This window comes from Hakea prostrata, chromosome 5, assembly GCF_041222555.1.
Source record: "Hakea prostrata isolate BN-2017 chromosome 5, UWA_Hpros_2, whole genome shotgun sequence".
Taxonomy (NCBI): domain Eukaryota; kingdom Viridiplantae; phylum Streptophyta; class Magnoliopsida; order Proteales; family Proteaceae; genus Hakea; species Hakea prostrata.
The window spans coordinates 6631490-6692437 of NC_142604.1; the positions used below are offsets into that span (position 1 = coordinate 6631490).

Sequence of the window (60948 nt, forward strand, 5' to 3'; positions counted from 1 at the left end):
TTTTTGAAGAAAATATAAAATAATTAAAAAGGTCACAAAAAAGGAATAAGTAATAAAAATACTAATATATTGTAGGACAAAAGCATCATTCCTGGTGGCACTTAGTTTTGTATAGTATATCTTTTGGGGGCATATTTTTTATAGTAGATATGACATCAGAGTCAATCAATGGAGGGGCCTAAACCCCTTGGAATGGTAGGATAGATCTCATCCATTTCAATTAACAAACGGTTAAATAATTGAATGGTCATGATGGAAAGGTGGATTTGTTGTCTGGTCCCACTTATTTCTGATATGGAATATAATTTTTCAAAAACCAGTCCAAAAGATTATACTCGAGTTGGTCAGAACTGTACCTGCAACCATCTCCATGGATTGAACTGTTGTGGCTGCTCATAGACCGATGGATCTAGATGAACAGCATCAAACACTGGAAGAACTTTCCACCCTCTTGGAATGTCAAACCCTGTTATAAGAAATGAAAAGCACTGGAAATTTTATTCAAAGTGGAATAGATACCAAAAGGTAATTCAAGTTACTGGTTAAATATTTGAACTTCTTTATGCCATACCCTTGTATCTAACGTCTTTAAGAGCTTTCCTGTGAACGAATCTCACCACGTTTCCTAGTCGAAGTGTTTCACTAATAACCTGTTTTTGAAATGCAAAAGTGAGACCTGTCAAGTCTCAATCAAGTAAGAAAGAGAAAGAGAGCATCAGCGGTTGATGGTCTTACACATTGTGTGAATTCCATTCGTCTGTAATCGTCCCAATTCAATCCAAATTCTCCAGCTTGTTGCTTAGCTCTACTGATTTTACTATGTTCTTCCTGAAAAGTACTAGTGAAAATTAGCCAAAGAGAGAGAGACATTATGATAAGGAAACGGATGGTGTGATTTCATCCCATACCCTTAACTGTTCAACTGCTCTGGGGCAATCTTGTAAGAAATAGATGGCCAAAGCAATGGCAACCGACGAAGTTTCATGACCAGCAAAAAGCAAGCTTAGTATGAGATCAAGAATTTGCTCCGTGGAAAGGTTCGAATTCTTCAGAACCCAACCAAGTAGATCATCTTCCACACTCTCAGAGTCAGCACCATTCATCTGTCGGATCCTCTCCTCCATTTTACGCTCTATAACTCTGAGAATGGTTGTTCTCGACTAATTTTCACCGAGAAAGAAGGGAAAAGTCAGTTACTATAAATTTAGGATCATAAAACCAATGAAATTTAACATGTGAAATAATTACTATAAATACCTGTAAGGCTTTCCTATAAGCAGTTCCAGGAAAATTCAAGGGGGCAGAGACAACCCCTTTCATGAACGTAATATACTCTTGTTTCAGCAGCTCTGTTTCAGGCTTTCCTGGGTCCATGCTCATGATGTGTTTCGCCATTAAATTGAAAGTAAACTGCAAATTAACAATTTCCCTCGCAATTAAACTTGTAATACTTTTAAATTTTTTACTGAATGTGAATTAGAATAGAACCTGCCTTTTTTGCTTCATCCTGAGCCGAGAAAGGTGAATTCTCCTTCCATGATCGTAGAACCAGCAACGTATGCCTCTCCACTTCAGGTAATAGACGAGTTCGAAGCCTTGGATTGCTCATGAAATTGAGAGAAATCATTCTCATATCTCTATGCATGTCTCCCACCAAAACCAACATCGACCATTTTCCAAGTATTCCACCGATACTTCTTGGATAACTGCATTCGAAAAGCTTTCCCTCATTCTGTAATATGTAACGATTAAGCCCTGCATCTACCGATATAATCGTCCGCTCACCAAACAGATGCGATTTGTATATCTTTCCGAACCTGCAACTCTCGCACCAGCAATGTTAAATCAGTTACGATGTCCTACCGTAAAACCGTGAAACTTACTTTGAAGACTTCGATCAACGTACGATCAGTATCAAACTAAAGACTGAGAGCTAATGGAAATATTTCTCGATCTGAACCTCTTAAACAATGTTATTTAGACAGCTTTTAATCAACTAATTACGACGTGAACGATTTAAAACTTTTAGATCTTAGATCTGATTGAAAATCGTAGAAACCTGTTCTACAGTGAAATTACCGCCAGAATGTTGGACGCTCTTCCTCGTCGGCGATTTCCGATTAGCATTCCGGCGGAATCTTCACTGGCTAAAATGGAGAAAAGCCGGAACTCTACTTGCATTTAAAATAGAAACAGAGAAAAAGAATCACCTTGAAATGTGCTGCTCCATGAATTCACCAATAGAAGTTGCAGAGTGAGGTTTCAAGTAACCGATCGTTTCGCCAATAAAAGGCCAACCGGTGTTTCCTGGTGGAAGATTAAGTGTTCTTCTCTTGCTTTTGACGAGATTCCATGCGATAATAATAAGAGCAAGAGCTAGAATTGCTGTTGGAAGCAAGAGAACTAGCTCTGTTTCAGACATGGAAAACGATGAAACAGCACAAACTAATTTGTTTGAAGGAATGTCAGATCTCTTGCTTTTGGAAAGGAGTTTTCGATTTTTAAGTTCTTGAAGGCGTCACTTGAGAGTGTGTGGAGACAGGTGGTCGTGAAGAACCAAGACGTTCTGCAAGATATTATAGTGAGAGCTCACTTCCCTTTAAAGCTTCTTTGCCTTCTCTATTTCTCTTTTGGGTATTTAGGATTTTACGTAAATAACCCCCCTTGTGGACTGTGTTTTAGACCTATTGTCGTCATTACACGAGTTTATATTGCGCTTTTGGTCTTTAGAGATACAACTAATGACACTAAACATAATTACGTTGGGACCACTCGGTACTGGCTTTAATGCTAGCTATGCTATGCGCCTGTGTATCAGGATCGACGGATCGAGATACGTAGACAGGGTTTGTGGTCTTGCATCATGGATCCTACGGCTAGCATTGTTTTTAAGAAATGTAGCACGTGCCGTGATCGTGAGAGCTACAGTTTTTTTTTTTTTTTGTGGATAAGAAAAAGATCTTTATTTATTCAAATGAAAAAACCTCGGAGAATTTTACAGAGCAGGATTCAAGATAAGAAGGGGGGATGTTGATACACAAACTAATCTTGGAATAATGTTGTGGATTTGGTGAGCCCATTCACGGCAAAGTTCGCATCTTAGGGCACATGAGAGAAGGTGCATTTAGTGAGGACTTCAGCTAACTTAAAAATATCATTGATTAAGTAGGAGATTTTCTAGCTACATCAGAAAGCTAGATTGAGAATAGAGAGCACTAGTGCTTGGTTGTTACTCTCCATATGGACATGGAAGAGCTGAGAAGCAAGTGCAAGAGAGATGCCCCTGAATGGCTTGTCCTTCTGAAATGAGAGGATCTTGACATTCCGTTCATTGTCCAAAAGCAAAGACCACTTGATGGTTATGGTCTCATACTAACCCTCCAATCCCTAATCTATGTGAACCAAAGAAAGAGGATCCATCCACATTGAGTTTGATCTGTCCTGGCATTGGGGGTTCTCATCGTATGAGCATTGGTGGTTCTCTGAATGGTTTTTGAGAGGAGGGACGGGAGAATTCAATGATAGCTTGTTGGAGTCGCTATAGGGCGTCCTGTGGCCGACGTAATTGAGGCGAGTAAGTGACAAGATTATAGTAGCCCAAGAGAATCCAAAGTGCTATGAGGATAAAATCATCCTTATCACGCCTAATAGGTTGTGTGGGGGATGATAGGGTAGCCTGGGAGACAAGGGCATGAGGTTGAAGACTGAAAGGTTGAGATGGGTTCCCCGAATACTGGTGAGAGCTACAGTTGATTATTAGGAAAGTTCACGTGAATGTTTGAAAAAGGAGAAAATTTGAGGGAGATCCGAAATGAATAGTAAAAAGCACAAACACTTCAAAAACCTGACAGAAACATCTCTCTTAAATTTGCACACTAATGGGCGTTTGGGTTTTGGGGGCCGGGGGGTTCCGCCCGGTGGGGGGGGGGGGGCCCCCCCCCCCCCCCCCCCCCCACCCCCACCCCACCCCCCCCCCCCCCCCCCCCCCCCCCCCTTTAATGTTTTAGTAAATTATGTTAAAGGTTCAATAATCTCATAATTCTTAAATTGCCCTTAATGTCTTGGTGCAACAAAGTCTCTAACATACATTAGCAGATCATGTTACGTGCATTTACTTATTACAGAGATGGTGTGATTTGATTTTTTTAATAATTTACCGCTTTGAGTTTTACGAGAAAGACATATGATTCAGGATGGAAAGAAAAAAATTATTAAAATAAACTGGAAACCCCACATCCACTCCCATGTATTGGTTTGTATATATAGGATCAGGGTTTTAGGAGGTAAGTCCTAATTCAACATTGGGGGTGGGGGTGGGGGAGGGAGGGGCAGGTGGACAATGATCTTTCTACCCATTATCTTTAGCATGACCCCCAAACTGGGGGAGCTCGCCCTTGCATAGGATCAACAATATCGTATTGTTTCATTTCAAAAACCATGCGGTGCCATAAAAGGATCCATATCCAATAAGCCCATACCTTAACACCATTAATGAAAAGAAAGTTGCGTCCTCACGAATTCTAGACCATTACATTGGAACTCCATCGATTGATCCTATCTAAAATCAATTGGGGTTCATGTCTCTAAGAATCTATCACATTGGCTGCATAAGATGGATCAGGTGATTTGTGAAGATAATAAATATTATTTTAAATTTCAAGAAGTTGGCTCAATTGACAAAAACATAAAATTGTGGTTTTGGAAGGTTGATGACAACAAGGGGTCTCAATCTAATTCAAATCAGATACATTTGACCAAACATTAACCTTCAAACCGTCCCCTTGTACCCACTAGACCGACCCGTGTTGGTTCAAATATATGAACCCAAAACCCTAATTCTGTTGAATCCAAAATCCTTCCCTATGCAAAAATCATGAGTGTAATAATCCAATTTCTTGTAATCGAAGATAAGAGCTGCAAAAATTTATCGAAAAGCTACGAGAGAAAGAGAAAACCTAAAAAAGGATTGTTGGACCAAAAGAATCTAGAAACAGATAATGTACCGGTACCTTCAATGTACCGCGACCTTTCCCCCAACAAGGTCAGCCTTTGCCTGGTAAGATTCTTTATCAGCGTGGACCCAACAAAGCTAAATTGGTCGGCCACACGAACTGCACGCACGTGTGCCACATTACATATGCATGAAATGCACTACACGGGGGTCATTCTTGTAATTTACTATTTCAGAACTCTGTTCACCTGTTGGGGCCGTTCAGGTTATCCAGACGATTCTATGCCACCTGGCTATATCTTATTGGCTTCTCGACTACGTCTTGATCCTGATCCATACACACTGTTCTGGTGAGACTGAGACGCAGGCAGGCGCAGATGCAGACAACCATTTGATTGGTTATTCGGTGGGACCCAGATAGAGATAACTTTATAGCTAATACCACCCGTGCGGGCTGTGGGGGGTGAAGCTTTTTGATGGTTGGGGATATCTTCTGTGTCGTACCAATCATTGTGTTGCCACATACGTCTCTTCTCACGACTACAGTGACCTGCACCATATTACCATCAAGACTGGGTCATATGGGGAATCAAAAAGCAAACCCACACCCCCGGCGTACATTAGCATAGGGGGTCGTTGTCAGTTGTTCATTAGAGTTATCCTTCCTTGTGTTGTTTTGGCTCAACTTCAGTGATGCGTATTAAATGCATAACACTGTACAACAACAGTCGAAATCGATCGAGATTTTGATCTCGAATGTCTGTTTCACTTTCAATCACATGTGAGACGAACGATTTAGATTTCGATCTTGACCATTGGCAGCAAATGTTGTATATTTAATGTTGTCATTCATTGTCTTGTTTCGGCTCAACTTCATTACTGCGGATTTAATGCGCGGTACTGTACAACAATGGTCGAGATCGACCGAGATTTCGATCTTGACTGTCTGTCTCGCTTTCAACCACCTATGAGACGGATGGTCGAGATTTCAATCTCAACCGTTGGTAGCATGTACTGCCCATTAATGTGCATCATTCAAGTCTCAACTACTCTTGATTTTGGTATGTGTGTGTGATTCAACATGAATTCAGGAGTTAAGGTCCGGTTCAACTTCAGTCTTGCGTATGGTTACGATCGAACCGAGTGATCGATTTCAAAATCTCAACCACTCATTTTACAAATTTTTTTTATTACAAGTAGTGATGGTTGAAGAAAAAAAAAAGTGTGGTCGAGATTTCTTTCCATCTTCACCACCCACAATACACAACACTGAAGCTCTATCCGTCAAGGTCAAGGGTGAGACTCACAGTAGTACCTTCTAGCCCTCCTTATATTTGTGGTCGGTAAGTATTCCGGGAGCACAAACGTCAGGGTTGCTAATCTGAACCCTTTTGCTAGCCTCCACGTTCAGATACTATAGTGGTAATTATGATGAAGCTCAGCTTCCATGGTGGTTAAGAAGAAGAAGCCAATAATGTAGTGATTGCTTGATTATCAAATTCCCAAAAGGTAATTTTGATTTGGACTCACTGAGGTTTGGTCTATGTTATTTTTAGTTCAAAAAAACTAAGACTTTGCATTTGCCTTCCCTGTACAATGGAAAAAGTCAATTTAAGGACAAATTATCAATTCTATGACCAATTTGTCCTTATTATTATTATTTTTATATACACACCTCGACTGCCATGAAACTCGTGACTCCCATCTTAGTTAAAAAAGTACAAAAAAGTCATAAAATTCAAATAAATTTCAAAATATGATAAAAAAAAAACCCTTATATGTTAAAATGACTCAAATATCTCTTAGCTTAAACCCTATTTACAAAGTAGAATCTTAGCTGAGATGGATGAAGAGATTTCCCCTTCACCTATCTTCTTCATCTCCCATTTGCTCAACTCAACCAATGAGCAAACACCCATCTCCACTTAAAATTAATCTTTACAAATAGGGTTTAAGCTAAGGAGTAATTGAGTTATTTTAACATATAAGGATATTTTGATCATATTTTTAAATTTATTTGAATTCTAATTCTTAAATTGACTTTTTCTATAGCACAGGGGAAACACATGCAATGTCTCAGAATTTTTGGACTAAAAATGACATAAACAAACCTCGGGGGTCCAGATGAAAATTACCCACTCCAAAATGACTCCTCTTGAAGTTCAAGTCTTTTCTGGACTTGAATGACTTAACTAATGGCAAGTGCCCTCAACAGACAACAGTTAAACTCCTGAAAGGCTGCTCCTTGCCCAAAGCAGAAGAGAAAGTTGCCATGAGAATCGCAGCTTCTACTCCCAAATCCTTGCACTTCTATTATATGAGCCCAATTCAACACCCATAAACTGGATTTCATTAAACATGTAACAAAATTGAATATACCCCCCTTCAATGACCTCGATTGTCTCCTTTTTTAGGCACTTATGATTGATACTAAGAAACTACATATTCTCATGCAAGAACAGATGAGTAACAATAATGAATTACCTCAACCATTTGATCAGAAAGAGAAAGTCTCCTAACATTAACGTAGGGGAAGGAAACAATTTCTACTGCGTATAGCTCTTGGTAGCAACTCTCTATGTGTGTCTCTCCTTCAACAAGTGAAATGTAAGAGACAAACCTTTAACGCGACAAACCTTTAACGAGTTTCTTCCTTTAAGTCATAGTAAAGGGTTCAAAAATTGAATTAAAAGTTAAGAAGAGATCGCACCATATAAGTTTTCTACCAACCAGAGAGAGGAAACAGGACAAAAAGTCAAATTTGGCACTAACTAGGCCCTCCTAGCCAAAGTGTCTGCGAGAACATTAGACGCTCAAACTCATAAACATCAAAATGACATGCAAGGGCCCTCCTAGCCAAGATTTCTGCTAAAACATTAGACATTCTAGAGATAAAAACAAACCCACAAATTTTTGGAATACAGAACGTGACACTAATATAAAAAATGTTCCCTTCTTATCACGGTACATAACCTTCTTATCACGGCACATAACTTCTCATTAGTAATTTGAATGACAATGTCATTTTACATGTTCTCCCATCAATACTCTTATTTGAAATTTGATTATGGAATATGTAATCTTGGTTAAACATTATGATAAAGAAAATATAAACTTGACCGGAGCAGAATTACGTAGCAACACATTCTACTCGGCTTTCTTCTAAAGCTAAATACGATAGAAATACTGGATTTAGATGATCTGCATCTCAAAAAAGTAAGATTACAAATTAATGAACTCTTAATTTTATTATTATTATTTATATTGGTTTTTGGTAGAGAGTATATTAAAGTTAATAAAGCTCATTTAAGGAAAGATAGATTTTGAATAAGCAACTTGTTATAAGAAATTAATATGACACGAGGACCTTTAAAGCGGATTCATTTCCTTTGATTTTAATTTATTCCTTTTTGGGTAAAAAAGTTGGTCTAATCCTTAGAAAATTTTATTATAGTACACCCTATAGGATATGATATAATCTGCGTAGATCCATACGCTTTTAATTTTCTGGTTTGGGACAAGGGGTGACATCGTGCTTTTAATTTTCTTACATTCCCTTTGTGGTGTAGTACGTACGCCTATGTAAGGGATGATGTCATTCAAAAGTACAAGAGAGAACATGAAATAATGAGTCCAGAGCTGCGACCCTGTCGGGGAGCACAAACGGCTTTTCCACCCCAAAATACAGGGGGCCAAGGGGTGGGTGATGGGAGTTTTTATTTTTTAAAATATTTTTCCGCTGTGGGGCCCACCAATTTTGTGGTGGTAAGAGTGCTCCCCGACGGGGGTGATGATCCGAATTCTGAAATAATGGGGTTGTGCTTAGGGCTGCCAAAGTGCGGGAATGAAATCTCGATCATTCGTATAAGAACTCTTTGGTCTTACTGGTTTTACATAAGAGACTACCATCATTGTTTCAGAAACACATTACTTATGGTAAATAGTTATAACCAAGAGTACAAGTTTGTCTTAATGGCCCTGAATTACCTTGAGCCCGTATAAGGTCTCGACTTAAGATTTTGACCATAAATTAGAGCTAGAATACCATAACTCTTAGTCATGATGGAGCTTTTTGGCTTTACTTGGTCCAACCAACCTTGATTAATCAAAGATACAGTATGTGTTACTGAAATATCATTTTTATTCATGTAAAATTTTTCTACACTAGTTCAAAATTTAGGGTTAGGTTAAGTTAGGCGGAATGAGGATTTCAAAATCCTGAACCAAGAACCACATTGGAGCCCTGGATAGAATGGCATTTGATTATGATGAGTTGATATCCAGTGCAATCAAACTGTCTAGTTTTTCTACTCTCAATCATGCATTAATGCTATCTAACTCTATCACCATATGGCTCAGGTAACCCTTCCTAAAGCTATAAGTATCTAGGTCTTCACCATGAGAAGGTAATATTCACGAGTTCATCTCTCTCTGGCATCACGGATTACATTGGACTTCTTTTTCCTTGAACTTTGCTTCTTGCTGACTTGCTTGTTAGAGGCGTTACTCGGCCAACACAATCGAGCACGTTCTTGCAGGTACATTTGTCGGATGATTGAACAAGATTTTAGAGATCTTTCGCTGCTAAATATTTAAGAGAGGTATACCTTAGTTGAGAAATGAACTTCTTCTACCCTCAAAGGTAAGGCATCCATTTCTATCAAAAAGATGACTTTCAAACAAAACAGGTTAGGCCAGAATTCAATGTAAAACATTTCAGTGATCGTTATTACTCACAGGAAAAGCTCCAACGTAGGAAAAGCTCCAACGTGGGAGTAACTGAACCATGGATGTTGCACTCCATTGCAACATATTATAATGTCTCTTTAGAGTCTCTGGCTACTTATAATAATGCTCAGTCAAAGCACACAAGAATCCAGAAAAATACTTGTTGAGCACTTGAGCGTGGAAGATTTAGATCTACGACCATCGCCATGCAACTGGATCGAGGTCAAGATTGGCTGCGTCGATAGATCATGATCATGATGATATCGAGAAGCTTCCAAGAAAAAGAAGGTGAGTGTCGGCTCAAATTTGAAGATGGATCCCTTTCAGCCGAGCACTATCTTCCAATATATGGCCCTAAAATGAAAGCACAGTACGAAAAGAAAATGAAGGTTTGGTTCTCTTCTTCTGCCCTTACCCTAATGAAAAGGATCTTCTGTGAGACAGAAGGTGATAGTGTTTTGTTTCTGTGCTTGGCCTTGTCAATTATGACCAGGTGACACTCACCTTTCATTTGAATGGAGGACTTCAAAGGCTGCAATGCCTCAGAGATTTCACGGATTATCAATAATATGATTGATGACAATTCCTGTCTAAGTCACAAGTGTCTATCGAAAATCATTTGGTTTAGTCCTTTTCTCAAACATATTGTGTGCATTTCACAGCTTCGGCTGTTCTGTAGTTTTCCTGGGTTTGGCCTTAAATCGTTTTCATCATTTAGTTTTGGATTCAACTGTTCATATAAAGACTAATCTGAAGACTCCCATGGAAAATGGGTGGCATCGGTAAAGACCATGAAGATAGAGACTGGAAACGAGGACTCTACATGATTGGACCTCATCGATTCCGTGAAGAATGGAAGAGCAGATAAATGATTAGAACAGATACTCTCATTTTAATCCTTTTCTTAGAGAAGAAAATATTAATCCTCTTCATTGTGGAACCCCATGTGTGCCACATAGGGTTATTAGAAGCCCACGTAGCCTTATACAAGTTTACCAATGCCTAACTTGGGTGAAATATGACCCATCAAGCAAATCATTTGAATGATGTGCATTAAAACTTACTGTTGCCAACAGTCGAGATCAAAATTTTGACCGTTAGCAACACAGCATTGCGCATTTAATGTGCAGCACGGAAGTTGAACCACCGCCAACAAGGGCAGGGGATGACAGTACTCTTAACCATTTTTACCATGTATTTAGGAGAGAGCCAACATTCAACATTTGGGGGATACTATAAAAAATTTCACCCAAAAAGCAGGGGGGATGAGGCCATGCCCTTTGGTCTACTGAGGGAGCTCTGCCCATGATAGCTAAGAGGTAGGTCTCCCTCCTAAATGTACAATGAAAGTTTGTGGGGATAGCGCAATCATCTACCATTATGGGTTGGACTCTGCTTTTACACCAGGCTCCAAATCTTCTATCTTGACCCATAGAGGATTGTGCTCCTCTCAACCCCTCAACCCCATGTTTAGGAGGGATGACCACTTCAATCCGCCTATGACGACTTTATTAGCGTTCAGAGGTGAGCCTCCCTCGAAAGCATGTGGTGAAGTGTAAGAGAAGCACAATCTTCTATTCATTGAGATAAAGAATCCCAACTCGTGAATGGTCCCAACAGTTATCTTAAGAGCTAGTAATCAATGGTTACAACTTATTAAATTGTTAATTAGCTAGGTCCAAACTGTTATGATTAAGGTATCAGATTGATGCATAGGTGGTGGGAAATGCAAGATTTTGTAGGATGAAGGGTAGCATATCAGGTTGTATGGCCCAAAATCAACATTGAGCCTAACAACTAAAGCTCCCACATGATGGCACGGCTTAAAAGGTAGGTACAAAATTAGATTAACTTAATTTATTCTATACTTAGTGAGAGAATATTGATTAATCGAAATCTCTGAATGGTGGGGTAGATTATGCATTAGGTCAAAGAGCTTACAAAGATCTAAACCAAAGGTGAGATGATTGACTTTAAATAGAATTTGGGGGGTAAGATGCATTGGCAAGTTGATGGAACATTATATTTATAGGGAAAGTCTTTTTGGGATGGAAAGTTTGTACATGGTATCAAAGTAGGTATTTTTTTTTATATCCACTTGTTGCAACATAATTGCCATACATGTGTGGGAGTGTAAATTCACTTAGGTTATCAATCACTCTATTTTGCCCTATAAACCTAATTAGGTGATTCGTAAAGTTTCAATTCTCGGAGACTAGTTTTTGTGTAAAACTGTTTTTATATGAATTTGTGTTAGGAGATCATTCTCAATTGGGAAATGAGTGTTTGACAAACTTGTTCTAGAAATATTTCACTATTAGACCCCACGGGGCTGGTAGCCCACGTACATGAAGAGAAGAAGTTGGGGGGGGGGGGGGGGGGGTTCCTGTCTGTTGGTTAAAGAAGGCCACAAGTGGAAGCAACTGATGCTTTGGTCATTTAGGCAACTAGCACCTTGATGCCAATCTGTGCTTATTGTCATGTTGGTAATATGAAAAATCTTGTTGTTGAGCAAGAGTATAGGAGAGGAAAACAAGGTAGAAGTGTGGGTAGTCTCGAGAGACCTTCACCGTTGAAACCACTTTATAAGTTTTGTTCCCGCGAAAAAACATGCTTACATGTACAAAACCCATTCTTTAGACCAATTTTCTCATTGATTTATTCTTAAAAAACAACCGAACAAACAAGTTAACAAACACATATCACGCACCCTCTTATTTTCCCAAACAAGAACACCAGAATTGTTCTCTAAGAATCCTCTAAAGTCTTCAATACGTTTACATGGATTCACATTCTCTACAATTCTCACCCCTTGCAATATCTCGTTATTCCTATTTAAGATTGTGACACGTGACAATTAATTATCCAAGAGTCAACATTAGAACACAATTAGGAACTAAATCTAATAAATCCCTAAAATTAAGCTCCAAGAAAAGAGAAGAGACAAAACTGGAAGAAGTTTTAGGGATTTAATTATATTCAATTCTTAGTTGGATTTTAACTGTGACAATTGGATAATTAACTACCACGTGTCACAATCCTAAATAAGATACAAAAAATTGTAACGGGTGAGAATTGTAAAGAATGTAAACCCTATTTATATTGTTTTCTTTCTTCTTTGTTAACATTTTGTGTTAAAAAAAATGTTGATGCATTTTTTCTTAGCCCATTATGGAGTCCATCTCAGTTAGCCAGATGGGTATCATTGTATTACATGTCCCCACCTCTCATTGGAAATGGTAGGACCCATGTCTTACTAAGGGGTTCAAATCCACAACGCACTGTACCCATGAGGGAAAAATGCAACCAAGCCTGGGCTCTGAAATTGCTGGACCAAACTGAACCTGGGCCCACAGAAACAGACCAAGCCCAGTGAATTGCATTCTGACTTTGAGCTCATCTTGTAACTCAGCCCATATGGAATTCTTCATTTTCTCTATCTACATTCCAAAACACTAGAAAGAAAGGGAAATGGAAAACAATTCCAAAATAACAAAGAAAGAAAAATGGAAAACAATTGTTCTTGCAGGTTCATCTTTACCCTGATCAAACTCATTGACAACCTTAGTTTGAAGCGGTGGTATAATGGTTTTGTGTGGGTTGGGTTGAACATGGGTCCCTAAGTCTGTGGTTTCTTGAATTCTAAATACACAAGCATGCACTTTAAGTTAGGACTTCTCTTTAGGCTACAACGGGACGACCACAAAACCGCCATGTATACTCCCCCCCCCCCCCCCCCCCCCCCCCCCCCCCCCCCCCCCCCCCCCCCCCCCCCCCCCCCCCCCCCCCCCCCCCCCCCCCCTCTCTCTCTCTCTCTCTCTCTCTCTCTCTCTCTCTCTCTCTCTGTTCTTGATTGCATGAAAGGGTGAGTTTTAGCAGTTGCCAACTTCACACCGTGAGAAGATTTAGGGATGTACCTCAAATTTCTTTGGAGAATCCAAAAATAAAGAACATGCATTGGGTGTCACAAGAAAGGCTATTTCTCCAAGGGTTTGTGGTGGTTTGAGATTCGGAGATTCAAAGAGGGGGAAAAATATTTACCATAAAAAATTACATGGAGATTATGGACAGATTTAGATAGCATTCCCTGTCATTTTCTGAAGAGATAATTGTCAACAAATCACCCAAATTGACGTTTAGTTTCAGCCACCCACAGAAAAACAAGGTTACATGAATGGCCAATAATAAAATTTTAGACTCCTTTTTTGTATTTTTAGTTAATATGAAGATCCAAAGCCATTTGAAGGAGGGATTCTTGGTAAATGACTATAATAAGATTCATCAAGAATATCTCAGATGTGGCTTGTTAAGTTTTTGATTCAGTCAGGCATAATACAAGATTGGAATCCAACTTTTCAGGTAGTTTTTGTTGGAAACTCCTAATTTTCATTTCATGCAATTTTTAGCTAGAGAACAACAGAAAATGTGAACTTTTTTTGTATATAAATAACCAACCCCATCTTCAATTCCCTCCATCTTCTGCTCAAGAAACATCTGAGGCACAAGAAAATGGGTTTGTGCAAGACTCAAATCAAGTTTCTCCCACTCTTGTGCCTCGCTTTGGTCTCTCATTCCCTTGCACAGAGCGACCCACAAGACTACATTAACGCCCACAACAAAGTAAGAGCAGAGGTGGGGGTTGGTCCTATGACATGGAACAAGACGGTAGAAGCCTATGCTTACAACTATGCAAAGAAGATGGCTAGAGATTGCAATCTTGTGCATTCAATGGGACCCTACGGAGAGAACTTAGCCATCGGTGGGGCCGGCACGGACGCCATCAATATGTGGGTCTCGGAGAAGCCATCATATGACCCTGATTCCAAAAAATGCAAAACTGACGAGTATGGGTGCCTTAACCACTACACCCAGGTGGTTTGGCGTAAGTCTGTTCGTCTTGGTTGTGCAAGAGTGAGGTGTGAGAACAAAGCTGATGAGATGTACTTTGTCATCTGCAGCTATGATCCTGTAGGCAACTATATAGGCGAGCGTCCTTACTAGCTCGAATCTCCCAATAATTTTTTAATTATGAAGATCTAAAATAAGATGTCTAATTGGTACCAAAAGCAGAGAAATCCAAGAAATTTGGTTTCGTTTTGCAAGTGCCGACTCCAATGTAAAGGGTTTGCTTACATGGAAATTAAACATTTGATGGACAAATCTTTGGTAACAAGAACTTGAAATCCAAAAAAGTTAGGTAATCGATTGAAATTACCTGGATCGTTCGTCTAATCAGTTCTAAGATTTTCCTTCTATTTTTCATTTAATTTGCTGATTAATTGCAACTCTTATAAACTGTTACTTCTTAGAGTCTGAGGTACGGTCACAAATTTACGAAAATTTACCGATGAAGGTATTCCACAATATAAGGCAGAGCCTCGTCCTTGTTCCCAAGGAGAATCAAACTCTAGCCTCTTACTAAGAGGTGGTGGTTCTTCATGACTATCGATGGATTACTCGGTCAATAATGATTGGCATGGTTTAGTAAAGAGGTCATGACTCCTAACAATGCTCACCCCTGAAGAGAAAGTTAACCCATTCTCGGAGGGGGAAAAAAAGGGATAAGAAAAGAAAATTATTTAATTTTTTTAATTTTTACAACCCTTTAAATTGGCACAAAACTCCCCATTATGCCATATATTAGGTTTGAGTCTCCTCGGTCAAAGGCCGTTCAAAGTCTTTAGGAGTATGCAAATTAAATTTAGAATAGGATAAAATTATGGTTATGTGGTAAAATGACTCAAATAGCCCCTATACCCAATCATTAATGAATCATACAGGTGGGTAAACGGAACATCTTCTTTCTTCACCTTGTCGTAAATTCCCCCACCTCCCAACTCTCTCTTTGAAAAGTAAAGATATCTCATCGTTGGATATGTTAGTATAATTCGTTAGTGAATATCTTTAAATCTTTGTTATCATTTTCAAAATCTAAGAAGTATTATTCGCATTATTTGAATCTACGTAAATGCCCATATGAAAAACGGGGGAAAAGAAGAAAAAAATTGAAGTGTGAGGGAAAGGTTCTAAGAGCTGGTGGACTGTAATAGTAAACGTGGTCTTCTAACATTGTGTAATGGTCCCATACCACCAACCATTCTAATGAAGATGTTATCCTAGACTTGTATTTCAGCACGTTGGTCAAAGCCATAGCCTCGCAAACCCCTTTTTATCACAACATTTTAATGTCGCATGCATAAATTTGAAGGTTCTGAGCTTCTCACGGGTCACGGGTGGGAAATGAAAGCCAGGTTTAATGGCGTTACTTGGGGAAATGAAAATTTAAAATTTGTTGAAGCATTTTTTTTCTTCTTTGAATAGAAGTATAGCTGTAGTTGCTTTGTTTAAATTTCAATCACTAGTGGACAAGATTACCTGAATGGAAAACAATAATGATTTGGATTTTTTTTTTCTATGTTTTGTTTCTAATAATTGATATGAAGATCGAAAGCCACTTGAAGGAGAGATTTTTGACAAATGACCATCTTGACACTAGTCAAAAAATATTTTAGATGTGGTTTTAAAACCCTCTCCAGCTGTTGATTCAGTTACTAAAACCAGTTCTTGTTGATAACGCCTAGACTTCACATCCTGGCAAGTTTTGGCTGGACAACAACGAAAAACCTGAAGCTTTTTTATGTATATATACACAATCCCAACTTCAATTCCACCCATTTTCTGTTCATGAAAAACCTGAGAAACAAAGAAATGAGTTTATGCAAGTTTCAAATCAAATTTCTCTCCCTGTTATGCCTTGCGCTCTGGTCTCTCGTTCCCTTGCACAGAGCAACCCACAGGACTAAATTGATGCCCACATCAAAGCAAGAGCAGAGCTGGGAGTTGGCCCGTGAAATAAGACAACAAGGTAGCACATTGTGCTCACAAATATGCTAGCAGAGGATTGGAGATTGCAATCTTGTGCATTCAGAGGGACCATACGGAGAGAACTTGGCCATTGGTGGTGCTGTCACAGATGCTATCAACATGTGGGCGTCAGAGAAGCCATGCTATAACCATACTTCCAACTCCTGTATAGGGGTTGAGAATGATTGCCTTCACCGCACCCAGGTGATTTGGCATAACTCAGTTCGACTTGGTTGTGCAAGGTTGAAGTGTCAAAATAAGAAAGATGAGGAGTACTATGTCATCTGCAGCTGTGATCCTCCAGGAAACATTTAAGGGCAAGGGTCCCTACTAGCAGATCTAATAAGCAGAGTCTAGTTGGCACCAACAAGAACTAAGTAGTTTTACTTTCGATGACATGATTCCCTTAGTTGGGAATGATTTTATGAATCTATATGGCTGTTTGTTACTTCTTCAGTTCCATAAGCACTCCTGTGTTAAGGATGTTTATTTCATGGAATCCTGCCTGCTAGCTAAATTCAAGAATTTTAATTTTTGTTCGGATAATTTTTGTGTGATTGATGATGATATAAGACGAATGCATTTGGTACACTATGGAACTGTTGGGGATGGATGCACAACTGCAAAACAACATCGTATTTGACTTTGGTTAAATTCTTTTCTTTCTTCCATTGTTTTGGAGACATACGATGTGAGTTGTTGTGTGCTGGACTGGGTGTACTGGCGTTGCGGGTTGTGAGGGAAACTTCCATGTGATTGTGTCTTTTGACAACGGCCGTGGTGTTACTTTGTTTGGGGTTTTCACGTGAATTCTTGTGTTTCGTTATTATTCATCCTTGTGTGAGTGCATTAGTCACCAACAAGAACTAGTCTAGGTCCTTTTTCCCGACAGATAAAGGTCTGTGTTCCTCACTTCTCCATCACACATTAAGAGCGAGCCCACTTCTAGGTTTTCTTATTAGAATTTACAGGTTAATCGCTACCTTGATCCAAACACATTCACAACCTCAGTTTGAAGTGGCGGGATGGTGGGTTTGTGTGGGCTAGATAGAATATGGGTTGAGCTACAAAAGGTTTGATAGAAAAAAAATGGAGTATCTAGACATTAAACAAAATACATAGAAAATTGTATTGTATTTTTTGTGTTAGAACTAAACTTCAGATGAAATCTAATAAGGATTGAGGTAGCTTTGTACCTAAAATTCCAAGTTTTAACTTATAAAGATATCAAGTTCCAACAAATTTTAATTGGATAAATGCATGGTTATCTCTCTCTTAGGGTAGTTACACACTCTAAATTGGATAATGGTAGTTACCCTTATTTTTTATCTAGCAAAAGTGACAAAAATATTCTTTGCCACTAACTTTATTCTTCAGTGGTTTATCTTTTAGGGTGAAATCGAAGTGCAAGTCTAGAAACACAAACAATTATCACATTCAGGCTAGGAGGTCACTAAGTTTGTGGTTTCTTGAATTCCAAATATACAAGCATACATTTTAAGTTAGGATCGAAGGCTTTCATACCGTGGGTATAAATTCTCCACATTGGAGACCGAACCATGTAATACTTCTCGTTATCTTTCTCGCTCTCTTTGTTCTTGACTGCATGAGAGGTTGAGTTTTAATAGTTGCCCACTTCACACGGTGAGAAGATTTAGGGATGTACCTCAAATTTCTCTGGAGAATCCAAAAATAAAGAACATGCATTGGGTTGGGTGTCGCAAGAAAGGCTATGTCTCCAAGGGTTTGTGGTGGTTTGAGATTCCGAGATTCAAAGAGGGAGAAAAATGTTTACTACAAAAAATTGCACGGAAATTATGGACAGATTCGGATAGCTTTCGCTGTCATTTTTTGACGAGGTAATCATCAACAAATCACCCAAATTGACGTTTAGTTTCAGCCACAGAAAAACAAGGTTACATGAATGGCCAATAATAATATTTTAGATCCTTTTTTGTATTTTTAGTTAATATGAAGATCGAAAGCCATTTGTAGGAGAGATTTTTGGTAAATGACTATAATAAGATTCGTCAAGAATATCTCGAGATGTGGCTTGTAAAGTTGTTGATTCAATCAGGCAGAATACAAGATTGGAATCCGACTTTTCAGGTAAGTTTTTGTTGGAAACTCCTAATTTTCATTTCATGCAATTTTTAGCTAGAGAACAACATAAAATGTGAACTTTTTTTGTATATAAATAACCAACCCCATCTTCAATTCCCTCCATCTTCTGCTCAAGAAACATCTGAGGCACAAGAAGATGGGTTTGTGCAAGACTCAAATCAAGTTTCTCCCACTCTTGTGCCTCGCTTTGGTCTCTCATTCCCTTGCACAGAGCGACCCACAAGACTACATTAACGCCCACAACAAAGTAAGAGCAGAGGTGGGGGTTGGTCCTATGACATGGAACAAGACGGTAGAAGCCTATGCTTACAACTATGCAAAGAAGATGGCTAGAGATTGCAATCTTGTGCATTCAATGGGACCCTACGGAGAGAACTTAGCCATCGGTGGCGCCGGCACGGACGCCATCAATATGTGGGTCTCGGAGAAGCCATCATATGACCCTGATTCCAAAAAATGCAAAACTGACGAGTATGGGTGCCTTAACCACTACACCCAGGTGGTTTGGCGTAAGTCTGTTCGTCTTGGTTGTGCAAGAGTGAGGTGTGAGAACAAAGCTGATGAGATGTACTTTGTCATCTGCAGCTATGATCCTGTAGGCAACTATATAGGCGAACGTCCTTACTAGCTTGAATCTCCCATTAATTTTCTAGTTATGTAGATCTAATATAAGTTGTCTAGTCGGTACCAAAAGCAAAGAAATCCAAGTAATTTGGTTTCATTTTGCAAGTGCCGACTCCAATGTAAAGGGTTTGCTTACATGGAAATTAAACATTCGAAGGACGAATCTTTGGTAACAAGAACTTGAAATCCAAAAAAGGTTAGGTAATCGATTGAAATTACATGGATCGTTCGTCTAATCAATTCTAAGATTTTCCTTCTATTTTTCATTTAATTTGCTGATTAATTGCTACCCTTGTAAAATGTTACTTCTTAGAGTCTAAGGTGCAGTCAAAATTTTAAGAAATTTACCGATGAAGGTATTCCACAATATAAGGCTTGGTCCGAAGGAGAATCAAACTCTGACCTCTTAGAGGTGGTGGTTCTTCACTACTATCGAGGGGGTGCTCAGTCAATAATGATTAGCACATCTTAGTAAAGAGGTAATGACTCTCCTAACAATCCTCAGCCCCGAAGATAAAGTTATCCATTCTTAGGGGGAAAAAAAGAAGGGCTTAGAAAAGGATATATATATATATATATATAACCCTTTAAATTGGCACAAAACTCCCCCATTATGCCATATATTAGGTTTGAGTCTCCTTGGTCAAAGGTCATTCAAAGTCTTTAGCAGTATTCAAATTAAATTTAGAATATGATAAAATTATGCTTATGTGGTGAAATGACTCAGTAGTCCCTCTACACTATTATTATTGAATCATACAGGTGGGTAAACGGAACATCTTCTTTCTTTACCTTGCCATAAATTCCCCACCTCCCAACTCTCTCTCTTTGAAAAGTAAAGACAACTCATCATTGGATATGTTAGTATAATCCAGTAGTGAATATCTTTAAATCATCAATATCATTTTCAAAATCTCAGAACTATTATTCGCATAATTTGAAACTACCTAAATACCCTTATGAAAAACAGGGGAATAGAGAAAAATTGAAGTGTGAGGGAAAGGTTCTAAGAGCTAGTGGATTGTAAGTGTAAACGTGGTCTTCTAACATTGTGTAATGGTCCTGTTCCACCAACCATTCTCATGAAGATGTTATCATAGACTTGTATTTCAGTATGTTGGCCGAAGCCACGGCCTTGCAAACCCCTTTTTGTCACAACATTTTCATATCATACATAAATTTGAAGCATATGTTTGATAAGAGGGGTAATAGGGTTAATAGATCGGCAACATTGTGAAGGGCTTGGAGAGCTGGAGAGCATTTAATGTTGATAGATCCTACTGGCCGAGAAGGGATAGGAGTTCGGTTGCGTTTGATTGTTAGCTGAAAGAGGAAGGGGCGGGTGGCTAGTCCAGATCGAATCCGGATCCTCACCCCATGGGGGCGCACTCTATGCTCCCCGATGGCTTGACCACCATAAATACAGGGGGACCCAGGGGTTGGGTGATGGGATTTTATTATTATTATTATTATTTTTTTACCTGTGGGTCCCACAAGATTTGTGGTGGTAAAGCCGTCGGAGAGCACAGAGGGCTCTCCTGACAGGGTGATGATCCAAATTCAAGGGGGACCCAGTGGCTCTGGGTGATGGGATTTTTGTGGAGTATTCCAGTATTTTCTAATCCCATGGGTCCCAGGGGATTTGTGGTCCGGATCCTCACCCCGTCGGGAGCAGCAGAGAGTGCTCCCCGACGGGTGATGATCCGGACTCAAGTGGGGCCCACGGATGAAATTTTAAATTTTTTTTTTTGTTTTTTCCAAAAGTGTTATTCACCATGGGCCCCACTGTTTTGTGTGGCCGAGGGAGCTGATCCGGACTGGATCTAGCACACCAGAATTTTGTCCTCCCCTTTCTTCCCTACCTTCTCCGGCGCTAGGGTTGCTGCTATTCTGCCTTCTCTGAATCTTGTCCGCTACAACACCCAATGGTGGGAATATCACGTCTTCACTTCCTACCAACATATATGAAGCCTCCTCTACCAGTCTTAGATATGGCTACACCCCAGATTAAAGATTGATACACAACATGGGTTGCATATCACACTCCATATCATGACAATCACCATGATTTTTCATATGCATTCCCTGAGCTTCAAATAAACCATTGCATCTCCTCATATAGTCATATCATGCTCCAAGCTTGCACAGAAAGAACAAAAATTGGTAACCTCTCATATTGCACTTTGATAATAATTTGGGTTCCATCCCTTCTGTGTATAATGATCTCATGTTTAAGTGGAACACGAATGTCTAGTGTTACCCTGCATTTGAGAAAAGCCTTCTTTGCTGTTCCTACATCTCCTCCTATCAACATAGATTTAATCAGAGTTCCCACACTAGTAGCCAGTTGCAAACCAAATTTCACCTTGAGAAGTTTCTTTGGAATGTTATGAAACTGAACCCACATTCCGGTGGAGGTTTTGGAGTTGGCCTTTGCTGGCTTTTAGATGATTCTCCAGTCCACTGTGTTGACTCTAATTCTCAACTAGAAATCATTCTAAGGCCTTGCCCTTAGAGCTAGCTAGTTTGCAGATGGCATTAGAATAAGGTTTCAATTATATCACTTTAGAGTTGGATAATAGGGAGGTGGTAAAATGTGTTACAGATGATAATTCTTCAGCCAGTCTTGGATATAGTGATGGAGACATTAGAAGTCTAATGCAATCACCCATAGCATGTAAGGTGAGTGTTTTTGTTTAGGCCTGGCAATGTTGTGGCGAATGCCTTAGCCCAAAGGGCTTTGTCCATTGAAAAAAAAAGGGTAGTGGTCAAATGTGATCGATGATAATCTCCTTGGCTCAAGAACTTGGATATAGTGATTGGTGCATTAGAGGTCTTCCTTTGAATGCAAGTCATCCCACTAGCATGTAAGGTTTGAAGTTTTTTGTTTAGGCATTGCAATGTTGTGGCGACACGATGCCTTAGCCCAACAGGGCTTTGTCACAATGAAGTTGAGGATATAGGCAACTTGATCATGTACATATACATGGCTCGGGATACTTATATATGTGTGTGTGCTTTGAGTGTATGTCCTTTGCAATGGAAGTTATATTCCTATTTCTGCATTTTAACTATATTTGTGTCGACGATCTATCGCCAAGTTTCGAGTACATGGGGCTATATTACCCCCTACCTATACATTGTTAGTGTCGAACAAATAAGTTTGATACAAATATCGCCGATATGTTGCAATGTTACTTCTCTTTCCTATTTCTTGCATTTAGGGCATTTTTGTCAAATTAATAGCATTAGTTTAGATACATGTTTTAGGTTATCACTAACCTTATTACATGTGTTTGTGTAGCCTCAAGATATGCTATACATACAAAATTCAGACTAAGGGTCGATTTTTCTATTGACACTTCCCTCCAAAATTTTCTGTAGTGGAGGGCATGTGTCAATTAATAGCATTAGTTTAAATAATGTTTTAGGTTAAAATGTTACTATTATCTAATGTGTTTATTAGCCTCAAGTTATACTATACAACAAAATTCAGACTAAGGGTCGATTTTCATTGACACTCCCTCCAAATGTCGCCGTGTTGATGGTGTTGCCGACTAAACGACACATAGCAATTTTTTGAACCTTGGCTACAAGCCTACAACCACCCCCTCCCAAAAAAAAAAAAAGAAAAAAAAAGAAAAGAAAAGTAACGAGATTTTCAGCGTGCAGCGGCTGGAAGAAGAAATTTTCTGTAGTGGAGGGACTGATCAGAAAATTTTCCAAAGTTAAAGGGAGTTTTCGTAAATTTATTTTTCTAAGGTTTAAAAAAAGCCTATGATTGTTGAAGACAGAATGTACCTCATAGACACACACGTGTCATTTCGGATAGCCAGACTGTCATCCTCCACCGTCGAAAAAGAAAAAAATAAAAATAAAACAAAATATCGTGCTTTAGAAAATAGATAGATTTTCACAGCGACCCTTTCGCCTTTCGGCGTGCCAACCACAAAGAATTTTTTTTTTCCTTCCTTGAAAGGGAAGAAGTGAAGAACATATGTCAGGAGATTCTAGACTGAGCGTATAATAGAAGAAGCAAAAAAAATATCATCTCTGTATCTTCTGATCGTAAAGGATTGAATTATTGGATCCGTCATTGTAGATGGAGGAGAAGCTAATTCAGAGACTGGAATCGGCGGTTGCTCGCCTGGAATCGCTTTCTACTGGATTTCGTCAAGCGAGTTCGTCTGATGTTGCCGCTGATGCTCCAGTCGACCCGGCAATTATCGCTTACGACGATATGACGGCTCAGTACCTCTCTAAGGTTTCTGCTGCTGCGGAGAAGATTGGCGGAGAAGTTCTTGATGTGACCAAGGTTCTTGAAGAGGCATTTTCTGTTCAGAAGGAGCTTCTCATCAATGTCAAGCAAACTCAGGTTAGTTTGCTTTTGATTTCGTCTCTCAATTAGAATTAGGCTTGTTCCGGTGGTGACTTACAGATCTAATTACCCTCTTTAATTTTGTTTGGAAAGTAGCGACATTTTTTATATTTAGTTGCTCTTTGTTTTTACTACTGTTCAGACCATTGGAATAAGATGTTTTGGTCTAACGAATTGCAAGAGCTTAATCTGTACAAATCGATTTCGGTTTTGAACTTCATTTTGCCTGAAAATGGATTAGTTGGTTCTGGCATTGGGCCTTCATTTTCTTTGTGAGCAGCTGAACTCCGTTCGGTTGATTTTTGGTGTTGTATCTTCAGTTTCGCTATCATATATGCTGCCTTGTGACCCCGAATTTATTGGGGGCAATGACCTCATTGCAAATTTCAAGCGAATAAAGCTAATGTAATCTGTTGGTTGAAGATTCTAAATTTCCATTTTTTTTTTTCGTTTGATCTTGTCATGGTTCAGTGTTCTTTCTAAAAAAAAAAGAGGAAGATTTTGGATTTCTGGTTTTCTTATTTTGTGGATAATAGGGTAACCCATTGCCCTAGGCATACGAGAGACAAAATTAGCATGGATTTCAAAAATTGCAGTTACTTCACCACTTGTTCTGGGAAATCATCTGTCAGTGCTCGATTTATGTATCTTTGCTGCATTTCAAATTTTACATATTAATGATCGTGTCTTCTCTACTCTTCTCTGCTGATGATTGCAACCTATTGTTGATCGAATGAGGTCTCTGCATTTCAAATTTCCTACATGAAGAGGCTATGTAAACATTTCAGTGAAAAGGTGCAGCTATGAGAGAGTCCAAGAGCCTGCCGTTTAAGATATAATGGCTTAGGTTATAACCTTCTCCAACCCACCCCTTTCCGGGATGCTGTCACCCTAGTACTAGCACTATGTTATTATGTTCTTTTTCTTTCTTTTTTTGTGTTTTTTTTTGGCGGGGATCGTGCAGAGGAGACATCTACCCTATGATTTTTGGATAAAGAATAAAAAACATGGTTATCAAATTTTTACATGGTTGTTTAACAGGTAAGCAGCTTCACGTAGTCTGGTTCAACCAACTGAATGATACTTAACAGAGCTTTGACCCAGTAATATGGAGTTGACTAATTGATGCACTATACTTTGGTCAGTTTACAGAAAGCTGCTAGTCACTGTGTATGTATATGACGTATGGCTGATAATTGTGATGGAAAACCCTAGCTAAAAGGAACCTTTTACAATAGCTCACAGTAAATAGTACCAGAAATTTCACAAACAAAGAAAAAGTTCCGTGCATGGTTTTCACATGACTTGCATATTATAGAAAATAATAAATGTTACAGTGTGTTTTTTTCTTTGGGTTATTGTTATTGTTATTTCTCTAGGTTCTAATTTGATTCCATTTTACATTTCCAGAAGCCCGACATTGCAGGTCTTGCAGAATTTCTCAAGCCCGTTGAATGAAGTAATAACTAAAGCAAGTACAATGACTGAGGGGAGGCGATCTGATTTTTTCAATCACTTAAAGACTGTTGCGGACAGCCTGACAGCTTTAGCTTGGATTGCCTACACAGGCAAAGATTGTGGTGAGAAAGTGTTAGATTATTTTTCCGCTATGAAATTATAGAATTTCAGTTCACAATTGGTTTTTTTAATCGTTTGGTTTGAAGGTATGAGCCTTCCTATTGCACATGTGGAGGAAAGCTGGCAAATGGCTGAATTCTATAACAACAAGGTATGATAAGCATTTCAACTATTGATAACAGAATGATTACCCCCATATAAAATGAAATTTTCCACCTGCAAGGAAAAATGAGTGGAAAATAACAATTGCTGTGTGGTTTGAATAATGAGATTAAGAACCAAATGCACTTATCATGCTATGGTTTCTCCTGTTTAATTTATGCTTATGCTTATCCTTTTAGTTTGTTTCGCTGACTTCCTAACTTTTGCAATTTGTACTTGATAATCCTTAATATAGATTTTCAAGTACTTGATCATTAGATCTTATCATTCCATCTTAATTTCCACCTACATTCAGCATCAATGAACAGAAGTATATTTATACTTTTTAATTTGGTATCTACTTACCATTAACATTCTACGTCAGGTTCTTGTTGGATACAAAACAAAAGACCCTACTCACGTAGAGTGGGCGAAGGCTCTGAAGGAGGTATATCTACCTGGTTTGAGGGATTATGTGAAGAGTTTCTACCCTTTGGGTCCAGTATGGAGTTCTACTGGGAACAAGTCCCCTTCTGCTCCTGTTTTAGCAAAAGCTTCACCAAATGCCCCTGCCCCTCCACCTCCTCCACCAGGTTCTCTTTTTAGTTCTGAATCTTCTAATGCATCATCATCACGTCCAAAGGAAGGGATGTCTGCTGTATTTCAAGAAATCAGCTCAGGGAAATCTGTGACATCAGGTAGGCCATTAAAAGAATTAAAGAAAATTCATTATCTTTTATATATATATATGGTCAGCAGACTGATTTTATCCTTGCTTCGTAGGTTTGAGAAAGGTAACAGATGATATGAAGACAAAGAACCGTGCAGATAGAACTGGTATTATTAGTGGCGGTGATAAAGGAGCTCGCACTGCGTCCCCTTCCTTCTCTAAAACAGGACCCCCAAAATTGGAGCTACAAATGGGTCGCAAGTATGTTTTTGTTGTTTCATGTAATTTAATACTTTGCACCATTTTTGGCAGGATTCCTGTGTACAACATTTCAACCTTAAATGAGATCTTGATATTTGTCTACCACAAGTATTTTTATCCATGGCTGTATCATTTGGCAGATGGGTGGTTGAAAATCAAATTGGAAGGAAGAACCTGATAATTGATGATTGTGATGCAAAACAGTCTGTGTATGTTTTTGGATGCAAAGATTCTGTTTTGCAGATCCAAGGTAATTTTTTATTTGGCATACAAGTAAGGAATATTATTTGCAGCTCTTGACACAAAACTTATTGCCATTTGTATAACATGCAGGAAAAGTGAACAATATAACTGTTGACAAATGCACCAAGACAGGAATTGTGTTCAAGGTCAGTCTGTAAGCGTGTAACAGATACAGCTACTGTCTTATTTGTGTTGCATTTTTTTCATAGTAGTTATTGCAGGGGAGATATACTTATTCTCATAGAATTAATCATTTATAAACAGGATGTCGTAGCTGCTTTTGAGGTTGTAAATTGCAATGGCGTTGAGGTCCAATGTCAGGTAGTCTTTCCTTTTATTACTTTTTGTCCTCAGTCCTATGTGACATATGGAATGGATATATTCTTGATAGCAAATTATTTCAAGTGGCTTGACTGCCCTGCATCCAATAAGAAAATATATAAATCAGACATCTAGAGTTTGCTTGATATGCTCGGAAATGTTTAGTAGGTTCTGAAGTTCTTTCTTGTTATTGTCTGCTTCCTCCCTCTTTTCCTCTCCAGGGCTCAGCGCCATCAATTTCTGTGGATAACACAACAGGCTGTCAATTATATCTTAGCAAAGATTCTTTGAAGGCCTCTATAACAACAGCCAAGTCGAGTGAAATCAATGTATTAGTGCCTGGTGCAGGTTCTAATGATGATTGGGTATGCACGATATTTTCTTTCAGACTTAATGCTGTTCTGTTGGTTATTAGTTGGTCTTTGTGTACGTTCATACATGATACATGAGAGCATTCTTCTTAAAAGTAACGATGGGAGGAAAAGTGTGAGAACAAGGTTTTAACACTTGAACAGAGTGCCCCTAGAACCAAAAGAAGCTTTCTACATGTAAATGCAGGCCAAATCATGCTTTGTTTCAGAGTCCTTATATTCCTATCTTTCATTTTGCATTATATGATTACATGAGGATCATAAACAGCAAAATGTGATGTTATGAACATATTGCAATTGTCTGTCAAGGTTATCCAGTCCTTCTTTGGCCAACTCTCCATACAAGACCATCTGCTGCAAATCTCATTAATTTGCTAACGCCCAATGCCACAACCCTCACAGTGATCAACTTCCCCTCTGAGCTGAAATTTTCATAGAAAGCTCTCTCTCTGAAGTCTGAACACCCTCCAGCCATAAACTTGGCCCTATTGTGGTGAGTCATACCAACTACCATCAGCCATTCTTTTCTATTGATTAGTACATTCGCTTCCAAAGTACCATTTTGTGTCAGGAAGTTGGGGAATCAAACCTCACTTCTCATTCAATGAAAGCATCAAGTGCTTCTTATGGCATGCACTTCGCTTTTTCAAGAAATGATTCGTAAATAATTTTCCTTCCTGGTCCTTGTTAGACAGTGCTTGACAAAGGAGATTCAAATTTCTGAAGCTCTCATTTTTCACCTCAAAAATTTGGAAAAAAAAAGAAAAAAAAAGAGAAAGAAAGAAAGAAAGAAAGAAAGAAAGAAAGAAAGAAAGAAGAAGAAGAACATGCTTTGTTTCTACTTGCTTTATGTCTTCTATTTTATTTACGCACTCTTCATGAAGACATATTCAAGCTTTTCTGACTCTTCTTTTAATTGAGGGTGGGATAGGTGTATTTGCATTACTTCCATTTAGGATTGGAGTGTCTTTCTCCTGATTCAACATACCATCAACTTCGCATGTTTAGCTAAGTGCCTGGTCCATCATCTGATTGGACTGTCCTTTTTCTGTCTTTTAGGTTTTATTTTTCCTTCATAGGATATTTTGGCATCATTTATCCTTTTGTCTGGTTTGCGGTCTCTAACTAATGCCACCTCCACCTCCAATTTATTGTTCTCCTGCTTATGACATTGTTTAAGATCAACAAAAGTGTATGGTTTTCACCCATCAACCAGGCAAGCTTCTTTCTTTTTCATGGGCTGTGAATCTTAGGCTAGAGCTTGGTGTTTGCCCATGCCCATGATGTGTTTGTTGCTGAACTAATGCTCAACTTGCCAAAGGTTTCCTTTAATTAGCTCTAGTTGGGACATGGCTGCTGGGATTCATCAGCTTATGCTTTGTGAACGTGGCCCTCAAACTCAGCATATCATCTGGTACTGATGATACCTGAGTCCCAACACATTTTTCATATGATTGAGTGAGCCCAATTTAGCTTAGCTTTGGCATAGGTACATTTGTCATACTATTGTGTTTCTGCTGAAAGTAATAACCCTAAAACAGTCAACAGGGACTCAGCTTTGTTATCTATGTGACTGTGCAATTTGTTGCAGGTTGAGCATGCATTGCCGCAGCAGTATTCTCATGAGTTTAATGACGGTCAGTTTATTACCACTCCAGTTTCTCACTCTGGTGGGTAATTTACGAGCATTACTCGTTTCCTGCCTTTGCTTTCAGTATTTTGTTTGCGTGAAAGATAGTAAGTGGCTTTCAGGGCTTTCAAGGCTTTCTGGTCAAGTTCTGTTATTCATTTGAGTTCGGTAATTGTGTGTGTTTTGTATCTGTAATCTGTTGGTTAACGATAATTCTTTTGACGTACTGTTGTAACAATTATTATTTGTATCCCTAATGTCCTAGCAGTGTTTTCAGTTTTGTTCGTGTTTTATTATCTAATGGATTTCTTCCTTTTCAGTTTTGTGAGTCTTGGTGCAAATCTAAGTGTTTCAGTTTTGTGTGTCTTGGTGCCACAGTAAGGTTGTTCCTTTGTGACAAGTAGTCACAAAATTCAAGTGTGGAAAAAGTATTCAATTTCTCTTTATTTTTGTATTGTTATTATTTTCTTTTGTATGAGTATGTGGGAAAGAAAAATGGAGGAATCTGACGGGATTCAGCACCAACCAGGGCAAGGAAATTTGGCAGGGCGATTGACCGTATGGGCCATTGCTAAAGAAGCTTTAGTCGATGCCTGTCTTCTCTTTTTACAGAACTCAAGAAACACAGCCGAAAGCAACCTTTCCAGAGACTCCATGCCAGCTTAACCTGATGCTCTTGGGCCCTTCGGAAAAAGGTCCGTTTGGGTAGGGCATGGTAGGGTATCTTGAATCATTATAGATCTTGTTTTAAATTCAAAAGAGTTAGAAAAAGAAACTGTTGACTCAGAAACCCGTTGACATCTAAATACTTGTGAACTAGCCGTTTGGATCTAAGAACTCTTCTTAGAGAGGTTCTTTCAATGAGTGTTCATTATTTCTGCAAGGCAAGGATAATCTTGTTTACAGAGAAATAGTAGTAACCCATTATTCCTGAACGAACATTTTCTGGTCTGAAAGGAGAGATCCCAATCTGTCTTCCATCGTTTATTTTGATGAATGAAGATAACCCACACCCTTACTATGCCCAGTGATGATGGAAGGCTAGAGAGGCTTCACACTGCTGTAATTTTTAGTTACAGTGAGTTAGGTGATTTCGATTTCAGAAGACATTAGTTTGTAATTTGTATCAGCTTCTATTCAATTGGTATCTTGATGATTTTACTAAAATTTTGAATCAGAATATGAGTCACTTTCGTGAATACTTTGAAATAAATTTTGGATATTGAAACAAGTGGGAATTGGGATCATTTATCATATAGAATAACCTATATATCCACTAACTGGCAAACGATGATGATTAGAAACATGAAAAATCTAACATAGTTAGTGGCTTAAAAATCTAACATAGTGGCAAATGATGATGATTAGAAAATTGAAAAATCTAACATAGTGTGTATGACAGAGAAAGATAAGTGATTTACTCAAGCTTAGAAAAATCGCTTTGTGTCGCCAACGATATGTCGAGTGACATTTTAGAGGGGTGTCGATAAAAAATCAACCCCTAGTTTTGAGGGGTATTTGGGGTTATTTTAGCCTATTAGTTTGCCTAACCAAGGTGTGAGGTCATTTTCGAAGGCAAAGAACTACAAGTATGTGACAAATCTGTCATTCCATATATGAGGTTTTGTGTAATCTAACTTGAGGCCAATAAACACACTGGGAGCGTTATTTTGAAATAAAACATCACATAAACTAATGTTTTTAATAGACACATGCCCGGATGTATGAGAGTGAAACTAGAAGTCTGGAAAATCCACAAATTTGTATGAAATTTCGATCGATTGACATAAAAATGTAATAGTCAGCGATAACAAAGCAAAATGTACTCGTAAACATAAAAAATCAGAGCAAAATAAGATTAAAATGCAAGAAACAAGAGAGATAAGCAACATTGGCAACATATCGGCAACTTCTTGTTGACCTCTTGTAGGAGGGGAGTGTCATGTCGTCCTACTCCAACATGGCGATATATGACCGACCCTTCGAACCATGGATTTACTCTTCTAATTGGATGATAAATATAAAGTAATGCACATGTAATTTATGGAAGATTGACATATTGCACAATGTCTCAAAGTGGGATGAACATTAATTAACATCAACATTATAAAACTTGGGAAAAGAATAAAATATAAAAATTATTTAATCATGACAATGTCTCAATAAAAATGAATAGTCTCACAACAACAAAAAAGAGGAAAAGAAAAAGAAAAACACTCTTTCATTTTACAGTGAAAAATGCTGGTTCAAATATAATATAAAACTTAAACCCAGCTTTAGGATAAGAATCCATTCTTGGAAAGGCTGGCTCAAGAGTTGTGAATACAATCTTTCCTGAAAGTGTTTTCTTGCACACGAAGTATACCCACCTTGCTTAAAGTTCTCTCTCCAAGCATATATAGTCGCTGCATGGAGAAGCCAACACCTGCACTATGATCTTTCTTTTCCTTTTCCTGAACTTTTTGGTTCAAGGAACAAGAGTGGAAAAGAGTATTCTTTCTTAGCATAGAAGAAAAATAAGTACAAAAGACATTAAGTAAGATCAAAAGTGTTCTGCTAATGGATGGACTTGGGTTTGGATTTTTCAGGGCGGAAAGCACCCACTGTAGTTCCGGTTCAGGTTTGGTTTGGTTTGGCTTGGGTAAAGACTTAGCTCAACAAAACTAACTTTTTTTAGATCAAATTATAACAGGTTGGGTTTTTTTATGGTTCACTTCATTTGGTTCTTGCCGAAAAGTTACTAACAGGTTGGATCGGACTAGCTCGAAACCGATAGGTTTTCTAATCCCCAACCACACACGGTCTAATTAGCATTGTACTGGTCCGGTTCGAGTTTTAATGGCCCAATTCGGTTCGGTTCGTATTTAGCGATGGGCTCGTAAGTACCACGTGACTGCTAGCGTTTTCTTTCAGAAATTTCTATAAATGCAATGGCGTCACGTTGTATCCAAAAACACGACCGTTAGCTTTTTAAAAGTCGAATGCTTCGCGGAAATTTTAAAAACAGTAACGAACAAGTGTAGACTGTACAAGACCGTATCTCTCCGACAAGATATTCTTCACTCTCATTTTACAATGATACCCTTGCTCTTCATTTCCTAAACGTCTTTATCTTCTTCGCTCTCTCGGCTGTCTTTGCAACTTCTTCGAATTCTGAAACCGAGCTGCAACAGAGCAAGCTTTTCACCCATGGCGATGCTTCGTTTGATCTCAACCCTCTTCTCCTTCGCCACCCTTTTGCAGCTTCTTCACTTCGCAAGTAAGTTCGTAGTCTAGTTGTATATACTGTACAGGTCACTACAAGTTCGGAGCTTACCTTCTTGTTTCACTCTTCCTGTTCACTCCTTTCTGAACTAATTTCTGAGACAAACTGAACCTGAGTTTAGATAGGTCGATGATTTCTCTTCCAAATTCGGAGTTTTCTGTTAGGATCGTCTTTGCTTTGCTCAGTTATGGGATTTTGCTTTGTTTGCGAACTCACTTCTGTGGAGTTCTTAGTTTATAAGAGAACCCTAGAGAGTAGTTTAAGAATACCGAACTCGAGAAGTTATTTGACTCCTGTTTGTACTGACTTGCAATTTTTGCAGACTCGGAATCATTTATTGGAGTAAACTATGGCCAAGTCGCTGACAACCTGCCACCGCCGTCGGAGACGGCGAAGCTGCTCCAGTCCACCTCGATTGGGAAGGTCAGAATGTATGGTGCTGATCCGGCGATCATAAAAGCCTTAGCAAACACCGGCATCGGCATCATGATCGGAACCTCGAACGGCGACATCTCATCCTTAGCCTCTGATCCTAACGCGGCGCAGCAGTGGATTAGCTCCAATGTCCTGCCTTTCTATCCTGCTAGCAACATCATCACGATCACCGTCGGTAACGAGGTAATCACTTCCAACGACGGAAACCTCATGTCGCAGCTTCTACCGGCGACGCAGAATCTCCAAAATGCTCTCAACTCTGCATCTCTGGGCGGGAAGATCAAAGTCTCCACTGTACATTCGATGGCCGTTCTCAGGCAATCTGAACCACCTTCTAGTGGAATATTCCATCCTCAATATATCCCCACCATGAAAGGTCTACTGGGATTTCTCAATTCCACAGGCTCTCCTTTCGCCATTAATCCCTACCCTTTCTTTGCGTATCAGAGCGACCCCAGACCTGAAACTCTGGCCTTTTGTCTGTTCCAGCCCAACTCAGGACGATTCGACTCACATACCAACATTAATTATATGAACATGTTTGATGCCCAGGTAAGAAGGTTACCATCGTTATCATACTTGTTCCATACATGTCACTTATTCAGTATTAACAATCTAAATGCTTTGTAGCTTGATGCTGTTCGATCTGCTTTGGACAACCTTGGCTTCAAGGGGGTAGAGATTGTGGTGGCTGAGACAGGGTGGCCATACAAAGGGGGCAGCGATGAAGTAGGTCCAAGCGTGGAGAACGCCAAGGCTTATAATGGAAATCTGATTGCTCACCTTCGATCAATGGTTGGGACTCCGTTGATGCCAAAGAAGTCAGTTGATACCTATATTTTTGCTCTGTATGACGAGGACTTGAAGCCTGGAGCAGGTTCAGAGCGGTATTTCGGGCTTTTCAAGCCTGATATGACCATGAGTTATGATATCGGTCTCTCCAAGAGTAGTCAGGTGAGAATCTTCCCATGAAACCCTCAATCAAACAAAGAGATTAACTATGTTATCTTCTGTCATTTATTCTTGATTCTCATGGAGTCATGGGGTTGGGGAATTACTAAACAGTTGACAGGATGGTGTTAGACATTAAGTTTTCTGGCTCGCATGTAAACGGAAGTTTCCATATAGTAGATATATTTCAATATCCCCTCTTCATATTAAGCTGAAACTCTAGCTGAGTTTGCTACCAATCGACTTTGAAAACCCAATGGAAAAACTGATAAGAATGTCCAGCCAAATCAAAAGAGGAATATGTAAATGCTTGGGAGAGTTATGATTGAAATTGATTCTGAAATTCTGCACATGATATGAACCATACATTTCCGATGTACCCAGTGATTGGATTTGGTGGGTAATGGAGAGCTAGGTTTGCACAGTCAGAAGTTTCTTCACTATGCTGTGTAGCTCAGAAACTTTTTGACAGTGAGAACCCAACCTATTAGTTTTTTGGCCAAGTGATTCAGATTAACCATAGAAGTTTACTTATATGATGGTCATAAAAGTTTTATTCCACTTTCATTCGATGTTTGAGAATGTCTCATGACGATCTATTGTTAATACTCAGTTTTTATGTAGAGTAGACGTTTTAGTTTCTGGGATATAACAGAGTACTTGTGCAGTAATTAGGTATTAGTCATAAGTGATTGGTCATACACCAGCAAAACCAAGTTAGTTCTACGAGGGCTTATTGGACTTCAGGCAAATATATTATTCTTATACTTGTCAAATGTTGTCTATCATCTCTTCCTGTTATTTGTGGTAGCAGAGTTATTCAAACACACAGTATATAATTTGTGGACCATCTTTGCCATCTTCCTATCTAGTCTATATATGTTTCAGTAGACTAATAATCACTTGTGTTGCCCAAAGCTAAAGTTTTCACGTCTTGCAACCAATTGATACTCAAAGTATAGGAATCTTTAGAAAAGGATCTGCTTGTAATTTGACCACAGTGATCTGACTCTCAACTGATCTGAATAAGTGAGCTAGAGGACTTAACGAATATGACATATATCCTAGAGGGAGAATCCCATCTCCCTGCACAATTTTTTTATGATGCCTTTAATAGCCTAAGATGATTCATTTGGTTACTCAATTCTTCTGGACAGCGTAACTAAAACTATCCCATCTAGAGTGCTACTTATTTGATCACATCAGAAAATAACAAGACTCAGATGGTTCAAAGAATGTGACAGATTCAGGAGGAGCAGAAATCAAAATCTTTTTGCTTCTTTACCTCTGTTATTATGGGTTGGATTACTATAATTTATTTGCATTTCCAATGGTTTCTTCATAGTTTCTTGGATGATGTAGATTTTTATCATATATCCCTTCTTGGATGGGTAGTAATTTTTCTTTGTTTTATGGTTTGTAGAAGACTCCAGCAACACCCACAACTCCTGCTACTCCAGTAACTCCAACAACCCCAGCAACTCCAGCACCCAAATCAAAGTCAACAGGGTGGTGCATGCCCAAGCCTGGTGTTTCTGATGCTCAGTTGCAGGCTGATCTTGATTATGCTTGCAGTCAGGGAATTGATTGTAGTCAAATCCAACCAGGTGGTACCTGTTATGAACCAAACACTGTGGCCTCACATGCAGCTTATGCCATGAATCTCCTTTACCAAAAATCCGGCCGGAATACCTGGGACTGTGATTTTTCACATACTGCAACACTTACGTCTAACAATCCTAGTAAGTAAATTCAAGTACTTATTGAGATCAAGCAATTGGTATTTGTTTGAATGGATCTTGATATTGATTCTAATTGCACATTAGAAATCCATAACTTGTCAGCTGGATGGCAACATGTTAGATACCCAAATCTATAATCTTCCTAATGCTCATTTCTGTTCCCTGGAGCATTGAAAAAAGGAGTTCTTTTGAAGTTGGTTGAATCATCGGTTCCTCTTGTTCTACTTTGCAGTGGCTGTTTGGAACTAACAGTCTATGCAATTCCAGTGCCAATATAGACTATTGGAACTAGCCAGCCTATTCAATGCTGTTGCCCATCTCCTGGATGGGAGTGTTGACACACAGTTAACCCTTCCACCTAAGCAGTCTGTTATTCCCTCTCCTCAGAACTTTTCCAACCTATAGTTAAACCATGACGATTTTAAATATTTTGATATTCAATTTAAACATTACCAAAAAGGAGAGAAGGCCTTTGTTTTTCACCGTATCTTGCTGAGCTTTTAAGCCTAATATTCAAGGAGCCGAGGGCTAGAATGTAGCATATATTGCTGAAGTGTGAAACTTCCACCTGGGCTTAAGTAACTTCTGAGAGTGAAACCTGAGGCAATCAAAAGGTGTCAATTACCAATACGGATGTCACTAGACAGTCCTTGTATTTATTTTGAAGATTTTTTCCCTTGTTCTTCTGCTGTGATGATTGCATCTAAGGACTATCATGTCAAAATGACAGTCCTTATATTTATTAATCTATATATTTATTCCCTTGTTCTCAGGTTATAACAGTTGCATCTACCCTGGTGGAAGTCCTTGAAAAGCAGAGGTGATTTCATCTGTTCTTAAGAGGACAAAGATTAGTAGGTGTTTGAAGTATTTTTAGTGGTTTAAGTATCCTCTTTTGTGCCCCTCAAAAAGATAAATCAATCCTCTCTCTCTCTCTCTCTCTCTCTCTCTCTCCCCCCCCCCCTTCTGTGAGAATGGCTAGCTCGAAAATTGGGCTGGTGTGTTTGGTGCTAGTGAGGGTTTCTTGTTGTAAATGCACTGTGTGACTTATAGTTATATATCTATGTGTAAGTAAAGAGAGTTCAGTTGTCTTGTTGTTCTCATTTTTAAGAAGAGCGTTTCTCTGTGGAATTTGATGACATTATTCAAGAAATCAATCGTTACAAAGTGAAGAATTGAAAGCATTTTACATTTACTGTAACTTTAGGGGCAGGTCTTGGCTCGATGATTGGTGAATCACAATTGTAACCTAAAATCAAGGCATTGAAATAGTTTTTCAGCAAAAATTGTTAGAATAAATTACTTAACAAGATTATTTTCTTGGGTTTCTGCAGATTTTTGCTTCTGCAGAAACCTTCTGCGCTGAATTCATCCTTCTTTGTCATTTTACAAGCCTTAACAGTGGATGCGGTATACATGAGGCAGGAGGATTAGCTGTTTATTTGATTTAGAGAAAATAATGGTCCAAAATGATAGAAAGTTATCTATTTCCTCTGCATGATCTCGACCGTGCGCTGCACAATGCTGCACTGAAGCACGGCCCTAAATTTCCACCATTCCTTGTGTTTTTTTGGTTACAGGTAGGTATAGTTGAAAAAGTTATTAAAAACAAATTGAAAAAAAAACTTATCGGGTGGTCAAAATTTCACCATTGACCATTCATTCCATTTGGACCATACACAATTTAATGTTGCGCATTAATTGCATAACACTGAAGCTCCATCCCTATCTGTGACAATTTTGATCTCATCATAAGATGTGTGGGGCCCACATGAGACCCACTGGATCTTTTCTTTAGGTTATGTTTAGGTTATTTTTTTTTTTTTTTTTTTTTTTTGGTAAGAGTTTAGGTTATTCTTTTAAGGCATAAATATGGTTGAATGGCTGTGAAAATAAATCCTACCATTAAATGTATTTAGTTAAATCTGAACCCTTTATGATGGACAATTCAGATTTAATCCCACCAAATTTAATGGTAGAATTTCTAGAACCGTTCAGCCAAGCAATTTACACGCCACCCCTTCTCCTATTTTTAATTAACATTTGTTGGTGGATGTTACCACTATTATGTGATTAAAAACCGGAATACGGCGAGTCACTCACAATCCCGAGTCAACACGGCGATCCCGACGTGGGTTGATGGCGGCAAAAGGAACGATTGATTTTCAGTTACACGTCCGGGTGTACCTCGCAATTATACTATTAATCAGTAACAAGAGCACCAAGAGAGAGAGAGTGAAACGTTCACAATCCAAGCTGGAAACTCGAAACAGTGAAAGAAACAATGGCGACGAGAGAGAGGGAGAGAGATCGAGAGCATTTGCTTCCCGTAGTAGCAGTCATCTCAGGAAATGGTGGTGGCTCTGAACCTACGTCGGGCGAGACTTCTCCTTCCGTTCTTTTATCCAATCAAACCGGAAGAGAGGTCTGAAATCCTTGATTTCCTTCGCTCAATGTGATACATTTTCTAGGGATGTCTCGTTAGCTTTACTTTCTATTGATTGTTACAGCCATCGATCTTCTAAATTTGTTTGTTAATCCCCTGTTTCTTTCTCCTTCGTCCACAGTCTTTTTGATTCCTATGTTATTTAGCTGCAAAATTCTAGTGGAAACGATTCTTTGGAGATCTAAATGACTGGATTGAAGAGCTGTTAATTATTGATTTGGTATCTTTATTTGCTTGTTTAGGCATTTCACAAAATTATTCGTAGCTGGGCTTCAAAAAAGTTCATGACTGGATGGTAAGTTCTTGTTCTTTAACCCTTCTCTTTTATTTATTTATTTAATGGCTTGAAGGGGTTATCTTGAGAATCTTGAGAATATGGTGAGATCTTCCCTTATGAACCACGTCTTCAGGTTGAAAGCGTCTTGTGGAACTCCTCTTATGACCGAAGTATGAAATTTCGTCGTCCACCAAGACTTGGCGAAATTTGCCAAAATTTGGAATGTTTCAGTGGAATTTTGGCCCCCAGTTTTGGGTGTGGGGTCATTTTGGGCTGATTTTTGGTGTCTTGCCTAATTTGAGGCCAATAAACACATTGAGAGTGTTATTTTTTGTGTGTAAAACCTAGCATAAAGTGGTGTATGTCCGGGTGTATGCGGGCGAAACTAGAAGTCTGGAACATGAATTTTAACCAATGTAAATATAAAGATTATGCATGACAACACTAAGATTTTTCATTAAAACGCAACAGCACATGCAACAAGTAGAATTTAATATACAGGTATATAAGTTGGATCCATTCCCTAAGTCATGTAGGAGTACTCTAAATACTACACAAAATTTATCCATATAGTCCGTCATTGGCATAACTAGTTATGTTGGTCCTAATGGATATCCAAAGACAAAGTCACAAATGATGCACCTGATCTATCTCCATACTCATGCAGACATGCTACTACAATCAGTAAATGAACCACCATATCTATATTCATAGCCATAAGCCCTATATGATACAACCCCTTGGAATTATCAAAATTTCACTAGAATTTTTGAAAACACCAAAATTTCACCTAGTTTCAGCGATATTTCACCGATATTTCCTATCATGCTTACTTACCACTATACTATATTTGTGTGTAGATTACGCGTCTATAGATGAGTGGCTTTGGTTATAACATTCAGATTACAATTATGACAGCAAGCATGAAGCATCTGGTCTTTGCATATGGGTAATCAATTTATGAGAACTTTACCAAAGTCTTGCTGGTTAAAATTGATTTCGAAACCCCAATTCAGCCTTGTCTGACGTATGGTTTTTTGAGAGCAACTGGAAAGGAAAATCAGAAGGGTAGGGCTTTTGGATTAGGGATAAATGAGGCTTCTGTACCTAAACTTAACTATTCAGAATTCCTAACGTGACATGTTCATATAGACTCCTCTGCACCTTATATAGGCTTTCATGGTTTGAAGAAAGCTAAATTATTTTGAGAATTTACCAGAAGATATGAAAAAAGGTTCAGATCCCAAAGAAATAACTTTTGTTGCTTTGGAAACTGTAATTTGAATACCTGTAGACATTGTTGTGGTGTCAAACTACGAGATCTCTATCAGGTTGCAATTATGTAAAACCATTCACTGTGAATTCTTCTAGGATTTTTTTCATGATCTCCATGCCCACACCATTCATTGGTCTTTGTTAATGACAATGCTGTTCTTCTAGGCAGTATAGCCCTCGCATGAATGGAAGGGGGGGGGGATGTTATGTGGTGATAGGAGAAGAGAAGAATGCTATAAAAAGGCCAATCAACTCTCTTCTGGACTCCTGAGTTTTTGAAATGCTTACTTGGCCTAAATAACAATGTCAGTCCTGAAACACTGAAACATATACAGTCTGTTATACTATAACAATTTAAATAGAAGCAACTTAAATGGCTTAAGTTGCCAGCCCCAGCAGTTTCTCAATGATAAATAGTGGTCTACTTAAGTCTGATTTGATTTCTATTTGCTTAAGGTCATTTGCAGGAGCTCATAACTGTTTAACACCAACTCTGATCCAATTAAAAGAGAAACATTTAGATACTGAAAACCCATCTCTTAACCCGCCTCCCCATTTAAACTAGTGCCGGTTGCTCTGTAGTGAAGTACGCACCACATAGCATATTATGATGCTTCTGAATTGCAAATAACTGCTTCTACGTCATTGTTAGGTAATGATGCAGTACAACCAGAAGTTACTGTTCATGCTCCAGAAACATGAACAGTTATCTAGGAGAAAGATGATTCTTTATCTTTGCTGGGCCCCGACTCCAGCTTGCAAGGAGATAAGTTCAAACCCGAGTCTAGCTTGCAAGGAGATTGAATAGGAACTATTTTTGTGGGAGTTTTAAAGATATCTAAGGATTTTGTTATTTATTTATTGGGCTAATTTTGTAACCAGATTTTTAATTCAGTTAGGATATTTGGGATCAGTTTTCAATTCCGAAGAGTCCTCCTAGTTGGATTAGTTTCTTTTTTACTTTAGACTACCAAGAGTCCTACTATAGTTGTTTTCATATCGGAGTTTCTCTTTTATTATTGAAAGACTTGTAATCAGCTTATTGGGCATGGAATAAGAAAAAAAATTACTCGAAGCTTTAGCTCAGCACACCCCCCTCTCTCCCCCTCTCTCTCTCTCTCTCTCCTCTTCTTCTTTTTTGTTTTTTTCCCCTCTTCCCCTTCTTCAAGTCTGTTTCTTTTCAAGTTTTCCCTTCTTCCCCCCATATCTTCTTTACCTTCTTTCTTCTCTATTCTGTCCCCCATTAGGTAACCAACTAAAGTTTGAGTTGCATTCTCTCTTATAAGGATTTTTTGACCAGCAAAGTTTCTAGGTACTTTTTTATGAACGCCAAGTGCTTATGTAACTATCTAGTGATTTTTACCCCCCACACTACTTTTGACTCATGTATCAAACATAACCTGTTATGGCATATTTACTCAAATAAGAAATTTAAACATCTTTGTTGATAACTCACCATTGCTTGCAGTGTCATACTTCTTCCTTTAGCCATCACATTCTATGTCACTTGGTGGTTCATTCACTTTGTAGATGGATTCTTCTCCCCAATCTACCATCATCTGGGTATCAATACATTTGGTATGTGTATTCTATCTGCCTATCTATGTAAAATTTTCCAATACAAGGTTGTGACTTATGTTAATGATGCCTCAGCAACCCAGCATTATATAATTTGTTTTGCATTTTTCTTTTCAGTCATAATGGGAATTTGATTGGAATGGTTAAAAAAGGCCATACTCATTGCACAAGGGTTTCCACAGTTGATTGGAATGATTATAATTTACAGATATTTTCATTATTCATAAGGAACACGTAATCGGTCTCATTTTGGAGCTTCATCATGGTTTAGAAGAACCATTATGGCTCCAATAGCTTGCAAGGGAGGGAAGGGAATCAAACCATACCAAAGGGGTGGGTTGTGTAGTCATTACCTCAATGATGGTGTGACCCATAAATTGATCCCTTTTTTAATGCATTCACCAAGTTATGTTGTTAGTTTGCCCATCAAATTCCATTTGAAAAGTATAATAAAGTTTATATTTATGAAAAATATTAGCAAATATGCTGAGAGTTTTAGGCTGGTGATACAATAACCAATTACAAAACTTTATTTTCTTTAAAGAAAAGAAGGTTTCACTTCTTTTTTCCTGCAAGCTGCAGCAAAACGGAGATCCTAAATGATAAGAAGTGGGGTAGAGGAAAAACATATATGAATATAGCAAGTGGTTGGTTGGATTGACTATCAAACTGTTGACTTTTGGTCTGCATATAGGGCATAGATCATTCCAGCTTGATGTAGAGCAGCATAGGCATGGTCTTTACCATATGATATAATCATATTAACTCACTCTCCACAAGGTTGTTTCAGTTAACTAAAGAAGATTGTATTGGTATAATCTGCACACCCAGAAAGGTGGACCTTTTGGGTATGTATTTACATTGATCCATTTACAGGTCTTGGATTCATCACCTCGATCACTTTCATCTTCTTAGTTGGTGTGTTCATGTCTTCTTGGGTGGGAACTTCTGTTCTTGGTTTGGGTGAATGGTTCATTAAGAAAATGCCACTTGTAAGTTACATCTATGCTGCATCAAAGCAAATAAGTGCAGCAGTATCACCAGGTGAATACCTCCTACCGTCTCCATAATCTGATCTTGTAACTGTATAGACTGGAACATTATATAGCACTTCTGCAGATCAGAACTCTCATGCCTTCAAGGAAGTGGCTCTCATAAGACATCCACGTGTTGGGGAATATGCATTTGCCTTCACCACCTCAACAGTGATCCTCCAGACAATTGATGGTGAAGAGGAGCTCTGCTGTGTTTTTGTACCCTCAAACCACCTATATCTTGGAGATGTTTTTCTCATCAGCTCAAAGGATATTCTGAGGACAAATTTATCTGTACGAGAAGGGATTGGTGAGAATCTCATCCAGTCTATGACAATGGCTCTTATCAAACTTTTGGATCCTGGTATTAGTTTGTTTATTTGCTTTTCTTGTTCTTTTCTTTTTCATATGATGCAGAAATTGTAATTTCTGGTGGAGTATCAGTACCTCAAATAATAACTACAGTTGATGCAAAAGCCATCCGATCGGCAAGAGCTCTCAGGAGTCCTAGGAGTGCTGTATTCAAAGTTGCACCAGTCTAATGGGAATCTGCAAATAGTGAGCCTTCATTTGACTTCATCCTCTAGAAGAGACATGGTATGTTGGTCACTGGTGACATTTGATAAAGTCCTGGACCTATGAATCTGAATATTAACAGTTCTAGATGACCATACAGTTTTGAATGATTAACCTGCCAGAAGGAACTGGAACACAAGGCCATGGATACTTGGATCAGAATTCATTGGAGTATCTTGGCAGTTTGCATTGCCCAAAAGATTCAAATTCCCAGGATTATAATCTTTGCCCTCTCTCTCTCTCCAGGACAACCTAGGCATTATGTGACTGGAATATACATCCATTTAATTCTATCATCTTGTGCTGTAACTTACTAATTGGTAGCTAGGTTGAGTGAAAAGCAAATTAACTGACAATCATTATATATGGTTGAATACATTTCTATCTTTCTTTCTTTCATGAAGTTTGCAATTTTTATATTCTAATTGTTCTTTACCTCTTCTCTTCTCCAGATTATGTTCTCCAAATCCTCGTCTACCTAGAGATTTCATTCATAGAGTCAACTGATGCAAAATCTGGTTTCTCTTTTTCCTGGATAATGGTTCCTGAAGCTTCCGATCTTAAAGTATGTTTTTTTTTTTTTTTTTTTTGGTCTTTGGCTTTTCGTAACATTTTGAAGATTTAAAAAATGTATAGATTTCAAATCTATGGAGTCATGGTTCATAAAATTAACTGTTTGGTTATCCTGAATCTTTGCAATGAAATTTATAGATTCATCCTTAAAAAACATTTATGAAAGTTTAAATGTTTAACACTTTTATAGTAGATATGAAGTCTCTACAGATTCACGTTTTTAGTGTAAAAAGGTGAATATCTGGATTTATGAAATTTAGAGATTCACACAACCAAATGGTTATAAATCTCCCATTTGTGAATCCATATATTTGAAATCTATTGATTCATGTAACCAAACAGGCCCTTAGCAAACAACAGACGCTCTCCTTGTAAATTACTGAAAGGATTGGAATGTTTAACAAGAATTAGGAAACCACTAAAAACCACTGAATTAGATATGAAACGTAGATAGTGAGAATGCCAATTCTGTCGAGTCACATGAGAAAAGGGCAAATTACGAACAGACCCTGTGTTTTCAGTCAATTTACTTCAATTATTTTTGAACAAAATTAATAACAAATGCTCTTTGCTGTTAGAATAAAAGTTAAAAATGGACAGCTCTGACAAAGTATTTGTATTTTTTCAAAAATAATAGATGCAATTGATTGAAAACACGAAGGTTCTATAAATAATATACCCATGAAAAAATAAAGCAATAGGTAACAATGCGTATGCAAAAACCCTTTCTTTCCAAGTTAATTTGTTTTTCACGCATTACAAGATTTGGCTCGATAATGTTATTTTAAGAATTGCTTGGGTGTTGCCCATTAAAGGCACAGTACTACGCAATGTACGGTTGAGATCGAAAAAAGGGTCAAAATTTCTCTTTTTGATCCCGACCGTTTGTTTGATAAAAGCTATTTTCTACACTTTGCAAAACTAGATTGAAGTCTGTACTCTTTTTGATTTTGACCCTACAGCAAGACCCTGTTATTTTTCATTTCACCAACTCTATAAGTCACGTCTTATTTTTTTAATTTTTTTCGTAGAGTAAGTCCTCTCTTAGCATTTCTCTTGTGCCATGCGAATGTACAACCTAGTAAGACATGATATATTGATACATCAATCTCCTAACATAAATCTTCCCAAAAAAGAAAACAACCTCACAAAATTTAAGTGAATAGAATAACTCGTCTAACGAAATTGTATTCAGAAAAGTAGAAAACTAAAGAAACTACCTTCTCTCAAAAAGGATCTGTTGGGAGCTTTAAACATCATTAAGGTTAACTGCCAATTACAATACTAGGCAATGGGCTGATGATATTTCAGAAAGCTATTTTACCTCAATTTGGTTTTATAACCTCTTCAAACATCTAAAATAAAAGTGCAAAAAGTTCTCATCTGTAATTCAATCTTCCAAATAATTTACATAACCTGTAAAAAATTATACATGGATTAAGTCTCCTGCTCAAAACATAATCACTCTAGAACCTAGAGGGTAAACCAAAATTGCACCTGCAAATTCCCAATTCCTTTGTATCCTTGATATGTCCGACCAAAAGAAAACTAAAGCAAAACGATATCAAACAACCCATGACAGATGCCCAACCCAACCCCTCAAAAAAAAAAAAAAAGGGAACCCAGGACATAAATACGATGTCAGCTGTTAAGTTCAGACAGCATGCCTCCACTTTTAGTTGGAATTACGACTTCCCAACCAGGACCTCTAAGAGGAATAGCATCAATTGGTATTCTGCCATCACTAGCTGGGTCAGGGATCAGATCACTACGGTCTAAAACTTTGTGAAGCTCTTCATCACTGATATCTGTCTGAATCAGCTTGTCTTCAGCATCTTCATCATCTCGAAGGAGAGCCAGCAAACTCTCTTCCTGAAACAAAATTTGGATAAACAGAATTCTGAATATATAGAGATAACGTTCTGTAGTCTGAAAAACACAGTAGCAAACTATTCCAATTTCCAGATTCTATCACACAATAAAAAAACAGATGCACGGGAACAAAAAAAAAAAAAAAAAACGCAACACCCCCCAAACAACCTCGCCACAACAAAAAATATTAACAAAGAATAAGCCCATAAATGTGATTTGGCACTGGTTATATTTAGATTAGACTATTGATTGGTCCGCTGATTCACTTATCTTCAAGTATTCAAAGGCAGCACCAGGTGCATTGGTGATAGGCTAATAGCTGCAAAGTAAGATACTTGATGTTCAACATGTTCAACCTTTTAGCGGTGCCTAGGAATTATAGTGGATTTGGATTGTCTAGACAATGGCCAACTTATTGGTATTCAACGCCCTAGGCCTTTTTTAAGCATGATACCAGGATATTAATCCGATATAAATAGCAAGGAAATTAAACTCCAAGACAATATAAGTTAACCCAACCCAAGAACCAAAACTAAACTTTCCAACAGTAAATGAAAATTTTAAGACGATGCTGGAACCAAACGAACCACAGGCAAACCATTTGGCGACCGCGCCAGCCGGGAAACCGTCTTTGTTGGAAGGGCTTTGAAACCCACCATGAGGCCTGTTAGAGAGCAAAATAGTACAAGAAATAACCCATCAAGAATTAGCGCCTAAAAGAGATTGTGATGCCTGCATCTTTTCATATTACTATTTAAACACTGTGTTGGATTGTTTCTCTACTCAAGATTTTTAGAGGACCATGGTGGTTGGACCATGTGTCAGGATGGATTTTTTTATGATTTAACAAAATGGTTCAAGTGTAATTAAATGATAATTTAAAATTGGACTCCAATCAATATTTTGGTCAATATCCAACATTGATTGTAGGCCCCACATAGATGGAATTAAGTTGAACTGAAAACAAAGAATGATCGAGCACAATTTTCTAAACCCAAAGGGTCCACGCAAGAATTCAATGGAACCATACACTAGTTCGGCCATGAGTCAACTGATATATATTATATGTATATTAAATATGTAAATTATATGTTATAAGAAGCAATTTTAGAATTAATTTATTATTAACAAGAGACGAGTAGATTGTAATTAAGTGTTAAGCTTGTGGTGGAAAAAGGTGAGACACCTCACCTCCCCCCACCCCCATCTCATCCCCATGCCCCACGTAGAGGGCAAGGTGTGAGATGTAGAGTTGGGTAGTGATTTATGATAAGGTTGCAACATGATATAATATATATTAATATTAAAAGTCTAAAATGGTAATCATTGCATACAATATTATATTCGTGAGAATTCACTAAGCCAGCACTTGAGCTGCGACTATAAATAAAAGTAAGGGGGGGGAGAGAGAGAGGGGTTTGCAAGAAATTTCATTCGTGGAGAGGAGAGAGAAAGAAGAGAAAGAAAGAGGAAGGTATTGCGTGTGAATTCAGGTATGGCCTTAAGCCCCCCTTCTCCTTGCCTAATTTAACTCTTAACCAATAGGATTGCAAGAATGCGCTGGTAAATTAATCGTGCTCATGTAGAATTATGTATATTAAAATAGAGAAGGGAAAAAAGTACGTTTCTTTATAAGGTTCATCATGAAAAGAGCACTAAAATTATGATTAAAGATAACTTGAGCGAGTTAAGACTCATGGTAATAATATGTAGAGAAGACCCCAGCCGGATTCATATCTAAAACCCTAACAATGAGAAGTGTAGGTAGTGAGTGTACGATGCAACTGAGTTGATCCTACACACCGAAATCCTACACTCATGGGACCCTTGACTGGATATCCACCCTAAGGTCAATCCAAGGTAATCCTCGATATAAAACTAGACTAAAAGGGCTTAATAGCCTAATTAGACATTGGCCAGACTCAAAAATTGGGGAGAATTAGAATGAGTGAAGGATGAGCTTGAGTGTGGGATTCTATATGAATATACAACCTACACTGACATTATTACACTCAATGATACCAACGTTTTTCTGACTTGATTAACCTACTGGATGTGAATTGAAAGGAAGCTTAGTCTTAGTGAGGCCATAGAACCAAAAGCCCCAAAATTTGGATTGAAAATAGGGCGAAATACGACTGGTAAATGAGTGTAGGACACGAGTGTAGTGTCCAAACCAGTATGTTGACGCTCACTCTTGTCAAATGAAGCACTAAGACTCTATTGGACAATGAAAATTCATATACAAAAGAGCGATTAAACTTGATTAATGAGGTTTTGAAGCCGTATTCTAAGATCTATAAGGAAAAGAGTGTATGACAAAAGAGTGTAGGAAGGACCCTAAATGTAGGATCATCATAAATATAAGACTACATTCACATTATTCACTTATCGGTTTAGTGGAAGACCGAATCTAAACCAATGATAGCAATCTATGAGGTGTACATGGTCTTGTGCTATTAAGACTAAAGCCACTTTTGTGGTAAGACTGAAGCCACTTCAGTGGTATAAATTGATGTACATCCTCTATGATTTGCTTAGGCTTATGACTAAAATTGAAAAAAGAAAAGAAATTGAAAAGATTAGAAAATAATTATTTTCTATAATACGTGTTTTCAATAAGATTAAATAATCTATTTTAATGAAGATGTGCATGTTGCGTATGACTATAACATGGGTGTGTTATAATATTCACTAGGCACATGTAGCTCATTCTCTCTTACCATGTACAAATAAACACACAAGACAAGGGTAAGGACATACCTGTCCAAGAACATGATTGAAAGCCCGAGTGCCTTCTGGTTTCAATAGTTCAGCTTATCTTAGTTCAATAGTTATTTTTGTATCCTTGAAGTGTGTATAAGATGGCAAAGACATTCAGTTCAGACGATACTATATTTTGAAAATTGCAAGTTTTGTGTAATAATATTTATAGATAAGTTGCCATCAGATAATTAGAGTTTGTACTTGCCCTCTCTTTTTATATAGACATTTCTGTGTTACATCGTGATATTTATCTCTGTTGTTTTTGAGGAAAGGATAAGGAAAATAACTGTTATATCTCCCAATAAGGTTTAGGTGTGATAAGCCCCACTTGGCCTAAGCAAATGGGGGTATGACAGATAATTTGCCTATGGAGTCCCCATTGGATTAGGATTTGTTCCCAAATCCAAATCCTAATCTATGTTTGTTTTCCTCTTTCTACTTTATTTTTACTAGTAATATTGCTTATAAATATAGGGTTTGTAGGCTAGAGACTTCACAATTCAACAATGAAGCTCTCGGACTCAATCATGGCTCTGCTTTTCTTCTCTCGTCTATGCATTAGAATTCACAAGGCTCATTATCTGAAAAATCTAGTTCTAGGGCACGGGGTTGGAGAGCAAGGTAGATTGGGTTTGTGAGCAGAGGTGGGGGTAGATGTGGGGAAAGGGGATGGTCTCGTGAGACCTTCCCCATCTGGACCATTTTATCAAGTTTTTGTTCCCCTAACAATACATGTCTTACATGTTTTGCAAAAGCTGTTCAGACCACATTTCTCATTAGTTTGTTCTTTAAGAACAAATGAATGAACCATTTTAACAAGCACCTTTTACCAATTCTTCTGTTCTCTAGAAACAAAAGAATGACAGAACTGTTCTCTAAGAAGATTTATCAAACAAATCCCGAGTTTCACTTGGATTGGATTCATATTAGGAAGGGGTAGCTTGCATGAATTGGATGTAGTTCATAGTTGTTGCTACTTAACCCCAAGGAAGATCTCTTCAAATTGCATTTAGAGACAAACCTCCAATTATTTACACTAGAGCCCCTAATATCACAATTTCATTCTGTTGTTTGTTCATTTAACAACTCAGCATCAACCCATTCGTTCAATATAGATCAAATCACTTGACTGTACAAACCTTCCATGGAAGAAGACCATGGCACTTCAAATGACTTTCTCATAGTTTATATCAAAAGAACCAATAAATCAGCTCATAGAAGACTTCTTATATTACTTTTCCTAATTTTGAGTTAACGACTTTATCCCTGTTGCTCTGAATTTACACATTATGTTTCTTAACTGCCTAAGAGTCCATGCCTTTGCATCATAGCTGATCATATGGCTGTCCCAAGATTTTCCTTCAAGTCTTAAAACAAGCTCTAAATCACAATAACACTCTGGACCCAACTTTCTACTGCATTCAACATAGCTGATCATATATGGCTGTCCTATCTTATTTATGCTTAAAGCTTAATACCCAAATTAACGACTTTGTGGAACCTCTCTCAACTTGCAATATCTTGACAAAATCCCAGGTTGTATTAGCTAGTTGATGTACCCAAAGATTATCGTTACTCAACAACAGGGCTTTGTAACCCTGGCTCTGTGTCAACTAGTTAATGTATTACCTTCCTTATCTTCACCTGGTAGGCTGGTAGCTCAAGATATACAAGTATGGAGCACACATGTCAGTGAATAAAGGAAAATACCAAAGTTGGCAACAGGCAACGAGTTCTATAAATTAGAAACAAAAACCACCCTATAGTCAGTTAGTGCCTTGTATTCTAGCTCATCAGCTTTTAATTTCTTAGTTTGTTAATGAGATGTGAAGGGGTTCACACGAAATGTTGAATATCAGATGAAACATGATTTGACAAATGATTAGCCATCTAAATCCAGAATATGAAACAAGCAAGCAAAGTGTCAAATGCTAAAGATATTGACACAGAAGAGCTAAAACAATAGTAAAATAGATTTGCTTGAGATACGGTTGAGCATGGAATACTAAAGCTTTTCCCATTCAACTATAAGAGCAGAGAAGAGCCACCGCTATTCAAAAAGAAATCAGTTTAGGAAAAATTAAAAGACAAGATTTGACAGCCATAAGTAAGATTTTTGAGACCATTATGGGCTAACAGAAAACCACATTCACCTACTCAATCCTCATTCACCCCAAAAACCAAGAATAAAATGGTAGTGAAATCTCAACAGAATATACAGACCTCAAGGACTTCTGAAGTGTTTGTTTTGGTTCTTTCTTGCTGGAATTGACCTTTTCCAATCACAACATGCTCAAGCTTCAGCTTACCAAAAGCTCTCCTTAATATGCGACCCTGAAATCAAGGATAAGTCCTCAATGGCCTTCTCACAGTCCCTAAAGTAACAGACATCAAATCCAAAAAGAACATGGCAACTCATGACACACCTCTACCGACTGGGCTGTTGCAAGCCGATAAACATGGACAGGTTTGGTCTGCCCAATCCTGTGGCATCTATCCATTGCCTGCAAATCCATCTGAGGGTTCTGGTGCAAATTCAATATAAAATGTCAGTCTAACTTGTCCAGACGTGTGATGCTTGAAAATAAGAAGCCTAGAAACGGATATTACCCAATCACTGTCATAAAGTATGCAGGTATCAGCTGCAGTTAGATTAATACCCAGACCACCAGCTCTCGTACTGAGGAGAAATATTCTGACATCGCTGTTTACATCATTGAACTCCTGAATCTGATTACAGACATAAAAAATCAAAAAATTACAGCTGAATCATTTCTTTTTCAACAAAAGATCAATCAGAATTTCAGAACCATAGAAATTGAAGGAAAGCACTTAGTGCCTTTATTTTCTGTCTCCTACCCCAGTTTTGTTGGTCATAGCATAATCCTATCTCTATGTAAGAAATATGTAATACTGCACATGGAAGATTAACTAAAACCAACTGCTTGTTGGAATAAATGCTGAAAAATCTCTATTCACAAATGCTAGCTTGGATGAAAAATATAGTCCACTGTTTGTTAGCTTTTATCTGGGCATTCATGATGGTTTCTCTTATCATAGGTTTTTCTTTAAAAAATAATATATATATATATATATATATATATAAAAAGCATCTTTAAATTCCCATACAAGTCAACTGAAATTGATAAAAGAATATCTCATCAATTGCTGCTCCCAATGCTAACTATACCAGTAAAACGTTGCCCTTGGCTGTATAACAGGTTGTCCCTCCATTTAACAAAACAAAAAGGTGATAAAAAAAATATAAAAAAATGTGAAGTCTAATGATACGGTATAGTCACGAGCAAAGAGAACAATTTTAGCAACACTCTAATTCAGGATGAAAGGGTTTAAAGACAAGCCTACTGAAGAAGAGATAAAAGACCACAAATTTAGGAGTGTCTATAATTAAGAAAGAATGGGATAGCCAACATGCTAGGGGTTAAAAGATGGAGATCTCTCCCCACGTATGAATGATAAACTTCTAACTATAGATTAAACATACTTGTCTTTTCCGTTCTTCCAGCTTCACTCGGCCATCTATCCTGCAAACCTCAAACCCCTTCTCACTAAAATAATAGTCCATTATGTCTAATATCTTAGTCCACTGTGAGAATATCAGAACCTGATGTAGAAGACATTTGTGAAGATGAGTTAGTAGCAGAACAAAAAATTGAGGTATGAAATGGATGCCCTAAACAAATTTTTCTTAAAGATACCTTGTGCTTGCGAGCAAATAAATGTGATAGTAGTCTGTCCAGCAAGCGGAATTTGCCACACTGCTCCACTAACTGTTCAACTGGCGGATATGTATCTGCAGTGGAATAGAAGGGAAAACGTGTTAGGGTGAAAATCTGGAGTACATATGGCGGATAAATATAAGTGCAAAGTGCACACCTGATCCATTAAAAGCTGATTCCAAGAGATCTGGATGGTTGCAATTCTTCCGAATTTGTATGAACAAGTTATTCAGCTTTCCTTTCATACCATTTGCTGTATTATCACAAAGTTAGCATAGGGAGTAGAAGACACTGAAAGGCCTAATTACCAAATGCATTTGTTTGTTTTTTTGAGAACCTAAATAGGATCCAGGGGGGTTGTATATACGAGTTAATGACACAGGTTATTTTTTACTTCAAACTCATATTTGAACCACATAGAGACTGAAACTTGACCAGTGAAATGGATTTAAGGTCTTCCATCACATGGATTTATGCATTCCCACGATGTGATAGCAAACTTTCCAAAAATCATTGGCAGACCTGAAATAGGAATCCAAGTCCAGTGTATCCTCTTTATGCCTGTTTTAAGCTTAAATGAAGTCTAAATTTGGCATACATACATTCATGGTGTGAGAACTCATTCTCACCAGCCATCTTACAGTCCAACGGCTCCAGCCTATTTTAGACCTTCTAATCACAACGGTTCCTTAGATTGATGAAAAAACAACTGTATGCATGAGTTTCCTAGCGACCCTAAGTTTAAAACCCTAGTGCTAAAGAAGCACACTTATAAAACCTATTGTACACATCATATACTTAATATTATGAATACATTAACATTTAAAACTCAAAAACCTATAGTAATTACACTACACATGTCATCATCAATGTTCAAAAAACAAAGTTCAGATGCTGATGGGCATAAAATTACAATAAAACGCTGAGATAAACTGAGATCTCACTGAAATTTGACCGAGATACATACAAATTATATCCAAGATAAACAAGAAATTATTGAGACATCCAAAATATGTCCAAGATCTCAGAGAGATTTGGTAAAATTTTCATCTAGCCACTTGTCTCACTTGGCTAAAAAAGTAAGATATCTGACAAGTTCTCAAATGATGCATACAATAAAAATGTTGGGACTGAATAAGGATTAACACTCCCACGCAGAGGGCCACAAATAGATGGCACTGCTTAGAGCCTAAAGACCCGAACGGATAGACCACTTCATTAGCAAACCTGCTACCAGGTAACAGTTTGGAAAAAGTACTTTTGCCTTCATCCCATGACTAAGTATAAGTGGGCACCTCAAGTTTGTAGAGACTTCCCTTGCAAATTACCCTAGGATACCCTCAGTCTACGTATTGCAATAAATGGTGGAATTTCTTACTGTAATTTGAGTTCTCTTGTAAGTAGTTTTCCAGCGTCTTGTTAATCAGATGATCTTGAATATTCTTTTGGTGCTCAGTCATGGTAGCATATAAAATAATTTCTTTTTTCCGGGGAAGCATCTTCTCAACATCCGATTTCATTCTTCGAAGGAGAAAAGGTCTCAGGATTGCATGGAGTTTTGATACCACCTGTGAAAATACATACTGGATGTTAAAAACACGAGAAAGAAACTCAACCGACTAAAGAACATACTTGAACCCTTCTCTTCTCCTCCAACTGATCCTGCTGTGCTTCACTGTTGCACTTTCCTGACAGATCAAACCTGAATATGAAATTCAAAGTCACAAAAAAAAATCCAGCGACCTAATATGTACAATTTAATCTGAATTAGAGCATTTCACACAGCAAACTAAGATAATTTTAATATTGTTTTGAGCAAGAGCCAAAATATTCTTGGACATTAGAAAATAGAGAAAATACTACAGAGAAATGGATCCAACCACAGCAGATGAGCAGAAAAGAAAGGTTGATAACAGTCAAAATTACTTGAAAAGCACTAGGAATATACCATTAAGCACTTGGCCCAGCTAGAGAAGAGAAAGAAACAAAATAAATGCTGGAATTTTTCCCCCCTTCTGCGACAATCATTACTTGCATGTAGACGAAGAATGATATAGATGCACATAGCATCCAATAACATGAATAGTAAGCAAATTCACATAAAACCTTTTTTTAATTGTTTCATGTACGAAAGAGTATTTCCAACTCAGGGTGAAAGCTATAATTGCAAAAAATTTAACAACAAATTGCAAGTATGAAACAATACAAGTGAATTAAGATTATGGAAAACAATACAAAAGCAATATACAATAAGCACTTCCTATTTACCATGACTGAAATTCTTCCAGGGATGAAAAAATATCCGGCAAAATGAAGTGCAACAATGACCAAAGCTCAACCAAACTGTTCTGGAGAGGGGTTCCAGTTAAAAGGAGCTTATTTTCCGCTGGCAATAAATTCAACTCTCTAAGTAATTTGCATTTTGCATTCTTCAGCCTATGCCCCTTCAAGAACAAAAATATTCGTAAGATATCAGAAACATTAATACCTCCAGAAGTTTGACACATCACAGAAATAGAGAACATATAAATAAGAACAAACATTTCTGACATGACTTTTTACCACTAACCTCATCTACTACAAGATATTTCCAATTGTAGTGCCGGAAAACTTTTCTTGCATCATTCATTGCCACCTCATAGGAGGTCACTATGATGGGAAATTCGGGACCAACTACCTTGCTCATGTACTTGTTTCTGAGCCCCTGCCTTTCTTTCTTATCTCCATGGTAAATAATTGCATTCATTGAAGGAACAAACCTACAATGCACATTCAACATGAATAAATTGTGCCAATAGAGGATTTATAATGATGATAAGCCATTAATTTACCTCGAAACCTCATTTATCCAATTAGAGAGTGTAGAAAGAGGAGCTACAACTAAATATGGCCCATCCAAGCCCTTGCCTTTTAAATGGGCAAGAAAAGCAATAGTTTGAATAGTCTTTCCCAGCCCCATTTGATCTGCTAGGATCCCATTTAGCCCATTCTGCCACAGTGAAATGAGCCATTTTACACCTTTGATTTGATAGGGCTTCAATTTCCCTCCAGTCAACAATGGCACAAGTTCAGCCTGCTCTTTTTCAGCTTTCTCTTCCTCAGTCAAGTTTGCATCCTGAGGATCTGTTCCTTCCTTGGATCTTGTTATCATGGCGGCAACAGCTTTCTTGGCTTTTCTCTAATGAAAGTTATAAAATAGTCATTGCAGCTGAGAAACAGTAATGGACACAAATGAAGGGGGAAATAGTTCAGTACATGAAATGAAATTATAGTTTAGTTTTTTTTGACAACCCCATCAAGCAGGTTTATCCTAATGGCCCTAAATATATCCATAAAGCAACTTGCTTTAACTTTTTGTTGGTACGATTATGAGAGTAAATTTCTGCCTTAAAATTTTCAACATGCAGCTTAATCAACAGATCCTTAGTGAAGATTTTGATGGGGAAAGGACATGATGGATTAAGACTGGTGGACCAAATGCTTGAGTCCATGTACAAACTTTAGAAATGGCATCCAAATCCAAATGGTTCTTTATCAATCTGGTGATCATAATTTCCCCACACCTCAAAATAAATTGATGATTGAAAATACAAAGTCACACAAAATTTTACAGGTAGACAACCAAGGAAGCTCTGTAGTCCATTGTCAAATTAATCAGGAAAGAACCCCATACCACTCAGAAGTGATGGGCTGTTTAGAGAAACCTCTCCTGATTACCCATTCAGAAGAAGAAAGAAATGAACATAATCAATGAACACAAACTTAAAAATTCACAAGAGAAGCATTTTGAGCTAGAGGCGCAGATATAAAACCATGATCTTTACATACAAGAAAACTTATTAGACAAGACACAAATGGGGCACAAGTGCATAGCCATAAACTATCCACTGATTAACAGATTGCCTCAAAACTGGATTTCATGATACTAGATTTCATGATATTAATTAAATTAAATTATTGAAATGTTCAATCATTCCAGAAACAGTGCAAGATAAGGTTCCCCTCATATCCGACCTGAAGCAACAACAGCAATATCAATATCATAAACCCATCTACAAGAACCAATCCATTCATTGTCATGTAATTATTCTTATAGAAAATCTTGTGCAGGTATCCACTTGGAGCATAGGGGACTGATTTGTAACTCAAAACGAATGCATAGGCTAACCAGAAACTGGCGCCTCAACATAACATAAAGCATATTGCTAGCGTACAATTTTTCTGGACCATCAATACAACAAATACATGAAAAGAAAACAAAGTCAAACAACCAGAACCAAACAATGAAGGCTGCAAACTATTTTACCAATATACAGCAGCGACATAACTGTCATGGCATTTTTATGCCGTGTCTGGAAGTAAATGAAATATAAACTTTATATAAATAAAAAATAAAAATAAAAGCAACCTTACAATAACCAATTTACCCCTTATACACTGACCACCAGTATGAACTGGTCTTAGCAGTCCTATGCACAATGATCTTGCAGTTTCTAAAGCAGTTCAAACTATTAGTTCGACGATTCTTACCAAGCCATGATTTAAGATCATCAACAATATCAGTATCATAAGCATGAAACTAAGGTTAACAATAAAGTATCCAACCCAATTTTTGTTGGCAACAGAGCAGTGAATGAAATATAAGAGTCAAACAGTGCTTTCCCCAAAAGGAAAAGTAAGTAATGAAACAACAACTAAGAACTTAGAGCTTCCTCTAACAGCAGGTTATGCCTAATTTCAAAATGCTTCAACTTTCTCGAACAATTTACCTATAAAAGTTTACATTCATCTTAACCGTGACAATACACTGATCTTATGGAAGCTTTGATAAACCAGTAAAAATATCTTCTAAGAGGCATTTGGCTCAAGAAACAGTCATTACAGAAACAGATGGTAGATCTTTATCAGCCCCTCATCAAAATAACTCACCTTATTACTTCCCTCTGGCACCCCTTTTTCTTCCCTTTTTTTTTTGGGGTCATACTTCATTTTTAGTTTACATCACCATGTTTAAACAAAAAAATTACGAAGGGAAAAATCAAATATGCATATGGCACAGTGGTTAGAACTTAAAAGACTTCAAGGGAAAAGCTTTTTTTTTGGGAACATCAAAGGGAAAACATTGTAATAGAGTGGCCATTTGGATATCCATGCAATGGAATGCATAACCTAAAACAATGTATAAAAGCACACGCTGGGGTTTAAAAATGATGTCAAGGCATAGCATCTCACATTGTTGTAGCCAGTGGTGGCCTTCCTCTTTGCACCACGACCACGTTTCTTCCCATCAGCATTTTCTTCATTTTGATCCTTTACTCCATTCTAGGAATCAAAAGCAATACCATATCATAAGCACAAGGAATAATGATATATACAAAGTACAAACATAAATGGAGTTGAAAAGAAGTGCAAAATAGACTACCAATGTGATATCCTCCATTTTTTCCAAGAGGAATTCTGAATAGAGCTGGGTCTGAGTCAGAAGCTCATCCAATTTGGTAAATTGGGTGTCGTCCATCACGGATACCCCACTATCACCCTTTTCACTCTCACATTCCTCCTGATAAACTCGGGATTCTCTTAACTTCTCTTCCTCCTCAGCCATAGTTCCTGATATTATAGAAGAGTCTCCACCTTCCTCCTTACAAATCTCCTGTTCATTCACTAATATGTCAAAAAATATTTACATAGGCAGGAGTAACGTACAAATCAAATACAGAAAACACACAAAAGGTTCATATAATAGGTAAAGAAGGAGAAGCAAAGGAGGGGGGGTCTTAACTAAAAAACAATAATAATTAAAAAAAGGAAAAAGGAAAATGAACTTGTCAACCTCTGTAGCTTGGATTTGCACTGGAATTTGACTGAAGAGATTCATACACAATTTAAGAGGTTGGACCAGGATCGTGGTTTTGGGAATGCCATATACTAATTGGTCGGCTTTGTTGATATTTTGTTGTCGTTGTATTTTTGTTGTCTTCTGTAGTCAGTTACTTTGACATAGGGGAAAAAAAGTAAAACGAAACAAAAAGCTAGCAGACAAGTGGCCTCGCATGAGTGTGCGTGTTGGGGGGAGCAACCTGCAGTCTATGTACTAAGTGAAATATGAAAACTACATTTGCAGCAAGAATGGTAGCAAAAACTAAAGATACGAAACATTTAAAAAAAAAAAAAAAAAATGGTGAGAAAAGGAGAGAGATTGAAATATTTTAAGCAAATTTCCAGGAATAACACAACTATGAAGACAAACATCACGAACGACACAAGCATTCGCTACAATACATGAATAACGCCCCAAACGGGCGCAAAAGGGAAACAGACGCATAAATGGAGAACATTCCAAAAATGAAGGGACTTATCTTTAGAGCAGTTTCAAGTATGGAAATAGGGAAGGGTATAAACAATCACACAACAAAGAAACCATAAAAAAGCATCTCGGGAAAGAGTGATTGCCATAGTAGCAGGGAACAGTACGAAACCTCGTCTTCAAGAACGGAAGTTGGAGAATCAGCACCTTTATCGCTTTTGATGTCATTCTCAGCCTCCATTTCTTACCAAGCCCAGAAGGAACCTGAAATTTAAACCACCAAATCGACACTCAGACAACAAAGAAGACAGGAGGTAAAATACCCGATGAACAGTAAGAACAAACCCTTTGAACGAATTTTTTAGGGTTTTGAACTCTCCATTCCAGCAAGCTCGGCCGTGAAAGACCGAGAGAATGGCAAGGAGACTAAATGCTGTTCTTTTTTCACATAAGGTTGTACGTTAGGCAACGAAGAGTTGCAGAAATAGTTACCTTTCCACCAGAAGCTCAACGATCAACCAAAACAGTGAGAGAGAAAACCCTAGAAAGAGTTCAAGGCTCTGTTGACCAAGGGAAGTGACTCTGTCGAGACTAGAAGAGCGATTGATTTGAGTGATTAAATGGAGTATTGCAGTGGCTCTTTTGAGCGGGAAAATAATTACTTCCTTATTAGAGACAGTTGAGAAAGGTTTAAGCATTTTGAAAACGTGAAGTGTGCTTGAGTGATCGTATACTATCGGTACTTTGATCGTCCGATGATAATCTTTCTACCTGACGATCTAATCCAACGGTTGATTTTCCAGAATATAATGGACCAGTACCCCTGTGGTCGCAGGTTGTTCTTGCCGAACGCTGTAAAGTTTCTTTTAAGCGGAAATCTCGTTCCGTCCAGGTTATGGGTCGATAATACTAAAGAACTATTTATCTTCCAAAAAATAATAAAGAACTCTTCTATGGACTCGAGCACCGAAGGGAAAATAGGACTACCAATCATGTCATGCCACGAGTATCAACAGTTGGGGCAGTGAGTCGATTTTACTGCACAACAATAAATGCACAGCCCTCTATTGCGAACGTGCAAATGAGATTTAATCTTGACCGTTAGCTCTAGGTGGTGCGCACGAATCAAGCAATTTTCAAATAACCAGAGTTTTTAAATTAAATAAATAATTTTAGAGCTATTTGCTATGGCGGTCCAAAATAGAGGTTTTAAAACCCCACTTTATGTTTAACCAAAAGCAACTAAATTCCAAGAATTAGATTTTCACCTTGGATAGTTCTATCAAACTTTATGTGCTGAAAACCCGGAGACTCACATTATTGTATTATATGAATATTTTTTAAAATAAATAATAATTTAATTATTTTCAGTGATAAACTTGACAAAAAAAACATTAATAAAAATCAAATTTTGGAGTTTCTGCGCTTTTCAAACATAAAGTGGGGTGTTAGTGCTTTAAAGTCTCCATTTTAAGGTACCAGTGCAATTTGCTTATAATTTTAAAATAAAATTCAATAATTCAATGAAAATTTTTGACAAATTTTTTTTATCATCGTCAACTAATCATAGTGATTATGATAAATTGGGGGGTTGGAGAAGGTGTGGTTTTAACGGAGCTTCGAATCATAATTAACTTTTTTTGACTTACTGTTTTTACATAGAAATATGTCACCATTAAGGATTTTCCCATCTAAAGTGAAAGCTTTTGAATAAAAGCATGAGTTGTTAAAGTAACACTAGCAATGATAGTTGAAGCAATATTAGGTTGAATGTGTTTGAAGGTTTTAGTGGGTGTAAACAAGGTTTAAAGTATTGTATCGGTCATGTGATTTTAAGAGACGTATCGTCCTGTATTGAGTATTGTATCATTTTGACAAATATATTTTAGTGCAATTCAATAGAGAGACGTATCAAGATGTATCGTATCGGTTGTGTTAAATATAGATACGTATTGGCTAATATCGTATGGTATCGTGAGATACTTTAAACCTTGGGTGTAAGTGTTCAATGAACATGGTTGAAACAATTGCTTCAAGGATTTGCCACTATTAAGGACTTCCGCAAGTAGGAAGGTATAAGTAAAAGTTGGCTAAAAGGATTATGGATCACCCACCTAAGGGTTTGGGTATGGGAAGGTTTAAACGAGATAATTAAGTCATTTTCCTGCATGCAAAGCGGCCTCTATTTTTCACTACCTCTGCAAGGGTAACACCCTTGGGCTGAAAGTGATAGTTAAAATCTCCAATAGAGTGATTACTAGTCTTAAGGCACTGGCCTTCCAGCCTGTCAATTTATCCTTCATCTTTCCTAAAACCCGATTAAGGCTTTTGGTTTTTGCCCTCACATGGAACAAACAAATGTCTAAATGGAGAGCATTTTTACTCATTCCCTTTATTTTTAGTACATCAAAAATTATATCCTTAAGGGATTGGGAAGTATTTTTGTTGAAGAAAGCTTCATTATTTTTCATATTTATTAACTGTCCAGTAATACTCCAAAAGATATATAACACAATTTTAATAATATATACATCATCCAAATTTGCAAGACAAAATATAAAAGTGTCATTAACAAAAAACAAGTGAATGGTTTATAGAGCATTTATAGCAATTTTAATTCATTGATAGGCATCCCCAACCCTAAAAACTCCAAGTAGTCTATAAAAAATTTCCATGTTTAGCATTAAAAGGTGAAGGCTCAAAGGGCATCATTGTCTTAGACCCTTCGATCCATCAGAACAATAATAGGGATCCATTGATCTTAACAGAGAAAGAAGCAGTGTAATAAAACACTGAACATGATCACAATACTAGGCAACAAAGCCTAGACACCTCAAGACTTTCAAAAGTACTCCCCCATTCAACTATGTCATATGCTTTAAACGTATCAAGATTAATGGCATCAAAACCCTGTTTAGATATGGTATTTGCCATGTAATAGAAGACCTATTGGACAAACATGGTCCGAACTGCAAAATATCCAATTTAATCATATCACAAAATTTATGAAAAAAAAAACGAAACCTAAAAATAGGCCAAATATCCAATTGGATCATATCACAAAATTTATGAAGAAAAAAAAAAAAAAAACTTGAAAACCATCAAAACCCAGACTCCAATCACGAAAACAAACTATTTGATTTTATCCAAACTTGACAAAGCAAAAATAGAAAAGTAACCTACAATATTATAAAAATTTCGAATGTCAAACTTTACAGTATTAACTT

General features: G+C 37.8%; 7 protein-coding genes across 9 annotated transcripts in view; 5 read left to right on the top strand and 2 right to left on the bottom strand.

Annotated features, from left to right (window-relative positions):
- Positions 1-2555, bottom strand: part of LOC149014713 (cholesterol 22-monohydroxylase CYP90B52-like) — a 3995-nt gene extending 1440 nt beyond the window's left edge. The window contains exons 1-7 of the mRNA XM_089155606.1: positions 2211-2555; positions 1493-1817; positions 1258-1410; positions 909-1160; positions 736-828; positions 572-650; positions 357-466 (exon numbers count right to left, since the gene is read on the bottom strand). Of these exons, the coding sequence (XP_089011732.1) occupies positions 357-466; positions 572-650; positions 736-828; positions 909-1160; positions 1258-1410; positions 1493-1817; positions 2211-2422 (1224 nt within the window). The 5' untranslated portion in view covers positions 2423-2555. The remainder of the gene's footprint in view (positions 1-356; positions 467-571; positions 651-735; positions 829-908; positions 1161-1257; positions 1411-1492; positions 1818-2210) is intronic.
- Positions 2556-14188: 11633 nt separating this feature from the next.
- LOC149014714 (pathogenesis-related protein 1-like) lies at positions 14189-14680 on the top strand. The gene has a single exon (XM_089156367.1). It carries the CDS (start codon positions 14189-14191, stop codon positions 14678-14680), a length of 492 nt encoding a protein of 163 aa, XP_089012493.1.
- Positions 14681-18803: 4123 nt separating this feature from the next.
- Positions 18804-19295, top strand: LOC149014715 (pathogenesis-related protein 1-like). Its single transcript, XM_089156444.1, has one exon. The coding sequence runs from the start codon at positions 18804-18806 to the stop codon at positions 19293-19295; it is 492 nt and encodes a 163-aa protein (XP_089012570.1).
- Positions 19296-23216: 3921 nt separating this feature from the next.
- On the top strand, positions 23217-30271 carry CAP1 (cyclase associated protein 1). The gene is given in 11 exon segments (XM_089155829.1): positions 23217-23666; positions 25080-25115; positions 25117-25249; positions 25334-25398; positions 25774-26086; positions 26172-26319; positions 26460-26569; positions 26653-26708; positions 26827-26883; positions 27105-27248; positions 28846-30271. Coding segments are annotated over 11 exon segments (1422 nt in total). The 5' UTR covers positions 23217-23393; the 3' UTR covers positions 28933-30271.
- A 1627-nt stretch (positions 30272-31898) lies between these two features.
- LOC149014717 (O-Glycosyl hydrolases family 17 protein) lies at positions 31899-36608 on the top strand. Of its 2 annotated transcripts, none has more exons than XM_089155886.1 (5): positions 31899-32143; positions 32472-33136; positions 33215-33538; positions 34962-35277; positions 36051-36608. In XM_089155886.1, exons 1-5 carry the CDS (start codon positions 32074-32076, stop codon positions 36086-36088), a joined length of 1413 nt encoding a protein of 470 aa, XP_089012012.1. In that variant the 5' UTR covers positions 31899-32073; the 3' UTR covers positions 36089-36608. The 2 variants fall into 2 exon arrangements, with proteins under 2 accessions (XP_089012012.1, XP_089012011.1); XM_089155885.1 differs by having other exon boundaries at positions 31901-32143; positions 34959-35277; positions 36051-36606.
- Positions 36609-37532: 924 nt separating this feature from the next.
- On the top strand, positions 37533-42513 carry LOC149014718 (protein LIKE COV 1-like). The gene is made up of 6 exons (XM_089155887.1): positions 37533-37702; positions 37966-38018; positions 40744-40853; positions 41730-41897; positions 41973-42197; positions 42305-42513. The coding sequence occupies exons 1-6, from the start codon at positions 37562-37564 to the stop codon at positions 42427-42429; spliced, it is 822 nt and encodes a 273-aa protein (XP_089012013.1). The 5' UTR covers positions 37533-37561; the 3' UTR covers positions 42430-42513.
- Positions 42514-44673: 2160 nt separating this feature from the next.
- Positions 44674-58362, bottom strand: LOC149014719 (chromatin remodeling protein DDM1-like). Of its 2 annotated transcripts, none has more exons than XM_089155638.1 (16): positions 58214-58362; positions 57894-57964; positions 56837-57067; positions 56647-56736; positions 54246-54592; positions 53984-54173; positions 53683-53858; positions 53047-53116; positions 52793-52982; positions 51572-51667; positions 51394-51488; positions 51180-51299; positions 50285-50404; positions 50101-50199; positions 49898-50008; positions 44674-44908 (listed from the first exon to the last, which is right to left on the bottom strand). In XM_089155638.1, the coding sequence occupies exons 2-16, from the start codon at positions 57960-57962 to the stop codon at positions 44678-44680; spliced, it is 2235 nt and encodes a 744-aa protein (XP_089011764.1). In that variant the 5' UTR covers positions 57963-57964; positions 58214-58362; the 3' UTR covers positions 44674-44677. The 2 variants fall into 2 exon arrangements, with proteins under 2 accessions (XP_089011764.1, XP_089011763.1); XM_089155637.1 differs by having other exon boundaries at positions 57894-57985.
- Between the last annotated feature and the right edge of the window lie 2586 nt (positions 58363-60948).

Excerpts from the sequence above, each read along its gene's own strand:
- LOC149014717 (XM_089155885.1), top strand. The coding sequence starts at position 32,074 with ATGGCGATGCTTCGTTTGATCTCAACCCTCTTCTCCTTCGCCACCCTT. Across the intron at positions 33,137-33,214 it reads TGAACATGTTTGATGCCCAG|CTTGATGCTGTTCGATCTGC; the intron begins GTAAGAAGGTTA and ends AATGCTTTGTAG. Across the intron at positions 35,278-36,050 it reads ACTTACGTCTAACAATCCTA|GTTATAACAGTTGCATCTAC; the intron begins GTAAGTAAATTC and ends CCTTGTTCTCAG.
- LOC149014714 (XM_089156367.1), top strand. The coding sequence starts at position 14,189 with ATGGGTTTGTGCAAGACTCAAATCAAGTTTCTCCCACTCTTGTGCCTC.
- LOC149014718 (XM_089155887.1), top strand. The coding sequence starts at position 37,562 with ATGGCGACGAGAGAGAGGGAGAGAGATCGAGAGCATTTGCTTCCCGTA. Across the intron at positions 38,019-40,743 it reads AAAAAGTTCATGACTGGATG|TGTCATACTTCTTCCTTTAG; the intron begins GTAAGTTCTTGT and ends CATTGCTTGCAG. Across the intron at positions 40,854-41,729 it reads TCTGGGTATCAATACATTTG|GTCTTGGATTCATCACCTCG; the intron begins GTATGTGTATTC and ends ATCCATTTACAG.
- LOC149014719 (XM_089155638.1), bottom strand. The coding sequence starts at position 57,962 with ATGGAGGCTGAGAATGACATCAAAAGCGATAAAGGTGCTGATTCTCCA. Across the intron at positions 53,859-53,983 it reads AATATCTTGTAGTAGATGAG|GGGCATAGGCTGAAGAATGC; the intron begins GTTAGTGGTAAA and ends TTGTTCTTGAAG. Across the intron at positions 51,300-51,393 it reads TATTTGCTCGCAAGCACAAG|GTTCTGATATTCTCACAGTG; the intron begins GTATCTTTAAGA and ends CTTCTACATCAG.
- LOC149014715 (XM_089156444.1), top strand. The coding sequence starts at position 18,804 with ATGGGTTTGTGCAAGACTCAAATCAAGTTTCTCCCACTCTTGTGCCTC.